This window comes from Tenrec ecaudatus, chromosome 17, assembly GCF_050624435.1.
Source record: "Tenrec ecaudatus isolate mTenEca1 chromosome 17, mTenEca1.hap1, whole genome shotgun sequence".
Classification (NCBI taxonomy): domain Eukaryota; kingdom Metazoa; phylum Chordata; class Mammalia; order Afrosoricida; family Tenrecidae; genus Tenrec; species Tenrec ecaudatus.
The window spans coordinates 18,498,864-18,559,811 of record NC_134546.1 but is presented as its reverse complement, the minus strand read 5'-3'; the positions used below and the strand labels follow the sequence as shown (position 1 = coordinate 18,559,811).

Sequence of the window (60,948 nt, the reverse complement as noted above, 5' to 3'; positions counted from 1 at the left end):
TGAGAAAGAAAAAATGAAAAAGGAGGTCTACAAGGGCATCTTTACTAGATTCATTCACTTTCATCTCAAACCAACTATTTCTCTTAACCAGCACACTGCGTTCCAGAGCTAAGTGAGACAACTCGTTATAGCTTATTTCAAACCCATACCCAACCCCAACCAGCTTCTTACCCACCAAACTGTGTCAGCAATGAGTCAGGTGGCAGGTCGGAGTCAATGAACTAGAAACAGCATGCTAAGCAAGAATCATTTATTTCACCAATGCCAAACCGTTCCCAAATCTTACTCACCAGAAATTAACATAGCTTCTTCATTTCTCCTCCCTGGCAACCCTTATCTACTGAAAAGGCATTAGGGGCACCACTGCCAATGGAAATGAATATACCAGGTACTTCACTCATTTCAAAACGACCTAGTCTAGCAGTATCCAAATCCGGGTTCAATGCTCCCTCAGTCTGAAAGTGGTCTTCAGGAAAGCCCACGTGTTAAAGCTATGTGGGGGAGCACAGAGGGCTGAACCGCTCAGAGTGTGAAAAAGGAGTACGTGCCCACGTCAGGGTGAAGGGTCCCGTAGTTTTATGTGGCATAGGCCACAAAAAATAGACAACAATCTATCCGACAAAAACTATGGAAAAGGGGGAGAATGCAGACCCACAAGAAAGCTGCTACAATCGATGCCCCGAGAAAGCCAGTGTCAACAAGACTGAGAAGACATGAGGTACAGAAAAAGAATTTTTCTTTTCAGCTCCAGGTTTAAGTGGCTACATCTGGAATAAAAAATCTCTGGGCATGACAAGACAGAATTTCAAGGAAGGGCAATCGTCTTAGAAATTACAGAGGGAAGAAGGTGGGTCCAGGGGCAGAAGAGGACTCGGGGCTTAGACTACCAAGTGAGGGAAGTCCAGGGAAGGGCTGTGCACCTTGTCGGCCACTTGTCCAGTGTCATCGGAAGCACCGCACCGAAACTTCAGGGACCAAACCTGATCGCTCTCCAACCCGAAGACTGAAGGAGAAGCAAACTCCGGGCCGGCCCTACTCACAACAGGACAGACTGAAGGCCCTCCTAGGAAAGGTGGAATGGTTTTTGTTTATTGCTTCTCCTGTCTTCCTTCATTCCAGTCATTTTAAGGGTTAAGCCTGTTTTCATGCCTGTGGGTCAAGTTCATGACTGCTACTTGGGATAAGCAAAACATTTCCCAGTATAATCAAGAGTAGAGAAGGTCTAACCTTTTCATCCTAAATCCATTTTCTTACATTCAACCCTAAAAACCATATTAGATTGTTAAAACCGTAACAACCAGCCTCCATAAAACGTGTTTCCCAAGGAGGCAGGGTAACCACAGTACACGTATGACAACGGTTCTAGTTTCTAGGCTTATTATATCACAAATACAAAAGGAGAAGTCAGGCATGATTTGAAAATGTAGTTTGCAACATTTTAAGCTAGATGATGGAGTGGCTACTAATCAATGGAGCTTCCAAGAACATTCTACAGCCCGGGAAGGAAAGGGCACCAAACAAGTTTCGGAAGTTTTATACAAGAGGCCTCGGGTTGACCTTCAGGGGGGGCTCTTTGGGCAAGATAAGGGTAATAAAAACAAGAGGACTCCAATAGGAAAAGCAGGAGAACCTACCAAAAAAAGGGGAGTGGGAAAGTGGGGGGCAAACAGGGTAATTTACACAGGAGGAAGCAGCTGAGAAAGTCACAAACAGCTGAAGAAGTACATGTCCCTCCACTCAGCCCCATGACTCGCTCCTCCCAGCAGACCCCCATCAACAACAGCACCCCATCCCCTGAGGGAGGGGGAGACTCTCACACTGCCTGCCTGTATTTCCTCCCTCGTTTATGGTTCGTCTTTGAGGGCTTTACTTTCTGGAAATGGGCTGGCACAGGCTCCTGCTCTGGTTCCTTGCCGGAAGTTGACACTACCAGTTCCTCATTACTCCGCCTCTGCTCCCTCCCTACTCTAAGGCTCTGCTCTGTCTCAGAATGCTCAGTGCTAGGCTGCTGCCGCCTTCGGAGAGACCTTCGGCTTCTGTGCTGCTGCCTCCGCTTTTCTTCTTCCTGCTGCCGCTGTTTGATCTTCATCAGTTTTTCGAAGCTTTTGGTTGTTGTCGGGTTTACAACAAACCAATCCTAAGGGCAAAATCACAAACATCGTTCAGACATCGTGGGAGCGCAAAGAGGGGGTGTGGAAAGACCACAAAAGACCCGACTAAGAAACCATAAGGAGGAATTCAAGGACTAGTAGACATTTTAAGGGATTAAAGGTATATGACATGATTCTGGGAACTTTCCGATCTCACCTACAAGGTCAGCTTACTTAGCAACGACCAATGACTTCCTCCAGTAAAATCTCCATCATGGCTTTTTCTGAAGATGGAGCTGAAGGCAGAGAAGGAAGCCCCTAGCACTCCAAAATGGAGACCAAAGCAAAGGCTTGAAAGGCCAAGGCGGCTGAGCTGAAAGGCACCCACAGCCACGCCAAAAAGATCCGTACTTCATCCACCTTCCAGTGGCCCAAGACCCTGAGGCTAAGAAGGCAGCCCAAATACCATGGGAAGAGAGGCCCCGGGAGAAACAAGCTGGACCACTGTGCCGTCAAGCTCCCCTTGACCACGGAGTCTGCTATGAAGACAACACACTTGTGTTCACTGTGGATGTCAAGGCCAACGAGCACCACATAAAGAGGCTGGGGAGCAGCTCTGTGTCAGTGACATAGCCACAGACGACACCTTGATCAGATTGGAATCATCAGAGTCCAGCGGCGGCTACTCAATGTAGGTTTTTTTCAATACAAAAAAAATCTCCATGATGATATGTAAAGCACTGGGCCATACATGACTTTTATTTCAAGATCTATCCTGGATAAGAGCATGAATTTTGGAGTCAGACTGCCTGAGGGCAAGATCTAACACGGGGATCCTGGGCACATGACTTTAAACTTTCTGAGTCTCGAGGGTGGAAGTCATGTCTACAATTATGAAGTATTCTTGCCAAAAATTGTAAAAAGAACTCAAATCAATTGGTGCTAAAGTCTTCTGGATCTCACTAGTAATTTCCAGTCGATAGAGGAACAATACCACAGGGATGCAATCAGTAAAGTCCAGAATGTTTCTTCAGTAAGTAAATGACAAAGGAAAGGGAAAAATGGAAACTTCTAGACCTGCCTGGTCCTGTGTGGTAGCCATTAGCCCCTATGGCGAGTAAGCTTCCGAAATGTGGCTAAATCAAACTGAGATGTGCATTAAATGAAAAAAAACACATCAAATTTCATTTGGTGTGAGTACTACAAAAAATATGAATTACATACTATTTCCAATGGATGGTCCTGCTCTAGATTAAAATAGACACAGTATGTGCACGTTTTTAGGTCCTGATTTACATAAGCCACTCAGTGTGGGGGGAATCCATGGGACCATCTGGGAAATTTAAATGACTAAATAGGTGATGGTGACAGAGGAGCAAAACTAATTTTTAGAAGTTTGGTGATGGTTGTGGCTCTAAGTTTAAGAGCCTCTATTATCAGCGGTTCTCAACCTGTGGGTCACAACAACCCCTTTGGGGGTGGAATGACCCTCTCTTAGGGGTTGCCTGATTCATAACAGTAACAAAATTACAATTATGAAGTAGTAACGAAAATAATTTCAGGGTTGGGGGGGCACCACAACCTTAAAGGGCCGTGGCATTAGGAACGTTGAGAACCACTACTCTGTATCACTGTACTAATGCATTTCAGCTGCAATGAGTGATGATCCCTGTAGCCTTCGACGTTAAGGGAGGGCGTATACAGAATAAGGCTGACTGTCTACTGATGACTGCTGAAGCAGGCTGGTTGGCAAGTAAGTAGGCCATCACACTTAGTCTCTCAATTTGCACAGCTGTGAAAGTTTCCTTAATTTTAAAAAATTAAAGGCCAAAATAGTGGCAGAAAATATAAAGCAAGGAGGAAGGAAAAATATGAAAATGATGGATGACGACATAAAATTCATAATCTTTGAGCACACTACTCAACATGGAAATCTTTGTTGATTCCAACTTTTTAAGAAAGAAACTAGGGAAATAAGTGACCTCTACGAAGGCCAAATTTCATCAGGGGATCATTTTCTTAGCTATTTCCTAAGCCTTAATATAAAGGTTCTCTGTATACAAAAGTCGTGATTGCCTGTCATTTGAGAAATTTGATTGTGAAATTGGAATATCCAAAGCTTAAACCGTTGCTTAAGCAACGGAAACTATATTCAGTGAAGCTAATTACAGTCACATTAAGAACGACTTGGTCTCTTGGAGGGCCAACAGCAGTTGAAGGTTCTCAATGTATCTTCCCCATTAGCCAAATGCAATTTCTGCACTCAAGCATTCTGCAGGGAATGAACCTTTTTATTCCGTAAGCTTCTGTAACATGAGTATTTACTCATGTATGATAAGTAATTTTTCTGTTCACATATCCTTCCAAGTTTACCTCAGGAGTGAAATCTTGCCCTTCTAAGCTTTAAAACATGTTAAAAAGTATGTTAATTTTAAAAAAGCACATAGAAATATTGCTTAAGTTTGAAAACTTCCCAAACTTCAGCCAGTTGCAATAGCTCAATGAACACACATATGAAGGACAGCACAGCTAATCTCTCTCTCTCTCTCTCTCTCCTGCCTCTCTTCTTTGGATGAGCTATTTGCAAGTCAGTTGTAACCAGCATGCTGCTTCATCCCTAGGAGCTTCAGCATGCCCCTAAATATTTGAGAGCCACGTTTATGACAAGTAATACATTGACATAATTTTGGTACGTAATTTAGACAACCCAAGGGGATTTCTAAAAGTTCGTGGAAAATGCCATTTCGAAGCAATTTAAAAAACAACCAAAAAACCATGGAATTTTCCCAAGGACTTTTTGAAACCCCTCTGGATTTAAAGTTTCCCAAATGCCTCAACATCCTGCCTGGCTGTTTTGATGAAGTTTATACAGCACTGAGCATAGGGTACTGGAAACACACAAGAGCCCCAAAGACAGAACTTCAAGCTGGTTCCCAAATGCCTTTTTAATTGGATTCCGAGACTTAGAACTCCCTCCAGGAGTCTCAAGGCCAGGTTTCAGAAGCTCTCACAGGGAAGCCCAACTAAACATCTCATGGTAGACGGCATTTGAACTTTAATGCCTCTGGTAGCTGCTTTAGAGTTACTTTAGTGTTGTTGTCTTTACAGGCCTACCCAATAAATAAAGGGATCCATTCTCTGGTCGTGGTAGGAAACTCAGTCGGTCTCTAAGAAAGATTCAACGTGGTGAATGAGGCTCACATACAACAGGGAGAGACTCACCTCTGCGTGAACAGAGTTGATGTGATACTTGACACCACTCTCGGACACAAATTCTTTCTGACACAGAAGACACTTGTATTTTCCAGCCACAAAGTTTCCCTGTATTTCAGAGAGAGAGAGAGAGAGAGAAAGAGACGAACAACGGTTGGTAATTTCAGAGACACATACCTGTACCATATGAAGGAATTGTTGGAGATGAACTTAAAAAAAAAAGGATTCCCAAGTGGCAATTTTGGGGTTAATCAATTTGGGCAGGCTTTCAACAAAAGTCACCTAATCTAATGCACTTCCATGCCAAACATTCATCCCACTTTTAACACATCTGAAGTTCTTTCTTTCTGTAGGTGATATTCCTACTTTCCCATGCCTCTTTTCACTTCCCTGCCAGGCTCTCCTGGTTCCTCTCACGAGGCTCAGAAACGAATACCAAGGACTCAGAAACCAGGATTACGATGACGAATTCCTAAGCGGTCCTGGGCACACTGGTTTGTATGCTATTGATGCTTCAGGTTTCTGTAGTGCTTACTTATGTTGGAGATATGTCTGAATGGGGTTGGAAAGTGCCAACAATCTCCATGGCCGAGGGGTTGTAGGAAAACTGGGTCAACATGGAAAAGATTCAACATGGTAAATGGCGATTTGTCTGATACTCCAAACAACTTCCTATCCCCACAAACCAGGATAATTTGTGTAAGCGTAGGAGATGGTCACCAACCCACATAAGTAAATGTAAGTGACGTACTTCTGAAAACTCTATGGCCCAACAAGAGTCAGGCCCAGTGTAAGACAGGCGCAGGGGTTAGGACCCAAATCCCTGCCTAATAGGTGTTCAGAAATAACAGCTTTTTCTCCAAATGCCCACTATTGATATGACTTAGGAAGACATTAGCGTGTAGGTTTTTGGTTTGGTTTTTTTCTGAGTTTGGATTTAACTTGGCATCCAACACGCTTCAGGACGTAAGAAACCTAAACCAGTCTCTGAAGAAAACAATAAACAGGACAGCAGACTGTTGACCTAAACAGAATTTTCTTCCATGTCAGACTATTTTAAAGCCCTTGTTAGGATATTGTTAGATTCAGAAGATTACTAACCAATGTGCAAGAGCCCAGATGAGCTTTCAGGCCAGACACGCTACTGTAGACAGCCTCGCAACCCTAGGAAAAAGAAGACATCACGGTACCGTCAAGACTGAAATCAATACATTTGCACTGCTCTGGAAATAGACTAACGAATAGTATCACAAACCAGAAAAAGCAGCTACAATATCTAAGTAAGCAGGACCCAAAACCCAAGGACACAGAAAAAGAAAGTGAGAACACAGCATAGTTGATTGGAACAGCTTAAGCCATGGCCGCCCTTGGTACTCTCTTTGACATTTAAAGAAACCCAGGATTGGATAGCTACAAGCTCCTCAGTGCATTTTCTTCAAATGTGTCTTTTAAACCTACTCCTCCCCACAAGAGTCGCATTTAACAGTTGTGGTGGAGTACAGATTCTTTCACGAGAGATGGGGTCTCATTCTCCCCTTGAATCTAAGTTGGCCCCGCGATTGCTTTGATCAACAGAATGCCACGGAAGTGATGCTATGCAAGCTAAGTGGCAAGGCCCTAAGAGGCCTGCAGCTTCTGCCATCATGTGCTGGGGGCACCCCCTCCCAAGTCAGCCACCATGTGCCCTGCTGGTAGTCCAGCCACCCGAAGACAGAAGTCACGTCTCGGAGGGTCGAGCTCCCAGCTATACCACAAGCTCATGAGTAACTCGGCAGATACCATGTAGAGCACAAACTTCCCCGTGGGCCCTGATACAGTAATTGACCTAAAGAATTGTGAACAAATACAACAACTGACTTTGTAGCCTTTAGGACTGGGCCCTTTGTCATTAGTAAGCCCTGGAACAGCAGCAAATACTTGAAAAACATTCGCAAATAAATGAGTAAGAAAGAACCACCTGGTTAGGACACTGAATGCGATGACACTTCTTGACCTCCAACTTCCACTTATGGAGTACTTCCTGGCTGAAGGTAGGTAGCCCAGGGCGGGTATATTTCAGCTACAAAAAAGAGACAATTTATTGGAGGCATCCAATTCCTAATCAAAATAACCCAAATACTCAAAACCAACTGTGCAGAATGTAATTCTGTTCACACATATGAATACATCCAAAAAATACATAAAAACAACCAAGCTCACCACCAGCAATCAAGTCAATTCTGACTCACAGCAATGCTAGAAGACAGGATGGAATGTTCCTTTGGGTTTCCAAGACTTTAAATATTGACGGGACTAGACAGCCTCATTTCCTCCCACGGTGAACTGGTGGATTTGAACCACGGGCTTTGTGGTTAGCAGCTCAGTGTGTGTCCCATCTGGGCTCATATCCGGCCAGAAATAGATGATTTCTTCACAATTTAAGGAAATTCTCCACTAACTAAAACCACTAAACCGTATCAATGAGTTAACAAATATTTCTTTCAAATTCTCTGCCACACATCAAGCTTGATGCACAGTGAGCGCCATGTCATTTTGAAGACCCCCATCACTGGGTAACACCCACATCTACACTGAAGGCTGACTGTACTGAGTCTATGGCAGGAAAGAAGTGCAGAAATGACTCTAAATTAAAACAAAGGATGCTTGGATAGTAAGAAAAAGGATCTACCTCCTTAGGCAGCAATTGCACTGACTTTTAGGTCAAATAATAGGCTTTACCTCCTGGGATTTGATATTTTTTTCCATATGAAATACCCCCTTTCATGTGGCTCACAGTGTCAGACCAAAGCTAGGCAGTTACTTTTCTTAATTCTCTGGATATAGAATAGGGCCTTAGCTTTGATTTCGCCTTTATTGTATATTCCCCGACTCCTTCCCACACGACCCTCATACATACACCCTTTGCCTCCTCCAGGCCAAATACTGCTCCTTCCCGATACTCTGCTCTGTTCCTATCTATTCCTAACCCCTGGCTTCATCCTGGCTCTCCTCGGAAACATGGTTAGGGCCAGCTCAGAAAAAAAGGATTAAGGAAGGAGACAAATTGGGGGGCTTACTACCCCAGCTTTACAGAGCAACTCCCATTTTTTTTTAATGGTTTTATATGTTGGGTGTTTTTTGCATGATCTTTTATTGAGAAGTAAAAGAGAGCGTGGACACTAGAGGACTTTGTTGCTTGTTTGCAAAACAAGATTGAAGCCACTTAAACTAGATTAAAGACTACATATAATCAAACAAAGAACAAATATACTGGGCAAAGACTAAAGCATAGCTAATCGGGAATTCAGGTCCTTGCTCTAAGTATTCCTGAAATATAACAAGAAACTTTAAAGCACTTCATAAACGAACCAGCAATCCCAGCTACAGGAATCCAATCAATGAAGCTGGACCAAATAGACTCTGTCTCTAAAGATGAAGCAGCAAAATATTTCTATCATGCTCTTACTTTGTGTATAGTAAGCAGCATACTAGATATAATGGCTCAAAAATTAATACAACATTCCCTTACCTTCCGATCATCTGGCACCAGGTCCTGAAGTACCTTTCTCTTAGGCCATTCTTTGGCCAGTTCTGCAGTGGCCAGCTCCTGCAGGTGGTATACAGCGATCTTGGCAGAACGCCTCTGAACTCGGCCCCCACTCTTTGACTCCAGGTTCACATCCTTTAAGCATTCGGACTGTCCTGACTCTAAGAAGGAGATCTGAGAGAATGAGACACAATAAAGAAACACCAGACCCATCAGTGGCTTTAGTCAGTTGGATGAATGGCTGTCCTCGTTCTATCAAGAGGTATTTATACTGGCTTAATCACACAAAACACAAGGTTCTACCGTATTGATGCAAGTTTGACTGATAGAAACGCTTCTTAGCAAAATAAAATCTATTAAAAAGTCATCCACATCTCACACCATATACAGAAAGTAATACAAGATGTAGCCCTAAATATAAAACTTATAGAAGAAATCATGAGAGAAAATGCAATCCTAAATCTGACAGTTTTTTATTGATGTGTCCAATTAGGCTAAAATATCAGGTACACAGGTATTTCTGTGCAGATATTTTATAAGCATAATTAAATTCCATAATCAACTGATTTTAAATAATAGATGTTATGGCAGAAAAGGCAGGGGAGATTCAAAACATGAGAGAGCTATTGCTGGCCTTGAAGAGGAAAGGGCCACAAACTAGGGAATGTAGAGGGCCGAAGGTAAAAACAACTTCCAGGTGGTGAGGATGTGCAACTTTATGGAACTCAGTTCTTAAACAATCTCAATGAGCCTGGAAATGGATTTTGCCCTAGAGCGTCCAGAAAGGAAGGCAGCCCTGCCACCATTTAGAATTCAGCCTCGTGAGCCTCTTGACAGAGCAAGCAGCTCCCAGACTGCAGACCTAAGGATGGGAAAGAGTGAACTTTTGGTGTTCCAAACCACTACATTCTGTGATGAAGAGTTAAAACAAAAATAAAAAGGTAATGCATTCATTTAGCCAAAGATTTTTAGTAGGCACAACAAAGACATTGGCTACAAAAGAAAACATGAACCTTATCAAAATTAAAAACATCTGCTTAAAATAGAAAAGACAAATGACAGATTTTTGACACTTCACTGAAGAAATAAAATGTCTAAAAAACAAATTAAAAGATAGTCAATTAAGTAGTCATCACTAGTGAGTAGGGAACTGCAAAATTAAAGCCACAATAAAACATTACTACACATCTGGCAGAAGAGTTTTTATAAAGAAGTGAAACTGCTGACTATGAAGGGCTGCCAAGGATGCAGAGCAACCAGAATTCCCCTATTGTGCCACTGGGAAGGCATACCAGCACAGCCACTTTGGAAAAGAGTTTGGCAGTTCTATGTAAAGTTCAACATCGCGACTCATACAACCCACTGAGCTCATTCCTAAATACTTACTCAGGAGAAATTAAAATCTAATTCCCACAAACCTTAAGGGAATGTTTATAGCAGTTTAATTTAAATTTCCCCAAACTGGAAACCATGCAGATGTTCTTCATCTGGTGAGTGGAAAAGCTACTAAACTTTCATGCAGTGGAAGACAACTAACACGTAAAAAGGAACATAAACAAATGATGCAGACAACACCAACAGATGAATCTGATGCACTCCCAAACAAAACATGAAAGCAGTTGGACTGAAAGGTTGTATGTTTCTATTTATATGACATTCAGGGAAAGGCAAGACTATAAAGACAGAATATAGTTTCATTGTTATATAAATTAGTGGTTGCAGAGACTAGGTTGACCTCAGAGGAATACAAAGAGGAATTTTTTGAAAGGGGCAAGAACTAATCTGATTCTGGTGTAACCAAACGGTTCTATATTTGTTGTGGCGGTAGCTACAGGGCAAGGATGGTCAAAACACCTCCAACTGTACACTTAAAAGGGTGAATATGACTCCTCGAAAGTTATAGCTTAATAAACTTGACTGTAAAAGAAACTGCATATGAGAACAATAGGGGTGGAACAGAGCCTGGAAATATAATCAGCATAAAGAGTCAAGATAATTTTTTTAAAACTTCAAGAGGAATTTGTTGGGGTAAATTCACACACAAAACTGCGCCAAGAGGAAGGCTTTCAGCCTTAAAACTGACTTTACTTCTGTCCCATACCACACACTGAACTTTTGCTATTCTAACTGAGTAATACAATGTTCAAAAGGCAGAAATAAGTAGACGAAAGAAAACAAAAGCAATCAGACTGAAAAGGGATACAAACGAGGGATCGAAGGGATATGCAAAGATGTAGGCAGGGGTTAGCACTCACCACAGGATACGTGCAAACAGGGTCTGGAAAGTGATCAGTACTCACAGGCCCGTGCTCTGACCTCAGGTGATACGCAAGCCCGGCCTTCGATCTATATGGCTTTGCACAGTGCTGACACTTCAGGGTCATCTTCTCCAGCTCTGACGCCGCTTTGCCGCACTTTCTGACGTGGTACATATAGCCCATGATGCTGGTGAAGCTGCTAGAGCAACTCTGAAGACAAGAGACCGAAACTGTCATCTGAACACCTTCTAACAGGGTCACCGAATATCCAAACAGTCACAAATCACTTATCGCTGCATCGGATGAACAGGCCCTCTGCTGTCATTAGACTCTGCCAACATTTCCCACTGAAAAAACACCTTCATGTCCCTGACACAACTGTCCTATCAATGACAGGCGATCAATGGACGGTGGTACTGGGCTTTCAACAAACTGACTGGATCTATCCTCTGTGGCAGAGCTTCCTCCTAGTTCTCTGATCCAGCCCTGCCCAGAATCAATTGTGCCATAGCATTGAAACTCATCACGTGAGGCTGTGGGATCACTTTCAACACACTAAAGATGGTAAAGACCCTTAGAACAGTGGTTCTCAGCCTAACTAATGCCACAATCCTTTCATACACTTCCTCATGTTGTGGTGACCCCAACCATAAAATTATTTTCGTTGCTACTTCATCACTGTAGTTTTGCTACTGTTATGAATTGGGCAACCCCTGTGAAAGGGTCGTTTGACCCCCCCAAAGGGGTCATGACCCACAGGTTGAGAACCGCTGGATTAGAACAAAGGAAAAAAGGATATTAAAAATAAATCCGGGGTGATGAAAAGAAACTGTAAACAACTACTTATGAGTTTAGGAGACCTAGAAAAGCAAAAGGCAGCCTATGATACAAATACACAGAAAGTAAAGCCTTTGAAGGGAGTCAAAGGAGAATGGGAAAGAGAAACAGAAAGACACTGACCTGAGCCTGCAAGGAGGAGTGACTGGCCTTGGGCGCTTACCTCACGCATGCACCTGATCTTCCCCAGCCTCTTCAGAACTGTCCGGAGGCGTTCTCGCTCACTCGGCTCATCTACTTCACCGCCAGCCTTCAAAATGGGCTAGAAAACAAGGGACGCACACAAACGGATGATTTATGGGAAAGACAGGAGAAAACCGTTATAGGAGAATCAAGGACTGGGCTAGCAGCTAGGCTGGTGCTCAGACAAGGCTGTTATCTGGCACGTGGCTTTCTCCGTCTTCCTCCAGGCAAGGAAAAGAATGCAATAGGCAGTGTGAAGTCGGCGCCTCTAACCCACAGGACTTTTTGTGGCTAACTTAGAGGAACAGTTCCCTATGGATTCCACCCCAGACAGTTCTATCAAAAGGGTCTTATTAATACTCCTGTAAAGTCGCTGAGCCTTAGCCACTTCCACTGAGCTATCTCTCTTCCCTTGAGAGACATCTAAACATCAGAGGGTCACAGAAGACATGCTTACCAAACTGTTATGATTTGCCATGACGTGGTACTTCATCCCTGCCATAGAACGCAGCTGTTTCCCACAATGGTGACAAGTAAACAGTTCCTAAAAGGAAAAATTACGACTCAATACCGGGCAGTCAGAAAATCAGAAGGTCATCAAGCTCTTGTCTCAAAATGCTCTTGGGCCTGTCTCCTTCGCGTCTTAAACTCAATAGTCAATGAACCTGCAAATCTCACAGGCTCCGTGCCATGCTCAAGGGCAAAGTTAAAGAATAATTCATTTTTCCAACCACAAGAACTATTTACTAACTAAGGACTCCTAGCAGTGCTACCGGGTCCAACTGCTAACCAAAGGGTGGATGGTGTCAACCCACCAATGAAGACTTACTGCCTCAGAAAAGCTACACAGGGTTGCCATGTGTTGGCATCAACTTGATAGCAGTGGGTTGGGGTTTTTTGTTTAATGAGTGTCAATATGCCAGGGCATGTGGTATGTATTTTTTCTTTCTATCTTCACTTGGACCGCGGAAGGTGGTGGTAGGGGTTGTTATTGACTTAAAGTGACCCCACTTACAAAAGAACAAAACACCACCGGGGTCCTGGGCCATCTTCAAAAGGGCTCTTGTATTGGAGCCTATTGTTGTGGCTGCTGTGTCTGTCTGTCTGTCTGTCTTGTCAAGGGCCTTCCTCTTTTATGCTGCCCCTCCGCTTTACCAAGCATGATGTCCTTCTGCAGGGACTGGGTTTTCTTGCCAACATATCAAAGTAAGTGAATCAAAATCTTGTCATCCTTGCCTCTAAGAATTCTGGCTGCACTTCTTCCCCGTCACATTGGTTCATTCTTTTGGCACTTCACGGTACTTTCGATAATTCGTCACCAGCACCATAATTCAAATACATCGATTTTTTTTCTTCAATCTTCCTTATTCAATGTCTAACTTTCACATGTGAGACAAATGAAAATTACCATGGCCACACAGGGAGCTATTATTTTCTCCCTTTTACAAATGAAGAAACCAAGGTTCGTACAATTAAAAAAAACTTAATGACACAATAAGAGGCTGAGTAAGGCTTGAAATCTAGATCTGTCTGATTCTAAAGGCTATAATTTTTATTATACAATGTTGCCTCTTATCCACTATAATCAGAGTACTGGTGATCTAAAATTTTTAAAAAGATCCTAGCAGTTATGGATCCTGACCTGTCTGCAGTTTTCCATGTGTTTCTTTAAACCTTCAATGGTTTTTCTCCCCACTGACTGGCAGGTAGGGCAGGAGACACTGCCCTTGTCCAGGATCTCCAAGTACCACTGCTCCTCCACACTGCCTGCAAGAGAGAGAGAGCAGACTTGACAATCTGCAACAGACAGGTGATTTGTGGAAACAAAAAGTGCAAGCTCAGATCTCATGCAAAATAGGATACAATGGTTTTCAGCTCCCTGGCAGACAATTAGAGACTCTTGCTATGGATAGCTTCTAGAATTTTTTTTAATTTCTAGACAAGGAAGCGTTTCTCCTGAAACCCTTACTCATTTCTCCATGATAAAAAAAAACATCTCAGAGCCACACCAAAGGCAAACAGCCTACAGAGCTATTTACAGCAACGGGATACTGAGATACTCAACAGCCAGCTTGTGGGGCTTCCTAAATGCTGATACAATTCAAAATGTCTGTACTAATCAACTGGAAAACATACAAATGAAATAAAGACTAGCTCCATTGGGTCTTCTAGTATACTGGAAGTATAATCTGATGCCGTTACACTGTTTGGGGGAAGGAAAAAAAGTGAACTACCAAAATGTCTTTGTCTCACTGAATGTTCACAACACATCTGACTGCTTTTATTATCCCTACTGTAAGACGCCCTCGTGGTGCAGTGGTCACACATTGAACTGCCAATGACAAGGTCATCAGTTCAAAGTGAACAGCCACTCGAAGGACAAAAGGTTTTCAACTGGATGGCAGGGAGTTTGGCTTTTAATTTATTTATAGACAGGGAAAAGGAGCCTGGTGGTAAAGTGCTTGTCTGTGAACCAAAAGTTTGATGGTTCAAACTTAAGCAGTAGCTTTGTGGGGGAAAGATATGACAGTCTGTGTTCACAAAGATTCCATCTTAGAAAGCCCCAGGGGCATGTCTACTGTCACTAGGAGCCAAAACGGACTCAATGACATACCACATAGAGAAACTGAGTCATGACATACAACATAAGGAAACTGAGACCTTATCTATGCCCTTGACAAGTGCCTCCTTCACGATCTGCTTTAGCACACCGTCATTCTCAAGACAACAGCAACAGCAAATCACAGCAAGAGAACAAGATTCCACACACCTTCCATCAGAAAGCATACCTGCGGCATAAGTTGGCGGCTCCTTCCGAACACGACGAGGCTGGGGCTTGGGGCTTGGCTGGGGTTTAGGCCGTTGTTTCCTCCCTGATGCAAGACAGAAACTTGAAGCCCAGTATTATCACCTCTGCTTAACCCTCTCGATCACCAAATCTCCTCTCTCAACACCCAATGCCAATCCCTCAAGTGACAAACTCTGCTAAGTCCTTAGAGTAAAAGGGCATAAAATAAGGCATGATAAAGGACATTCCTCCCCCCAAAATTCAAAGAACTTAAGGGAAAAAACCTAAGGTCTGCCCGCCTCCTCGAAGGCCTGTAAGGAAGAAAACTAGTCATCTAAGAAGAAAAAGTAGCAAAGTTAGTCCCTTACCATAAAGGTTATGCTTTTTCTGAGGGAACTGTCTATAATCTTCATCTTCCTCTTCTTCTTCCTGCCTCGGTTTCTTTTTTCCTTTGGTTGATGCTCCACTGGAGCCTAAAATACCACACACACACACACACACACACACACACACACACACACACACACACCAGTATGATTTGTAAATGAACATCAGGATCTGCCTTGAAAAATACTACTCACAAAACCATCCAAAGGAAAGGGCACAGTAAAGAGGCACCTCACAGAAATTGTTTGAATTTTTAAGGGAAGTTGGTATAGAGAACATTTTCATTGAATGATCCAATTCAATCTTTCCCTTTGTATGGCTCTTCCTCTTGAACCTCCTGAATGGGTAAGAACTCACAGGTAGTGTGCTATTTAGAATCTTGATTTGGGGTCAACAGTGAAGCAAAAGAATCAAGAGCTCTTGAGACTAGGACCACCAAGAATATTCTACCCAGAATAACCCTTACGCCTTTAACCAAAGGACAAACTAGAAAAATGAGGGGAACGTTCCGATCTTATGAAAAGACTGATACTGTGAATAAAGGAGTAAGATCAGAATTTCACTCTGCAAAACAAAGGAATGGCTCACAAAGTTAACAATGAGTTGGCCTAACACCTAAACAATGTTTAATCATTAATGAGGCACACATATGGGTCGTTGAGTACTTTTAGCACTTTTTACAGGAACTACTTCAAATGCAACTTTAGAGTCCTCTGGTCTTTGGAATAAGATATCAAAACTAGTACCTTCAACACGGGAAGCAGCAGGGGGGTTGATCCTTCTAACCTTCTTCAAGTAGGTGGCAGATTTTCGGAAGGATGTTGGAAAATCGTTGATTGCTTCACAGGAAGAGGCAGATGATGAACCACTGAAGGAGTCATCGTGAGGGATAGTGTACTGGAAACTATTATCCTTTATGGAGCACTGGTTCTTGCTACTAATGACAAAGAGACACGTTACAGAGGCGGGTTTGGACAAAGGCTGTCAATTAATTTATATTTTAAGATGATACTCAAAATGCAAAGAAGCCTGGTAATAACATCAATAGAACTGAGGTCGGAATCTCAGCAGCACATTTGCTGATCTGACACAAGGAGCCCTGGTGGTGCTGCTGGTAAGTGGTGGACTGCACACTTCCAAGCTTCTCTGGGATCAGTTATCAGGCATCAAAGGATAAAAAAATCATATCACTATGAATAAGGGGGGAGTGGGGACCCAAAGCCCATCTGTAGGAAACTGGACATCTTTCAGAAGGGTCGCGGGGAAGAGACGGAGCCAGTCAAGGTGCAGTGTAGCACTGATTTAACATACAACTTTCCTCTAGTTCCTAAATGCTTCCTCACCACTCACTATCATGATCCCAATTCTACCTTACAAATCCGGCTAGACCAGGGGATATACACTGGTACAGATAGGAACTGGAAACACAGGGAATCCAGGACAGATGAATTCTTCAGAACCAGTGGCGAGAGTGGCGATACCAGGGGGGTGGAGGTAAAGGTAGGGTAGAAAGGGGAACAGATCATGGGGATCTCCACACAACCCCCTCCCTGGGGGACAGACAACAGAAAAGTGGGTAAAGGGAGATATCAGACAACGTAAGACATGACAAAATAATTTATAAATTATCAAGGATTCATGAGGGGGAGGCAGAAATGGAGGGGAAACAATGAGGAGCTGATACCAAGGGCTCAAGTAGAAAGCAAATGTTTTGAGGATGAGGGCAACAAATGTACAAATGTGCTTGACACAATGGATGGATGGATGGATGGTGATAAGAGTTGTACGCACCCCCAATAAAATGATTTAAAAAAAAACAAACTTACAAAGTCTCAGAAAACCACTACAAGTTGAAATCCTCTCAGTGGCATGGGGGAATCTAGGCAAACTGCTACTCACAGCCCAACTAGGCATCCTTTGCCGGATTCCGTGAAGAAACCAGATAAAGTGATTTGGACAGTGTGCGACTTTTCAGAAGACCCCTGGATCCATTAACAAGCTATGTCCAGACCTCTTTATTTTTCTGACAGAGGGACAATAACTAAAGGTTTCCGTGAGAATAAAGAAGAAAAAGAACTGCTTATTTGACCTCGTCTGATGCATCTGCCTTTGCTTCCTCCCTAGACTCTGAAGCTAGTTCTAAGGCTAGTCTTTTTTTCAGCTAACAAGATACTTCAGTTCCAGGTGAAGGACAGGTGCTATCCTGTATCAATGTATTATAGGGTACAACTGAACTCTGATCCCCAAGACCAGCCAGTGTGTCGGTCAATAAGTAGTGTTAACTATGAAGTATGAGGTATTCTAGGTAGCTCAACAGTCTTGATAGTCTTCTTATTCTACCTTTCATCCGCCATCCTTTATTCTTTATCATGATTTCAGGGAGTCAGTTGAGGAAATGGGACATTGGCTGTTGAGGACAGGGAAGAGATCTGGGTTGCTGAGAGGAATTAACAGAGGTGGTATGTTGAGTTTCAAGTTTCTTTCTTGGATCAGAGAAAACATCTCCAAGGGCAGCCTTCTTCTTGCCTCTCAAAGCAGGCAAGGTAAGATCCGCAGCACAGATGAACAGCAGGACTAGCATCTTGGAAAGTAAGTCAATGTCATCTACTATGGTTATGGAATCCCTTCTCTCCAGAAATCTGCCTTTTACTTTGAAATTCAACAAACATGTAGCACTTCAGAGTATTTGGTTCCTTGCTAAAAACCAGATTAATCTCAATCTTCTGTAAAATGGTGTGGGGTTAGGGCTTGACCGCTAATTTAAGGGGACAGATTATGTAGTTTCCTTTCTCTAATTGCCATTTTTCTTCTCTTCTATTTCTTTTTTCCCCTGATCTCTTTTAATTTTTTTTACTATTTTGCTTTTTACTCAATTTTTTCCTCTTCCCCTTGTTTTTATTTCCCTTTCTTTTTTATATATTAAGTTTTTTCTTGCTGTTTGCCTGCTTTTGCTCATTTGTTTATTTATGCTATAGTTTGATTGTTTCTTTTTGTCTTGCTCCACCCAATAGGAAATAATAACTGCCCACACAGTCCAGTCACACCTGCACCTCCTACAGCCCTATCTACTGGACAGGGGCCACTCTCCACTGTTCTTCCTGACCAACAGTAAAAGACAGCAGTCAACACCAGCCAAACTCACCTTCAACCATGGTAGATGAGCAGCAAATAAAGAATTACGCACACGTGATATTTAGTTACTTTCAACAGACTGGGAAAGGTCTTTAATATTAGACTGAGAGAGTAGTCTTTACCACTGCAGATGAAACCGAAGAAAAATTTTTAAAAGAACTCAGGAAAACACTACAAGAACTAAGTAAGTTAAAATTAAAAACCAAGCAAAAATAGAAATACAGAAGATTAATGCTAAGATTTCAGAAATAGTACATGAAAAAAAAATCACAGAAGGCAAACTAGTGGACTTGAAGACAAATTTCTAGATATTAATCTGCTAGAATAATCATCGGCATAAAAGAAAAATATTTAACAATCTAAAAATTGTGTGCAATCATCAAAAAGAATAACCTACATATGCTTGAAATTTCAGAACTCGAAGAGGCAAAAAGATGTGCAGGAAAAATTATCAAACAGTTGTTGGAAAAAAGTTTCCCTAACAACATGAAAGATGAGAACACAGGCACTCGAGAAGCTGCGCAGACTCCAAACAGGGCTGACCACAAAAGAAAATCACAACAGCCTATCATATTCAAATTTCTAAAACCAGTGATGGCAAAGACTCCTGAGAACAGCCTGGTACATTAAACACTACCTAATAAAGGGAACCAATAAGACTAAGCTTTGATTTCTCAGCAGAAACCATGCAGGCAAGAAGGTAATAGAATAACCTCTATTAAACTCTAAAAGAAAAATACTGCCAACCAAGTCATACATGCAGTAAAACTGTCCCTCATATGACAGTAAGATCAAGAATTTCCAGATAGATAGAAACTAATTTGTAAAAACCAGACTAACCATACAAAAAAAAAATACTAAGGAAAATGCTTCAGAAAGAGAACAATGGCAGATAACAACCTGGGATTAACATACATGGTAACACCCAGAAGTCAACCCAGACACAGAAGTATCCAAAGTAAAATAAGCCTACAAGACTGGTTCTCCAACCAGAGCTTTCTGTAATTAAGACCAAGTAAAAAGAAATGATGTCATTACAGTGCTTCCAAATAGGAGGCCAGGCAGATTTCAAGGACTTGGTAACGGGGAAGGCAATACACACTAAGAGGGAAGATGGCAAGGAAAGATAACAGAAGGGGCACAGAGTTTAAGGCAACAGAAGTACATATGGGTCTATACACAATCCTGGAATAACAGTGATCTATGAACAGATGCATGGATAGAAAGCCACAAAGGTTGAATGATAGTAAATAAATCGATACACAGGGTGGGAGAGTGAGAAGATATCTAAAGAGATATACTGGGCTGACAGAATATTTGTACATGGCATTTACCTGTTGCAAATGTATCCATGAATATGGTGATGCACACAGGGGCCAAAGTTATGAAAACCTTAGAACTAGGCCAAACGTCTTAGTGGAATGAGTTGCTGGGCAAAGGGGATCAGGACAGTGTAGGCCCACAGATGTTCTCAACCTTCCTCATGCTGTGGTGACCCCCCCACCATAAAAATTTTCATTGCTACTTCATAACTGTAAGTTTGCTACTGCTATGAATCAGGCGACCCCTATGAAAGGGTTGCTCAACATCCCCGCCCCCCCAAAAGAAGTTGCGACCCACAGGTTGAAAACTGCCAGTGTTGGGGTCAGGACCATCGTTTCAGAGGGCACCAAGGTCAACTGGCACAACAGTTCACAAATTAAAATCTACTTCCTACTTAGGAGAATGGTGACTGGAGTCTTCAAAGCTCAAGAACAGCCATCTAAGGTGTAACTATTGGCCTCTCTCTGTCCAAAGGAAAGAGTAATGAAAATCAAAGAGACTGGGTTTTCTACGGGACCCAATGAGTCCAGCACTCTCAGCTCATGCAGACGCCAGTTGCAGACCTCAGCTACTACCACCAGCTGTCTGACAAACGATCATTTATTGGAAGATCCTGGACAGTGGAACACAATTCAAAATAATGAAAAAGACGGCTTGTTAATCAAAACGAGCCTGGTGGAACTGAACTCACTCTGTGGCTCAATTTTTAGTCCATCAATCGACAGGTCTATTAAGGGAAAGCTGTGCATTGAGATGCTAACTGCAAGGTCATCCGTTGGAAAACCACCTAAGGAGGGGACTAGAAAGGTGCTTTCTAGTCCTGTAAAGTTAGTCTCGAAAGCCGCAGGAGTAGTTCTACCCTGTCCTATAGGGTTTCTGAGTCAGCATTGCCTCAATAGCAGTAAGAGAGTAGGCTTCACTCAGAATAATGTCCTCCAAATCCATCTACTACGTCTTAAGACATTGTGCAGTTTCATCGTTACCCTTTATGCATAGTACTCCATTTTGTGCATAGACCAAAGTTTCAGCTCCCACTGACGGGCTTTTAGACGGTGTCCATCTTCTTGATATCTTGAATGACACTCCAGTGAATACTGCTCTAACTATATATCTGCTCATGCTGTGTTCTACATTTCTTGAGATTAAATCTCAAGTAGAGGAATTGCTGAGTCATATGGTATTTCTATTCGGTGTCTGATGACCCGCCACCGTTTTCCAGTGGTTGCACGGTTTTACAGCCCCATCAGCAATGTCTGAGTTCTAGTCCCTCTGCACCCTCGCCAGCATTTGTATTTTGAACTTATTTTCAATTACTTTTTATAGTTGCTGACTCTCAATTCTGGATTTCAGACCAGATCTCCAAAGTCTAAGCCTATTTTTCTTTGTTCCAAATGTGGCTCCTCACCCAGAAATTCCTAATTCCCTGAATGATGCTAACATCTGTCACAGGACTGCCAAAGCAGGAAGCCAGCCCACAGACACCCACCCTCCTACTAACCACAAAGTCAGTAGTTCCTCCCTTCTTCATCCCTACTCATCTCAATCTATCATTCCCTGTATTGCCCCCTCTTATCTTAGACCACACCTTCACTTCTCTTAGGTAACACAAATAGTCTCAGCACTCACAACACTGAGTGACTGTGGGAAACAAAGACTTCTCCCAAGTTGTCTCCCCCAAATATACGCCAAACTTAGTGGCTTCTTACACATGGTAAATGACTATACACTTGGAGCTCAAGGAAAGTAGGTCCCAGGTTATTCTCCCTAAGGGTTATCAGTCATCTAAAGCAATCAGACTGCAGTCTGTCCCACCCGAAGTAGGGCCACTCCCCTCTGATAAGGACAGATTATTTCCTTGAAGGAGAGCCCAGGGAGGTCAAGCACACTCAAGGGTGACCAAGATTAGGCCACCAGTATGAATCTAGGGTTCACCCTCCTTGTCACATGTACATATCCCTACTCCCTCCCCTTCCTATTACACCCCTAGCTCATCCCCTTCCTGCTACACTTAAGCCCATTGTATATTCCCCTTCTATTGTACTGCCTATTGTGTAACCCCTTCTTGTGATGTATGTCTTACCTGTAATTAAGGGGCATGTATGTCCCCAGATACATAAGCCTTGGTTAGCACTGGGTCTCTCTCTCCAGCCCTCCCGTGTCCCATCTCCACATGTACCACAAAGAGGAGCTGAGGTGAGCATGCTACCATGAAATGTTTCTGACTTCTTTATTTTACTATTACTCTCCATGACTTTATCATAATCTTTACATATCTTAACTGTACAATTGTGCTTACTGAACCTGTGATTAGTTGTGGGGGGCTGGCTTCCCCACAAGTGACCTTTCTAAGGACAATTATCTGGCCATGTCATTTCACTGGCTAAAATTCTTCCACTGTATGTATAACCACTGTAGAAAGCAGTAGGGCAACTACCTCAACCAACTAGGAATAAATTCCATACAATCCAGCAATATCTCTGGGTACATACCCTAAAGAAGAATCCTAATTCAAACAGACATATGCACACCCATGTTCAATGCAGCACTGTTCACAATAGCAAGAAATTGAAAACAGCCCAAAAGGCCAGCAGAAGAAGAATGGATAAAGAAACCCAAGGCGCAGTATAGCACCAATGAAACGCATTACTGTTTCTGTGAGGTTTCCTTACCCCCCACTATCATGACCCCAGTCCTGCCTTTCACTGTGGGCAGGTACAGATAAGAGACAAGAGCTCAGGGAGTGGAGTACAGAAAGAGGAATGGGAGTAGCAATACCAGGAGGGTAGGGGGGAGGAAAGGGAGGAAAAGGAACTGATCACAATGATAGACCTATTCCACCCCCACCACCTCCACCTCCAAGGAACGGAACAGGGAAGGGAGACAGTTGGTGTAAGATATGAATATAGTTTTATCAAGGTGTTGAGGTTGGGGGGAAGGAGGGAAAGAAGAGCTGATACTAAGGGCTCAAAAGAAAGTAACATTGAGAAAATGATGGCAACGTATGTACAAATATGCTTGATACAATTGATGTATAGATTGTTCTAAGAGCTGTTAAGAGCCCCCAATAAAATCTTTTAATAAAATGCTGTATTTTGACAAACTTTTTGAGTACAAGAAAGCAAACTTTGAGTACGAGAAAACAGCACAACTCCCTTGCATTAGCTTCCTAAACGCAAGATGAACATTAAATTTGTGCATAGCACATATTACATATCTTGTGCTATCTTCCCTTCTACATTATCTCTACACAGCCAGCAGAGATCATTCATTTAATGTTAAACGAATGGATCATTTCTAAAAGGGGTTTCTAGTTAAACAAAGGCATCCTTTAATCTGAAGGGGCTGCGAAAGGTTTGTGGGAAATTCTATTTTCATTCCATTTTTCCCACATCGTTACCCATAGAAAAGGTTGGCAGAGCTCTCTGGACTATGGCGATGGGCACCGGCAGTCTCCTGCGCCCCTCTGAAGAGGGGCCACCATCTCTGAGCCCCAGCTGCAAGTCAGCCCTGTGCAGTGTCTCGGGACATCCAGGGCTGCATTCTTTCAATGATCTATGTAAGTTTTATGTATAACTCATCTGTGTAAGTTTACACGTGTAACTTTTCACCCCCCGTCATTGGCCACAGTGACAATATTTTCAATACAGTTTTATAGTTGTATTTGCATTCCGAGCTTCAGTCTGGCACCGAAAGGGAAAACTGCTCATCCTCAGCAGGCCAAACACCCAATGTATTCATGCTTCCGTGAGAAAGGTTATGACGCCATGCTGGGCTGCAGTAAAAACCAACCGTGTCCTTATGGTTCCTTGCCGACACCGAGAGCTTAAGTAGCCCCTGCTGCACAAACTTGCTTCTGTGGGGTTCACCTTTTTCCTACTGGCAGGAGCATTCACATGCTATAATTCATTTATTATTTTGTTTGTTTTCATGAATTTTGACATGTATTAGCGTTTATTTCCCCCATCGATACAAGTAGTGGTCAGTTACTGTGACTTGGCCAGGCAGATGATGAAAATCAAGCAAAGTACCTCTGGGTAGCCTTTTGAACTTAAGGAGACCAGACATCACGCTTTTGGCGGGACAGTCCCGATTTTTAACAATTTTTCCTGCGTCCCGCGGCGTTTTTAAAAAGTCCCAATTTTTGGAAAGAATGCACGACAAGCTAGGGTATATGGTTTTCGGCTGCCATGTGGCTATTTCGCCAGGATATGAGTTTTATCAATGGTGTCCCGCTTTACCAATGTTAAAATCTGGTCACCTTAACTTAAGAACCTTAGGAACTTGGGGATTTACAATACAAATTCTTCTGCTTTTTGGTTTCTAACAAATTAAACATACCTAAACCGCAAACCCACTGCCACCAAGTTGATACTCATAGGGCAGAGCAGAAGAGCCTCTTTGGATTTCCAAGACTTTTAATCTTTACAGGACTAGACAGCCTCATCTTTCTCCTGTAGAACAGCTGGTGGGTTGGAACCACTGACTCTGATTAGCAGTACACTAAGCCACCAGAGGTCCTCCGGTAAATATAGAAGTTGGGGATTGCTTTTTGTGGTTAGAAATTTCTGCACCTTGTTTACTTTCTGGGCTGTGTTCCCAAAGCCGGGATTACCAAAGAACCTCTGGGAAAATGAGCGCTTACATTCTCTTAACACTCAGTGGTCTCTTGAACCCCTCATTACTCTCCTATGTCTGATTATGTGGTGTCTTTTTCCCAACTACTTTTTAATGAACTTTTTAAAAGGCCTTTCCAGAAGACAGATTTAGAGTTGTCCATAGAACAATAAGAGCTAGTCTTCATACCTTACTGACACTGCCAAGAAGCTTCCCCACACTTCCAGTAAAATACTTTGGATTTCAAGGAGTCTTATGGCCATTTCTTATGAAACATTAAGATTTCTATTCAGAGCATTCCTAAAAACTACCATCTAGTAAATAGTTTTTGGGTGAAGCTCTTCGTGCTATATAAGCATCTACAGACCACCAGAAAAGACTTCAATAGCTCTTAGAGTTCAACAAATACTACTTAATGTATACTGTGTTCATTAACCTGCGGGTACAACTGCAGCTAGGTAGTAACCAGATGCTTCCTTTGTTGTGCTTTGAAAAACTATAATGAGAACTATTACGGGGGGAAGAAACTCAACAAGATAACACAAAGCTGTCTTTTGTGTACCCAATGCTTTTTGTACGTGTGGCAAATTCAACAAGAAACAAGCTTATTAGCACGTTCAATAAACCCTCTAGGAGGCAAGAAGACTGACTAGAGGATTTCTTACAGCCATTTTGCATCAGTTCTTCCTATGTTCATGAATGTCTTCATGGGCCACGTCTGAAGAAATCACACTGAGTCATATGTTCCATTTTTCTAACTCATGCTTTTTCCCCAAAATGGGTTTTCTTCCTACGCACTTAGTTTGGACCTACCCCTCATAAGAGAAAATGTAAATTGAAAACACCCAAACAAAACCCACTGCCCTTAAGTTGATTCAGACCCACAGTTACCCTATAGGACACAGTAGAACAACTCCATGAAGTTTCAGACTGCTTTAAATTTTCATCGAAGCTTTTTCCCCTCATGTCGCCGATGGGAGCTTCTAAATGCCCATCTTTTGGTTACCAGCCTAATGCTTGCTTGGCCTACTGCAGCTTCAAATGCCCACTGCCACTGAGTCAATTCCAACTCACACCACCTCGTTATCTATGGTTTCCAAGGTTGTAAACCTTTCCTGGAGCAGTCAGCCTAGTCTTTCTTCTGAAGAGCAGCTGGAGGATTTGAACCACCAACCTTGTAAGTAGTCCAACAATTACCTGTCACCACCACCAGAGCTCTTCACAAAAATGCAAACTCCCCGCCATCAAGTCAAGTTCAACTCGTAGTAGCAAACCTATAGGTCTGCCCCTGTGGGATTCCCAGACTGTAAATCTTAAACAAAGCAGAAAACCTTTCTTTCTACCTCCCACAGAGCAACTGGCAGTTGCTTAAGAGGTTTTCATTTTCCCAGCTGAAAACAAGGGAAGAGGCTCCCCTCCTCCCTTTTCTTTTGGAATTTTGGTCTTTCAGAAAAGTATGTAAATCACGGATGTTTCCTCTGGGACCAGGGAGCCACTTCTTTTAAAATGTAGACTCAGGAATGCTTAAATCCCCTAACCCTCCATTTCCCCAGAAATAGATTAGCATAACTTTGGGTTAACTGTATTAGGAAATTAAGTTGCCTGGTGAAACAATGGTTAAACAGCCTCAAGTGCCACCCAAAAGATCAGTGTTTCTGGCCCACCAGCAGCTCTGAGGAAAAAATCATGTGGCTGTGGGATCCTGTGAGATGCATTCTGGGCTTAATGTTTATTCAACAATAAAAATGTGGGTTGGGATTTTCTTTTCAGTTATCTTTTCCCAACTGCTACTAGCCAGCCACAGGTGGCTTGTGAAAATTTAAATTAAAGGTAAATAAAATCTAAAATCCAGCTCCTCGGCGATATTTCAAGTGCTCAACAACCCTGCGTTGGCTACCCTCCTAGGTGCAGGCAAAAACATTTTCATCACCACAGCAAGTTCCAAAGCACTGTGCTGGCGACACAGTCATCAATGGACCTCACAACACCGCACTTACTTCTTCGTTCCCACGCTCTTCCTGGGGCTCTTCTGCTTAAAGGATGTGCGTCCTGGAGTCTAGCAAATCACAAGCACACGAGTGAGTGCCACGGATCTTTATAAACCTTGACCACAAAAAGTCGAACCCACCAGTGCCCGGGACAAACGGAAGCTCTCCTGGAGCAACTATCTCAAAACGGCAGAAAGCAATACTTTTGAGGGGGGAAAAATGTACCGTCCTGTTTCCTATGCAGTGACGGGGAAGCAACAATGGCCAAAGCCTCCCTCTCGCCCCATTCTCCAAGGCCAAATCAAAAGCTCTAAAAGGGGAGACAAAAAAGGCAGGCAACGAATGTGGGAGGCACTGGGGGCGTACAAGCAACAAAACTAACGGCAATCTGGGGAGAAACCATATCCAAGGGGGTGGGGAAGAGACAGAGCAAAGAGGGAACCCGAAAAAAAAGGGGGGGATAGATGGGTATGACCTAGAAGGGTGGGGCCTAGGATGGGCTCTGATAAAAATCAACTCTGGGCATGGGACAAAAGCAAGGGACCGCGTGTTCCAGGCTCGAGCGCGCTACCCTTACGGCACACGGTGGAACCACGACACTCACAGCATGTATTGCACCGAATCTGGAAGACATCACTCCCTCTCCACGCCTAACAAATTCACCAAGGGGCTCCGGCCAGACCAACGCCACTTCCGCTCGGCTCGGCTTGGCTCGGCCCGGCTCTGCTCGCCTCTCCTCTGCTCTCCCGGATGTGGAATCCGGCCCACGGAACCCCGCCAGGAACGTCGACTTCCGCCTAGCTGCTTCCGAGGGGGCTGCGGGCCGACGGCGGTCACGTGACGCGCCCCCCTTGGAGTCCTCCGAGACCCCGCCCTGGGAGAGACTGCGCGCGCGGGAAGGGAGGGGGCGGGGCCCCGGGCGCCGGGGGTGGGGCTTGGCACAAAGGGGCGGGGTGTGGAGCCCAAAGCAGGCCGGCCCTCGGCCGCCGCCGGCTCTTTCTTTCCTTCCCGCCGTGTGCGCGGCCCCAGGTGGCCCTCGGCCCCCCGCCCCCTCCCCAGCCAGTACGACGGGCGATCCTGCAGCTGCACATGGAGAGCCACGTCCGTTCTCGTTAGTGACGCTTTATTTATGTTAGAAAAACTCGGACCCATGCCCCCGAGTCGGGAGCCAGAGAAGCCCTGTTATTGGTGAGGGCCCAGGGAGCGGAGGCCGAGGATGAGCTGGAAAGGGCGGTTTGGTGAAGACCTGAGCGAGGCCGTGGGGGCGGACCTCGGGGCGTCTGCTGGCAGGGCCGGGTCTCCAAACTGACCCTGCTTCGGTGTTTGGAACACTCACGACATCTTTGGACACTCTGCTCCCTGGCCTCTCCCCGGGGGCATCGTGCTGGACTCTCTCCTCAGGGCAGTCTGGGCTTCTCTGAGAGGAACTGTGCCGGGTTCTCTCGCCGCGGGGTCGCTAGGGGTTTTCTCGGAAGGACTGCGCTGGGGTTTCTCCGAGTGACTTCGATGGCTCCTCTCCGAGGGCTTTTGAGGGGTTCTTTTAGAGTGACTTCCAGGACTCTTCTCAGAGGGACTGCGATGGCCCCGGTCAGACAGAATGCGTCGTCTCCTCTCGGAGGGACTCCGATGGCCCCTCTCAGAGGGACTCTGATGGCTCCCTTCAAACAGAATGTGTCGTCTCTCGGAGGGACTGCGATGGCTCTCTTCAGACAGAATGTGTCTTCTCTCAGAGGGACTCCGATGGCCCCCTTCAGACAGAATGTGTCTTCTCCTCTCAGAGGGACTGCGGGGGCTTCTTTCGGAGGCTCTGTGATGTCTGTTCTTGGGAACGCCGAGTCCCGTTCCCTTAGCGGAACTGTGACGGCTTCTCTCGGAGAGACTGTGAGGACTTCTCTGAGAGGGACCGCTCTGGCGGTCTTGCTCCTTGTGTGGGGGTTTCTCTTGAAAGCGACTGGATGTGCTCGTCTTCCTGGATGAGCCCTGGCGCGTTTGCCCTCTAGCCTCAACTCTGGTTCCTGGCTTAGCCAAGTTCTTGGGTTGCTGGCTGGAGCTAGCTCTTTTGTAACTTTGCTTATCTCCACTACTACTGTGGATTTGGCTCTCTGGGATGGAGGTGGTTTGGCAAGCACCCTTGGAGGAAACAGTGGACTTAGACAATTGAGTAGATAATTGAGTAGATCTGGACTGGAAAAGGGTCTCTCTTTTTGGCTGTTGATCTGATCTGAATTGGTTGGTTCTTCCCAGCTTAGTGGTTGGGTCTGTGGGCCTTATCTTGATATCTGGCTTCCCCTCTCCTTGGCTCTCTCTGAATAAGCCTTGGTCCCTGGCTTTTTGTTTTAGACAGGAGTTTTTGCCCAGCCCCAACTTGTCTGACCTTTCCCTGTTCTCGAGCTTCTGCCCAGTAGAAACCACAACTCTGTGTGCTATTTGGAAGGCCTGTTTGAAGCTCTGAAAAAGCAGATGCATGAACGAGGGATGAGAGGATGGCTTAGGTTTTCTTTTCAAAGAGGCAGTAGTTGCCTGGGCTGCTCCAAGCCTTTTCCTTCTTAACCGAACTGGTAATTCCCTAGAGGGACTCTCTATTAGGCTCCCACTGCTTTGTGGTCTAACTTCCTTAGTGAGTTTCCTCATTAGGTACTTTGTATTGTGGGTCTTTTGGAGGTGTAGTTCAGCCCATTTTTCTTCCTGAATGCTTTCAGTACTACTCTCTGGTAGCGAGTGAACTTGAATGAGTTCATAGTGCCCACACTCTCCAATTTCTGTCTTACCTGCTGGATCAGGCCTGCCATATTGATCTTGCCTGATAGGGGCTTGTACAGGAGTCGGAGTCTGGGAAAGCCCAGACCAGACATCGGTTGTGGGAGTAGGACTCTTAATAGCTTGAGTATTGATTTTAGCTTTCCTTTGTGATGGTGACAAAGGACTCTTTGTTGTGACAGGTTTATCTCTTCCGTGATACTTTGGAACTTGGGGTCTTTTCCCAGTTCGCAACCTGAAGCCAAGATGCAACCGTATCCCCCCATGGCCCTCAGGAGTGTTTACAAGGTGGAGCTGTGGATAGATGATGAGGTAAGGTCCGCAGGGATTCTGTGATTTATGACAGCAAGCAAATCCGGAACATCGTCCACACTGTAAGCAGATAGGGTATTTTAGTACCAAACCTGTTGCGAAAGGTGGAGGCACATTGGGGGGTAGTTGACTCCTTAAGAGTTTTGCTGCTATTTTTAGCTGCAGATCTTGTAATTGCCGGGACTGTTCCGAGAAGTCACTCTTAGCCTGTGGAAGATAACTTGACCCGAAAGTGTATTGGTCTTCCAAAGTCCTTGTCTGTGAATCACTCTGTGAGTTCTCACTCTCTTCTATTGGAAAATAATTCATCTGAGTGCAAAATATTCTGTGGGAAGAGTCCGACTTCACTGGAGCAGGAATTTGATCTTTTGTGTATGAGAAAGGCATATGTTGCTTCACTTCCTGGGATGTATCACTGAACCTCGAGTTTGTTTTCTCCAGGCCCACTCTAGTCCCCAAGTATTGCTGTATTATAGAAGATGGGAATCCACGTGTCCATATTCTTAAGGTCTTTCTTTTTTCAGGTCCATGGCATGAAGTATGTCTCTGGACGTAATTTTTGACCACTGAAGAGTGAAAAACAATACTGTGATCCTTTTCTAGCAGGCCCTGGGGGGGGTTCATCAGTTCTGCTGGAATCCCAAATAATTTCTGAATGGACTTACAGGGATCTGCAGTGGCTTCTTCAGCTAGAAATGTTTGAAGACAACCTTTCTTTTCCACAGTGGCTCCCAAGATATTCCCCAACTTTGCCATATTGGAGAGATATTTTCTGGGTAGTCGCTGTTTACAGGCACGACTCTCCCAGACATTCTGCTGCCTGCCAAGAATCGGCCGAGTCAGCCCCCTTCGAACCCCTGAGACTGCTTGGGGAATCTCGGATGATAATCTCCTGCTTCGGGATGGATGTTGGGAGGGGCTTTGGAGTGAGTTGTCGGTCCCTTCTATCTGCTTCCTTTTTGTTTTCTCCTGAGATATGACATCCACTCTTGGAACCTCCGGATGTGGGGTTTCCACAGTGATAGCTGTCTGACTAGAAGATGGATTAGGAAGGTTCACGGGACGAACTGAAGACTGTGTCGTAATAGGAGCTTCATCGGGCTCTCCAGGCTGGAAAGCCTCTAACTCACTGTTTTTCCAACTATCCAAATCTTTGGATCCTTGCGGCATTTTAGAACCCCAGCTGCTTCCTTTTTCAGACATGGTTTTGATAGGCCTTGAGATACGGGCTGATGAGGAGCTATGTATGAACTTAGATAAATAATTTCCTACTTGCAACTCTGCTGACATTAATTCCTTAGATTTCCTATTCTGATACACCTGTCCTAAATGCAAATCCTCAGATTCCATGACTTGAGGAGACTCTGTTTTTATCCCTGTTGATTTCACTGCCTGAACCTCAGGCTCAGGAGTCAACACTATAGGTTTCTCAAGTGTAAATGTTGGCAGTGAAATTAATTCTCCAGGTTTCACTTGGATATTTGGCCTTGGAGTTAATTCCACAGGTTCTACCCGTTCTTGAAGGTGTGGCCTTGCGGGTAAATCCAAATTCCCGATTTCTTCCAGCTGTGTTCTTTGAACTATTTTTGGCTCTACTAACTGAGGAATTAGTCCCGGTGCTAGTTCAGATTTTACTATTTGAATTAGTGATCCTGGAAGTAACACAGTCTTTACAATTTGAAACCCTGTAAACTCACTTGTTTCCAAAAGTTGGTGTGTTGGCTCTTGTGTGGTGATTAATCCCTTGGAGTTCACATTTTGCAGCCATAGCCCTGAGGTAAATGCTGAGCGACTCATATATTGTGGTTTTGAAGGCAACTCCACAGAGTCTACCATTTGAAGAGTTGGCCTTGAGGTAAATGCCTCGGACTTCACAACTTCAAATAATGGCCCAGGGGTCACTTCCACAGAGTCAACAACTTTTGGATGGGCCACTGGGGTTACACCTATTGATTTAGAGACTTGAAGTTGTGTCCTTGCTGATTCTGCAACTTGATTTTCTGATACTGACCCTGAAGATCCCATATGATTCCATGATTTTGAAGTCAAGTCCCTATGGTCCCTCACTTGGGTCCATGTCTCAGAAGGCAACTCCACAGATTCAATAACTTGATGTCCTGGCCCCAGTGTCACCCCTGGAGATTCTTGGACATGATGTAATGATTTTGGAATCAATATTACAGATTCTTCCCTTTTAAGCCTTTTCTTAGGGATCATTTCTACAGGTTCTAGGGCCTGAAAAGAGGGCCTTCGAGATCCCTTTGTATGTTCAATGTCTTGACTTATTGGATTAGGGGCAATTCTAAGGGGTTCTTTTCTTTGCAACCTCGCCTCATAAGTCAGCCCCATAGTTTCTGCAGTGCGATACTTTGGCTCTAAGGTTATTCCTTCAGATTCCGCAACCTCCTGCAGTGGCTTTGTGTATAGCACCCCAAAACTCTTAAATTGAGGCCATGGCTGAGAGTGTAAATCCATGGTGTCTGGAACTTGGCAACTTGTATCTGGGGTTAATTCTAATGATTTTGATCCTTGAACTCCTATCACTGGAGTCAGATCCATCAATTCTGGTTCTTGAAGAGGCTGTGGACCAAGATGATTCTCCAAATAATAAATCTCTGGACATTTTGTCTCTGGAATCAGCTCAGAAGATTCTACACCTTGCAAATGTGGCTCCTGGTTAATCAAACTAGATTTTGTACCTTGGGATTCTAACTGTTGGCTCAATTCAGACAATCTCACACCTTGCATTTGTGGCCCAGGGTTGCATTTCATAGGGGCTTGACCTAGAAACTGTGACGTTTGAGTCGATTCGGACTTCAGACTTTGCAAATGTGGTCCAGGGTTAAACAACATAGATGATTTACTTGGATTCTCTGTCCCTGGATTCAACAAAGAAAAGTTCATATTTGGAAGTGTTGAAACTGCAGTCAATTCAGATGATTTTACACCTTGCGAAGGTGACTTAGAGTTGCACCCAAAAGGATTTTCACATTGAAGTGTGGGCCCTGGAATAAACTCAGAAGAATTCACACATTGTAAATGTGGTCCAAGGCAGGATACATTAGCTTCTATACCTTGAAGCTCTGGCCCAAATTTCATACCTGGCAAACGTGGCTCAGCGTTAAATGTCATAAAATTTACATACTGAAGCTGTGGCTCTGGTTTCCATTCAAAAGATTTCCCACCTAGCAATTTAGGCTCAGGTTTAAAGTCCAGAGATCGCTCCTCTGGAAGCTTTGTCTTCATGCACATCTTAGGAGCTTTTACCCCTTGTTCTGGACCTGAATTAAACCGAAATGGTTTCTCATCTTGGCACTGTCTACCAGTACTGAACTCAGAAGAGAGCACACTGTGCTGTTTTGATCCCAAGGCCAATTCAGAAGGTTTCACAACTTGAAATTCTGAGCCATGGTTGACCTCTGTAGATTTTACTGTTTCAAATTTTTTCACCTCGGGTGGTTTTATATTTTGCAATTTTGCCCCATGATTAAATCTCACAGATCTCACACCTTGACATTGTGTTCCTAGCATCAACGTAGACAATTTACCATCTTGTAACTGTGGGACTGAGTTGACCCCAAAAGATTTGCTATCTTGCACATTTGCATCCTTAGTCAATCCAGAAGATTTCATATCTTGCCAGCTTTGCTTGGGGGTAAAATCAACAGTTGTCTTTAAAGGTAACTCAGAAGATGCTGCACTTTGGACCGGTGAAACAGGTTTTAATTTGGCAGATTGCAAATCTTGAAGCCTATGCTCTAGTGTCCTGTCAGATTTCTTATCTTGTAACTGTGGTCCAGGATTGAACTTCATAGGTTTCACATCTTGAAGCTTATTCAACACTACAGATTCCCTACCTTGGAACAGTGGTCCTGGTATCCATTGAGTATATTTCTTACACTCAAGCTTTGGCTCTTCATTTATAGGTACAGTGTTCACACTTTGAAGCTGGGGCTCTGAGGGCGAACCGACATGTGTCCCGTTTTGCATCTGTAGTTCTGGAGACAGGTTAAGGGTCTTCCAGATTGGCTGCTGTGGCTCACTGTTGAACTCCATAGATTCTTCATCTTGAAGTTTTGATCCTAGAGTCAATTCGGATGACTTTACAGCTCTCAACTGTAGTGCAGGTTTCAACTGTCCAGGTTTGACACCATGAGATTGTGACCCAATACTCAACCCTACAGATTTTCTACATTGGAACTCTGGTCCTGGTATCCACTGAGCAGATTTCATACTTCCAAGTTCTGGCTCTTGGTTTAACTGTACCACTTTCACACTTTGTAGCTGTGACTTTGAGTGTGGCTCCATTTTTTTCCCTTTTTGTAGCTGCAGTCCAGGGAACAACTCAGGAATTTTTTTGAGCTGCCACCCTGATTCAAGGTGGGACTCCATAAATTTTTCATCTGAAAGTTTTGTTCCTCCTAGAATCATTTCAGATGACAGCACATCTCTCAATTTTACCATGGGTTTCAATGTGGCAGGTTTGACATCTTGAAATTGTGACCCAATACTCAACACTTCAGATTTTCGACCTTGGACCTCTGACCCTGGTATCCACTGAGCAGATTTCAGACTTCCATCTCTCAACTGTTTCAACTCTGCCATTTCAACACCTAGAGATTGTACTCCTGGAATGAAGTCTACAGATCCCTCATCCTGACACTCTGGCACTGGGAGCACACATTTCATATTTCTAAGCTCTGGTTTTTGGTTCGACACCTCTGTTTTCTGATCTTGAAGCTGTGGCCTTGAAGTTGTCTCCAAGGATTTCATTTGGGGCAATTGTGGTGGTCCTGTGGTCAATTGGGGAGATTTTATGTTTTGCGACTGTGCTTTTGCTTTTATGCCTTGAATATTTGGTTCTGGAGGCAGTTCAAATGATCTCATATTTTTCAACTTTAGTTCAGCATTCAAGTCTACAAGTTTTACATCTTTAAATTTTGGCTCTGGAATTAACTCCACAGACGCCATACCTTCTGACCCAGACTCTCTCTTCAGGTGTTCTAAATGTGCACATTGTTGGTCTGGTGTGACCATTACAGATGTCTTGCCATCCTGTTCTGGTTCAGCAGTTAAGTCCACACCTGTCGTTCCTTGAAACCGTTGCCTGGAGGATAAATCCAAAGCTTTTACTCCTTGAAACTCCTGTCTTACGGTTTCATTCACAGATTTTACCACCTCCATCTTTAGCCTTGGCGTCCCCTTTGCAGACTTTACACATTGTAGCTTTGGATCTTGATTCACTTCTACAGATTGCGAACTTTGAAGCTTTAAAGATGGGCTTGTCTCCACAAATTTCGTATCTTGCATTTTGGGCTCTAAAGTCAATTCCTCTGGTCTCACCCCTTTAAAGAGGGGCTTTTGGAGTACCTCCATAGATTTAGCAATGGCTTGAATCAATGACTCTGGTGGAAAAGCCATAGAATTTTTACCTTGTGTCTTTGACGTAAGGTTCAGATCTACAGATTTCACTTCTTGCAGCTGTGAATCCAGTAACAACTCTACCGTTTTACATTTTTGAGTTTTTGAACCTGGAATCAACTCCACGGATTTCACACCCTGAAGTTTGGAACCTGAGGTGAATTTTACAAATTTGGCATCTTTAACCTGTGGTCCTGAGATTATCTCCACATACTTATCGCCTCTTATCTGTGGTTCTAGAGTTGATTCCTCAGAGTTTAAACCTTGAAACTTTGAACCTAGAGTCCACTCTAAAGGTTCTGCATCTTTCACCTGTGGTTCTTGGGTCAATTTGGAAGTTTTTATACCTTGGAACTGTGATCTTCTGGCCAACTTAGAATGTGGCTCTGAGACTAATTTATTAACAATTGGTAGCTGGTTCAGCTCTACATATTTTAGACCTTCTAGTACTAACATCTCAGGCTTATCTCCTTGCCTCTCTGGTGCTGGGAGCAAATCCACAGATTGAGCCCCTTGGGTCTTTGCCTCTGTGGGTAACTGGGAAATTTTTACACAATGTAGCTGTGGTCCTGAGCTTAACTCTGAAGACTTCGTGCCTTGAGGTTGAGTTCCTGGGCTCAAATCAAAAACTCTGACATTTTGTAGACATGGCCCTGGACTAAGTCCTATTTGTTTTATACCTTGAAACCCTGCAGATGTTTGGGTAAATATGGGATCTTGCAGCCCCAACTCTGACATCACCTCCACAGAATTCGCACTGTGAAGCCCTGGTCCTGGGATCTCCACCCCACATTTGACACTTTGAAGCTTTGGCCCTGGAGTCAATTCAGGAAATGTAACATCTTGTTGCTGTTTCCCTAGGTTCAGTTCCTCAGATTTCATACCTTGAAATTGTTGCTCTTTGGTCAATTTCACAGATTTCATACTGTGAAACAGTGATCCTGGAGTGGACGGAACAGATTTCCTATCTGCAACCTGCGGCTCATGGCTTAACTGCAAAGAGGACTCTGGTCCAAGTACCGGAGGCTTTACGTCTTGAAGCTGTGATCCTGGCATCAGTTGCCCATATTTGAAACTTTTGTCCTTTGGTTCTGGTGTAAGATCAGAAAATTTGACATTTTTTAAGCATGGCTCTGGGAGTAAAACCTCAAATTTCGTATCTTGAAGTTCTGGTGTCAAATGTATAGCTTTGAGAGGTTGATTTGGGGGCCCGGGGGTAAAATCTGACCAATTGATTTCTTGCATTGGAGAACCTGGGATCAACTCAGCAAATTTCATAGCATGATGTGGGGGTCCCGAGACAAAATCTACACATTTCTCTCCTTGAAGAAGTGGCCCTGGAGTTAACACTGAAAATCTGAAATTTTGTGGTTGTGGCCCTTGGGTCAATCCAGAGGATTTGACCCTCTGCTGCCCTTGATCCAGAATTAAATCCCCAGATTTCACACTTTCTGACTGTGTTCTTTTAGTCCGTTTCTCTGATACCTTTCCTGGTGTCAACTCGGCTTCTTCCTTGCTTGTAGTTAACTGTTTCGTTAAATTCCCACATTTTACATCTTGCGACTGCTGCTCTGGATCTAACTGCCTAGACTTCACTCCTTGGAGCAATGACTCTGGGCTCAACTCCATAGTGTGTGGCTTTGGCCCTATAGCTAAGTTTTCAGACCCTACCACTAATGGAGACGGCTCAGGAGTTAGCTCCACATATTTCAAAGCTTGCCGTAGTGGCTCTGATTTCTCATCTTGCATCCTTGACCCTGGAGTTAACTCTAAAGACCCTTTCTCCAAATCCAATGATCCTGGGGCCATCCTCTGGGTTTTTCCAACTTCAAGGAATGTTAGTCCCACAATTTCTGGATCTTCATATCTGGGTTTTAGGTTAATCTCGGGAGCTTCAGTAACTTGAAGTGGTGGCTGTGGAGTCATTTTTACAGAGTCTCCCAATTGACCTGTTGGTTTTTCTGTGAATGCCATTTGGGGAAAAGCCTCAGAAGTCAAGCCTGTTTCTGTGTCTGCACAGTCTGGCCCTGAGATCATCTCTGAAAAAATCTGAGGATGTGGCACAGGCGCTGTCCCAGCAGACTGCATGACTTGCTTTGGGATCAACTTCACAGGTTCCTTCTCTTGTGGACAGACCTCAGAAGCTGAACTCCTACATTCTACCATTTGGGGAGTTAATTCCATAGTTTTTACATCTTTAGGCATCAGTTTGGGGGCTATAGTCTCAGATCTGATATCTTGTAAATGTGGTTTGGGTGCCAACTCCACAGATTGTATATTTTGTGTTACTGGTCTTAGTGTCAACTCCACAGTTTCTGGTGGCATAGTTAAATGAATACATTCCATCCCTTGTGACTGTGACTTGGGGCCCAAGTCGACAGATTTCTTATTTTGCGATTGTGATGCTGGAGCCAACTTAGTAGACTTTACACATTGGAGTTGCGGTGCTAAGGGCAACTGGACAGATTGCTCATCTTGAAGCTGAGGCCTTGGGACTGACTGTCCAGATAGCCCACTTTGCAGCTGTTGTGCAGGAAATACTGCCTCAGATTTCACACTTTGCTGTTGAAGTTCAGGGGCTAATCCTGTTGATTCCACAGCTGAGGTCAGCCGTCCATATTTTATCATTTGTGAGACTGAGCCTGTGGCTAAGTCTAAGGATTTCACACTTTGAAACCTTGGCCCCAGGGTCAGGTTCTCAGGTTTTACTCTCTGCAATCCCGGGAACAACTTTGTACATTCCTTGGCTTTAAATTGTGGTATTGGCTTCACCCTCATGCTGTTCACGTCTTGAAGAAATGAGGCAGTACTCATTACCGCGGATTCTGTGACTTGCTGCAGTGGCTTTTGGCTCATTCCCATAGATTCTTTACCTTGACTCAGTGACCTTGGGATTGTCCCTAACGATTCCACTATTCGATGATGTGACTGTGGTGGCTTGTCAGATCCCCTCATTTGCAGCCATTTGTCAGAGGTCAACCCCAACATTTCTGTGCTTTGATGGTTTTGCTTTAATCCTATCTTTGAATATTCTGGGATTGGATGCTGTTGTGGGGTGAACCTCAAAGGTCCCATCACTTGCTGAGGCGGTCCTGAGCTTAATGCCACAAAGTCTAAGTCCTGATGATGTGATTGTGGAGTTGTGCCCACAGATTCTAGTTCTTTAATCCAGGACTTAGGAGTCGATTCCAAAGAGTTTGTGACCTGAGATATTAGGCTTGGGGTCAAGCCCTTAGCTTCTACAATTGGTGACTGTGGTCCTGTCATCAATCCCATGGGTGACCCCACTGCTATTGGAGAACCTATGGCTTGATGTGGTGGCTTTGGAATCACCTCTACTGATTCCATGATTTTAGTGGGGGGTCTTGGAGGTCGATCCACTGGTTCTACAACTTTACATGGAGCAATAATAGTAGGCAAGCTACAGGAAGAAGTCAAACTATCTGGTTTAGTTGGCCTTGGGGTCAAACTTGAAATTTGTGGCTGTGCTGGTCGAGTTAGCCCCATGATGTCCATAGCTTGTAACAATGTCACTGGAGTTACTTTCCTATCATCTAGAACCTGATACAAGGGTCTTGGGGGTATTTCCAATGACTTTGTGTTTTGAGGTATTGACCCTGGAGTAATCTTTGACGATTCTGTGACGTCACTTTGGGGGCTTGAGGCTATGCCCACTGATTCTATGACTTTATGCTGTGGCTGTCCAGTCATAGCCACAGTTCCCAGGACTGCATGTTCTGGCATTGGACACACTGTTTCTGATTTTATGACTTGATGGTCCACTTTCACCGACTCTTCAACATGACACTGCGATCCCGTGGTGAATCTCCCTGATCCTGTAATATGTGGATGTGGCTGGTTAGTCATCCCTATGGGATCCATGACTTGAAGAAATGCCACAGGAGTTACCTTCACATTACCTGTGACTTGATTCAATGACCTTGATGTCCACCCCTCTGATGCCATACCTTGGTGCTGAAGCTTTGGGGTTACGGCTCTTGACTCGATAACTTGATTTGGTGGTTCTGGAATCGCATTTGCCTTTTCCTTGGCTTCCATTGGTTTCACAACTTGATTTGGTGGCCTTGGGAATAAATTCATAGATTTCATCACTTCTGTATGAGATTCTGGGATCATCCCCATGGAATCCATGACCTGAAGCAATGCCAATGGCGTAACTTTTGTGCGCTCTGTGACTTGATAAGGTAACTTTGCAGTGAATGCCACGTCAGTTTCTTGGGTTTTCTGCTGCTGGAAGACACTTTTCTCTGGAAGATCTACAACCCTTGGCTCAACTCTACCAAAGTCTAGCATGTATTTAGGCTGCTTCTGCAATAAAGTGGTTTCCTCTTCAATTTTCTTAACTCCCATGTTTCTCGGAGGTAAATTATCCCTAGATGTAACTAAGGGTCTGGATCCAAGGATTTGAGGGCCATCCCCAGGCTGTGGTTGCTTGCTTTGGATAAGTGGCTGTGAAGTTTTTGTTTCTGGGCTACTTAATCCAGGAAAGTCTGGGGATTTGTTGTTGATATTTTGCTCAGTCTTTTGATGAATGGGCATAGATGACTGGGAGTGTGGGTTCTCTGATTCCGGAACTCGTTGTACTTCAATTAAGTAATTCAACATTGCCCATGAGTCTCTCACAGCCAGAGGTACTGTTTGTTCCCGCAAAGTACAAACTTTCCAAGCTATATGCCCCTCTAGTTCCCACCTAGCTAAAGGAGAGAGGCGGATTAGAGTCCACCCCTTGAGCTGTGGTTTCTCCTTAACAGAATTTGGCCCACAATCTGATGTCAAATGGCTCTTGGTCGTTCTCTCATCCTTTGTTTTCTCTTCTGTACAAATATTTGAGGATTCAATAATAGAGTCGATAAAAGAACTTGGTGGTCTTAAGGGTGAAGGGGCTGCTAAATTCTGAAAGAACTTTGATTTCTCAGGTTCTGGGAACCAAAAAGAAGACAGGGGTGTGTGTTGACTTTTGAAGACAGGTTGCTTTTGGTGGAAATCAGGTAAACTCTGGCTCTGGAATTGCCAGGTGGCTCCTTCAGAGAAGACAGGAAGGGAAGATAGGCTGGAGATGTTGCCTACTGATCCAGAAGAGATGTTGAGGCCAGTAGAATGATTTTCCCGCTTACAGTCACAACCGGGTAAAACAGGTGTCTGAGTTACAAAAGCAGAGGTGATGGAAGAAGAAATTACTTCTTTTGCTTCAGGCAAACACTGTCCCATAAGACTTGATCTAGGACATAAAGAGAGAAGGTGTCATTCATTTTGAAGTAAGAAAGGGTGAAAGGAGAAAGAATGGTCATTTCGAGTGCAAATACTCTTGTCCTAAGCAAGATAACAGTAATAATGACAACTTTGGTATTGGACTGCTAACCACAAGGCCAGCAGTTACAAACCACCAGCTGCTTAGGAAAAAAATGAGGCTTTCTACTGCTGAATGTAATTGAACTATGGAATGATATGATATCTATATTAGCTCCCAATAAAATAGGGTTGGTTTGTTTGGGGGAGGTGGGGCTGAGTTACTGTCTCAGAAACCCACTGGGGTAGTTCTACCCTGTCCTACAAGGTCGCTATGAGTTGGCCTTAACTTGATGGTAGTGAGTTTTGATTCTCTCGCTTATGAGAGAATTCTTTTCCCAGGCTATAAAGAGGCAATTTTTCCCGTTCAAATAAAAAAAAATGATCCCTAAATAAGGAATTCCATTATCTTTATTTTAAAATATTTTTCTTGTTGCAATTGTTGAGATTATAGCCAGCAAAAACACATACCAATTCCACAGAGTCCCCATGTACTATTCAGTGACATTGACTACATTCTGTGAGGTAGACAGTCATTCTCACTTGTCTTTTCTGAGTGATTTTTCCCCCATTAACATAAATCCTCTGTCCCCTAAGTGTCCCATCTACTCTTTTAAGTTGCTGTTGTCAACTTGGTGCCATGTAGATAGTTCTTGAAAGAGCATGATACCTCAGGCAGATAGTCTTACTCGTTAATGTAAACTATTATTTGCTTGTTTGTTTCCATTTGGTTTTAAGAAGACAAGGGTAAGAGTATATTTTGGGGTGAAGGCTTAGAGCAATAGTTTCAGGGGTTCATTTAGCTCCCATAGTTCCAGAAAGTCTGTATTATATGAGAATTTGAAGGTCTGTTCTGCATTTTCTCCTTTAAAAAAAATTTTTTTTCCCTTTTTTGTAGAGGGGCGGCTTGTACAATTCTTGTCACAATCCATACACCATCCATTGTGTCAGGCACATTTGTACATTTGTTGCCATCATCATTCTCAAAACATTTGTTTTCTACTTGAACCCTTGGTATCAACTCCTCATTTTTTCCTCTCCCTCATGAACCCTGATAATTTATAAATTATTTTTTTCATGTCATACACTGTCCGATGTCTCCCTTTGGATTAAGATTCTTTTATAGAATCCTTGATCAAATGTTCAGTAATGGTAGTCAGATATCCCGTTTTTCAGTAGACTCACTACCATTGAGTCAGTGCCAATGCATAGTGATCCTATAGGGTAGAACTTCCTCTAAGTTTCTGAGACTAACTCTATAGGAGTAGAAAGCCCTAGCTTTCTCCCTCAGAGTGGCTGGCTGGTGGTTTTGAACTTTGGACCTTTTGATTAGCAGCCCAATATATAAACACTATGCCACGAGGGCTCCTGTTCTGTAGCCTTTCTTTGAGCCTAGAACTTTCTCCCAATGCCAAAAACGAAAAAGAAAACCAAGCCTCTCTTCTCCCTTATTCTCTTCTTCCTCTCCCTCCTCTCCTGTTCTCTGCATCTCATTCCTGTCCTCTTCCCGTTTTCCTTCCTTAGAATTTCTTTAAAATTCTCCTCCTTCCTTTTATAAATTCTATCTTCAATCCTGCCTGAAAAATACCCTTCTCTGACCTTGCTCTTTCCAGGTGTTTTAGGATGTGTTGAAGGCTCTTTTCCATTGACCAGAGTGCATGTTCTTGGATCCAAATCATAGGGAATCCTGAAAAGCTGAATGCAACAGAGTATGTCAGCACAATGGAACTGATAGTAAAGTATTTGGAAGGAAACCAATGGGAAGAAAGACTTAGAATGGAGACAGCAATTTTTTTAAATCATTTTATTAGGGTCTCATACAACTCATCACAATCCATACATACAGCAATTGTGTCAAGCACATTTATACATTCATTGCCATCATCATTCTCAAAACATTTGCTCTCCACTTAAGCCCCTGGCATCAGCTCCTCATTTTTTCCCCTCCTTCATGAACCCTTGATAATTTATAAATTATTATTTGAGACAACAATTCTTGTGAGGGAAGGAAAACAGAGTCCCAAGTATATTACTCCTAACCTCTACAGACTATATCAGTATGATAAGCTAAAGGGAGAAATATAGAGTGAAGACAGAGATTACTCACTGTATCAGGTGAGCTTCAATGAAACCCATCTTGAGCTTGTCTTCCCACTGTGGATCTGAGAGTGGAGGTGAAGAATCTATTAGTATCGTTAGCAATTGGCATCACCTAGTCCAACCCCCCTGCCCTCTTTTTTTTTTTAATAAAGAAACAAAGGTGAAGTCAACCCCAAGTTCATAAAGCTAATTGATAGCATGACTAAGACTTAACCCAGGTTTCAGGTTTTCTGTTTTTGTTTTTAAACTACTCTGCTGCCTTCATCAAGTGATCAGAAAGAGCAAGGCAGTTACAATAAGAGTGAGTTGGAGTTTGGGAAGCCAAGATCGATCGTGATCCATGTGTTTTCCTCCAAAGAAGTCTATCCATTATCTGTGGTGGGAAAATAAGGTACTGAAACTTTCCTACCTAAACTCTTGATCATCTCCTCCGTGTCCCAGTCTCACCCAATGTCTTTCCCAATACTTTGGGTTTTCCACAAGAGGGAAAGAGGCACAGACAGAATGAGCTCTCTTTTCAGGGAACCCGTGTGGCCCCATGGAGTAAGCACTGGCCTGCCTGCTAACTGAAACGTCAGCAGCTCGACCCCACCAGCGACTGGAACTCTCCACAGAGAAAGGGGAGGCAGCCTGCTACTGGAAAGGTTTACAGCCCCGGGACCTCGATGGAGCTGTTCTACTCAGTCCTGTAGAATCACTGTGAGTCTGAATTGACCTGCTGGCAAGGGGCTAGGTTTTTTAAATTTTACCTCTCTTTGTGAATGGAGATGCTGGAAAGAATAAAAAAAGACTTCTCACTACCATCACATTGATTCTGACTCAGGATGACCATTATAGAACATAGTGAAGCTGCCCCTGTGGGTCTCCAAGGTTATAGAAATCTTTATGATGCGAAAAACTTCATTTTTCATTCATGGGCACCTCGTGGGTTTGAACTACTGACTTTGCAATCAGTAGTCCAACTTGTAACCTACTACGCCAGCAGGCCTCCTTGCTACAAAGGATAGACACTTTTTTACACCCTTCTTTTCAGCTCCCCTCTACCTGCTGCTTACAGCTGGAGTCTTAAAGAAACTTCACAGTCTATTCTTGGGGACTAAAGAGCAAAGGACGGGATCTTTCTGACCTGTGAGTTTGTGGCCCTTTTTCAGCTTATGCTGACTTGAAGTCTAGAGAAACAAAAAGGAAAAAATAAGATCAAGTTATGTTCTAGGTTAGAGACCCTATTGGCAGTAAATCTCACCTTATAGACAGGTATTGACACAGTTGGCATCTATACTAAAGCAACAATGACCAGTTGTGGTGTAAATACTTTAACTTTACCCAAACTTTTGATCCTTGCCGTTGGCTGCTGAGAGGTAATCTCTAAAACTTTGGAATTTCCTCAGAAATCATAAGTGTCTTTGAAGAAAGCGCCAGACCATGTTAGCCCTTTGATGAGGGCTCTAGACCGTAACCTAACAGATTATGTTAATGATGTGACCCTTATGTAGGGCCTGACCAGTCCACAGGGATCCACTGCATGATAGCAACCTAATATCAGCCTTGTAGTATTCACCAACCTCAAGGAAGAAGGGCTTGGTTTGAATTATGTAGTGAGACCCCTAATAGAAGCTATGGACACTCAAGTTATATGGGCTTCTTGGTTGGTGAAGAAATTGATGAGAATGGACGGAGAACATGTCCCTTTTTTTTGGGGGGGGGACATGGAGCTCTGCAATGAGAACCCTCCTCCTTGCCCAGTAAGTCTTCATTTGTATCCTTTTTGTTATGATTAAACTGTAATAACAAGTATAGTGCTTTCTGGAGTTCTGTGACTCATTCTAGTGAATTATCAAACCCAGGGAAGTAGTGGGAACTACAGGTCAGAACTGAGGGGAAGCCCTGGAGACTCCTGAACTAATGGCTTGGATCCTGAACAGATAGGTACCAAAAACAATTTTTAGCTAGCAGCTCAGAAGTGAGGAAGAAACGTGGCATGTACAACTTATATCAGAACAGAAGTAGAACAAATGGGAATTGCATTAATAATGGGCTTAATTGATTTGATTGATTCTTACATTATATCACTCATTTATTCATGAATCATGTATGAAGTATAAAGTACTAGCTACTGTGTGGCATTGGGGATGACAAAAATTATACATGATCCCTGGGTTCTAAGAATTTACATTAGTATGGAAGACAGATGCCTTGACAGATAAATTACAATACAGTATAGCTAATGCTGTAACAAAAATGTAAGTGTTAGGCAGTACGGAACAGAATGATTATTTCTGAGAAAAGGAAATAATTCACCAAGAAGTTGCCATGTGTATTAGAGTTTGAGAAATAGGCAGACGCTTTTCAGATGAAAAAAAAAAAAAGAGTATTCCAAGCATGATCATCAGGTGCATTTTTGCTTAGTAGCGTGAGTTAAGGCTGAAAAGGTAGGTGGACGCCAGTGTATGTTAAATTGTAAGGTTTTAAATTAGTAGCCTGCAGGTTAAAATTTCCCAAAGAGTAATGAACTCCTGCCTAAAAACACTTCCCAGCAACTAACAGAAGTGAGCTCCTGGAGTTCTTTAAAAAAGAGCAAGGTGTTCAGATCACTTGAGAGCATTCGTGACATGTGTTGCAATTTCAAATAACACAAACAAGTACTTATTTCTTCCCTTTGAATCAGGGCATCCATTTCTGAGAGTATGTTCAGTGTGTTAAAAAGAACCTACAACACACACAGAACCCACACAACAATCAGCAAGGTCTTTATGAGTGTGAAGGAGTTGTGGTAGTGCAGAGGTTAAAGCATTGTGCTGCTCACGGAAAAGGTTAGCAGTTTGAACCCAGCAGCTGTCCTGCAGGAGAAAGAGCTGAGAGTCTGTACCCATAGAGACTATCGTCTTAGAAGCCCCTGTGAGACAGAATTTAATTTTGACAGCAGTGGGTTTGAGTTATTTTTGAGTGTGTGTGTGTGTGTGTGTGTGTGTGTGTGTGTGTGTGTGTGGCGGGGGGGGGAGTCATTAGTATGCCCATGACCCAGTCAATCAGTTTGTTCAACTGAATACCCCTCACCGAAATGGTCATTTTGACCCTTAGTCTATTTTAAATTGATTTTATGCTTCGTCATGTATTGTTTCATTTATGCACATAATGGACTGTTGAATAAAAATAAGAAACAAAAGGAAAACTGATGTTGATGTAAAGACTAAGAAGCTTACAAATGATTTCTATAAATTTATTTCAAAAAGATCGACACATACCACAGAATGAAATAATTTGAAAACATTCCCACCTCAAAACACCAGAAATGCTGAATAAAATACAATAAGCAAAAATAAATAAATTAATTAACAACAAGCATCCTTTGTTATAAACCCCAGGGACTAGAAAAGAAATATACCTAGGGGCTAGAAAAGGGAAAAAGATAATTTCTAGGATTTCTAGGAATCTGGGCTTTCTGGAATCATAGAGGCTGGATGCCCACTAGACATATTGACTTGAGATAATCTTTAAACTTTAAGCCCAAAATAGCCCTGAAGTCTTCTTAAAATTAAACACTAGCTTAATTCAACTAGTGAAAAAGGTCTAAATGAGATAAACTAGAGAACAGCAACTCAAAAGATTAGGGGACAGTCTACTTGTACTAATACACACTGGGGGAGGAGCAACTCAGAAAAGGAGGATCACAGGGATGTACATATAACCTCCTCCCTGGAGGACAGACAACAGAAAAGTGAGTGAAGGGAGACATCAGACAGTACAAGATATGACAAAATAATAACATAAATTATCAAGGGCTAATGAGGGAAAGGGGAGCGGGAAGGGAGGGGGGAAAATGAGGAGCTGATGCCAGGGGCTTAAGTGGAGAGCAAATGTTTTGAGAAAGATGAGGGCAATGAATGTACAAATGTGCTTTACACAATTGATGTATGTATGTATTGTGATAAGAGTTGTATGAGCCCCCAATAAAATGATTTAAAAAATGGTGAGCCCACAATAAAATGACTTTTATAATGGGGGCTCACGTGGGAAGAGAATGCTTTGAAAATGTTGGCAGCATATGTGTAAATGTGTTTGACACTGGATGAATGTATGGATTGTGATAAGAGATGTAAGAGCCTCCAATAAAAGTATTTAATTTTTAAAAAAATACAGGAGTCTGTAGCAAAGTGTGATAAAGAAACTAGATGGTGGCCAGCTCTCAGAAAGAGCATCTGAAGTCTTAAAGACTTGCTTTCAAATAAGCAGCCATCTAAGTCCACTTGGAAGAAGTGATCCAAGGATTGTAAAAAATATAATTAAATCTAAAGGAGGGAATGGTATCAGAGCTTAAGTTGTGAACACCTGGTTTGCAGAAGGGTATGGATGACAGTGGAAACCCAGAATGTATTTGCAGGGTCCAAACATGGATAAAACCTCTGGTGACAGGGTGAATAGCCTGTTACCAGACAGAAAACAGTGTAGAGGTGATTATGGCACACATAGTTAAGTCAAAATATAATATCTTATCATTTGATTCCCCTTTAGACCCATTTTAAAGCTGTTGTTTTTGTTTGTAAGTGAAGAGGAAATACATGTGGATTAAGCCCCTGGTGAGTTCCCTCTGACCTTGGACCAGGGATGTGAATAGCCTGGTTTTCATGCAGAATGCACTGGAAAGTGGACTGTTGCAGTTAGGCTAACATTTAGCTCGCTATCATTTGATCTCGCTGATTATCCATTTAAATTTGTTCTAGTTTTTAATATTTTCTGCTTTCTTTTTGATTGAGGTTTTTATCTGTTTTGCTTTGTTATTGTTGTTGTTTTTAGTTTTTGTTGTTTTTTAAAAAATGTTTCTCTGTCTATGGACTCCAGGGTAGGTAAATCTAAAGACACCATCACTGGATTAATGGTTCCTTGTTGGTGTGGCAGGGGAGGATGGGGGGAATGGGGAGCTAATAACAACGAAGACGAGAATGAAGGAAATATTCTAAAGCTGACTGGTGATGATGATTGGACAGCTCTTCTTGATGTGACTGAACTATTAAAGTGTATGATGGGTAAATTATATGCCAATAAAACCTTTGAATAAAATAAGAAAGGGTGGGTGAGAATGGTTGTACAACTTGAATGTCATCAACGTCACTGAATTGTACCTGTAGAAATGGTTGAGTTGATACTCAGTATATGTCTTGCTGGGTAGATTTTCAACAACAACAAGATAATATGTATGTATTTTAAAGAAAGAGTAAAAGGAAAAAACTAGCTCAGATTCTAATGAGTTTATAGAATAGAGTTTATGATTGGATTGAGATTATATCACATAAACACATTCCCCCCTTCAAAAAAAGACTCCAATACTCCTCCCTAGAAGTATATGTTACAGAGGACAACACTAAACCTACAGGGTCCGGAGAGGGGCCAGCATGCCACGCCTACACAGAAACAAACCAAGAAGGAAAGAGAGAGTAAGGGTCTAGACCCCATATGGGCACACCATGCCTTAAGGACACGTCCCTGCATGGATCTGCTACGGCACAGAGAGGACTGTAGGGTTGACAACAGCTCAAGACACAATGTTCCCTCACTGGAGCGTACCACTACAGAGGACAAAACTGGGGACCCATGGAAGGGAGTTAGTCTGCTCTGAACTCCCCACAGCAGTGGAGGGGAGACAATAAAGGAAACATAACAGATCAGCAATCAGAGCAAAGCCAAGCCACAAAGCCCCTGAGGAGCTCCCAAAATAGACTTCAGGCTAGGAGGGGCAGTTCCCAGAATCCCCCAGTGTAGAGACACTCATAAAGGTCAGTGGACAGACCTGGAATTATGCATTCTGTTTTGGGTTTTTTTGCTAGTTAATTTTTCTTTTTCTCTTTTTATTCAATCTTTTGTTTCCTTTTTGTTTTGTCTCCATTATTGCTCGTTTGCTTACCTATATAAGATTAGCAGGGGAAGCAAACTCATAGAAAGCAACAGGACTGATGGTTCCAGAGGGACTTGTGGGGAGGAGGAGGGGGAAGAGAACAGGGAACAAACAGCGCCATAGACAGGAAAACAAGTAGGGAATTAAAATCAACAATGAAGAGGATGTAGATATCCTGGGGGTGTTGGAACAATGGCAAACTAGCTGAGAGGAATTACTAAGAGGCAGAAAAAGGGCGAGTGTGATGGTAGGGCAAGGGAAGGTAAAAGGAAACAGGAAAGATCTAGTAAGCAAAGCTGTGGACAGAACTATAAACATAGGAGTGTATATATGTAAATACATTAAATCATAAAAATAGAGGTATTGGCATAGGTACATATATTTATATGGCATACATTGAGGTAGTGGACAGACTTTGGGCCTCTGCTCAAGCCCTCGCTCAATGCAAGAACACTTTGTTCTAACAATCAGGCATTCTGTGATGCTTACCCTCCCAGCACTATTGATGAAGACAAAATGGGTGCAAAAGCAAATGTGGTGAAGACAGCTGATGGTGCCTGCTATCAAAAGATATAGTCTAAGGTCTTAAAGGCTTCAAGTTAAACTGCCATCTAGAAGAGAAGCAACAAGCCCACAACCTGTATGATCATGACAAGTCTACAGGATCAGATATTAGGCATCAGAAGACCCCAAACAAACAAACATATATATATATCGTTGAGAACAAGAGGTGGGGGATCAGAGCAAAGACTCAAAACCCATATGTAGACAATGGGACATACCCTCACAGAAGGGTCACAAGGAAGAGATGAGTCAACAGTATAGCACCCATGAAATACAATATTCCTCTGGTTCCTTGAGGCTTCCTCACCCCCCACTATCATGACCCCAGCCCTGCCTTCCACTTCGGGCTAGATTGGAGCATGAACACTACAGAATCCATTTCAGATAAACCCTTCAGGAACAGAAATGGGAGGGGTAGGGGGAAGGTTGAAAGAGGTGGAGAAGAAGGGGGAACCAATCACAATGATCAACACCTACCTAAACACATTACACACACCCAAAGATGGGCACGAATAACAGAAACTTGGGGTGAAGGGAGACAGTAGTCATAAAAACAATAATTTATGTTGTCAATGGGTCACGGGAGTGGGGAGGGAGAGGAAAAAGAGGAGCTAATACCAAGGGTTCAAATAGAAATTTAATGTTTAAAAATAACAGTGGCAACATATGTACAAATATGCTTGATACAACTGATGTATGGATTGTTATAAGAGCTGTAAGAACCACTAATAAAACGATGTTCAAAAAACTTACCCCTGCCTTCCACCCCCAAAGAAAGACTCACAGAAGCAAATTTAACTTTCTTCTCTGGAGGAAAGTAACTCATGAAGAGGTTTGAACTATCTTGTCAAGTTTTCATGTAAAATATCCAACATTAATAAAAGATTGCTATATATATTAGAAGACTAAATGAATAAAAACAGGCATTAAAAATACTCATTAAAAATAAATAAAATAGACTCATTTAAAAGAGACTCAAAGGCCATCTATCTGTGGGGTTACTAGACATGGACCTTAAAACAGATATAATTTATAGATGTTCAAGAAATTACTAACACATTTAAGAATTCAAACCAAAACTGTAAACTATGGCTGAAAAAGGATAAATCATGCAAATCTTAGCCAAAAGAAAGCCAGTGAAACGGTTTTATTATTAAAGTAAATTTTATTTATTTTAAGCTATCTCAAATTAATAGTTTTTCTATTTTCCAGACAGTTCAAGAACCTAATAGCATTTAATTTCTTTACATTTTTTGTGCATGTGTTATGCTATTGTTTTTAACATAGTTTAGATCTGTGTGTATATATACATATACACATATCTGTTGTCATTAAATGTTAGAGAGCAAGGGACATTATTTCATAGTGAGAAATAAATACAACAAGAGATGACAATCCCAAATTTGTAAGAAACTAATAGCATAATCTCAAAATGCATACAACAAAAAGAGAGGACTAAAAAAGAAAACTAGACAAATCTGCAGAAATAGATTTTGGCATCTATTTCATGAACTAATTGAATAAGGGGGCAGGGAGAGTCAGTAAAGATGTAGAATATTTGAATAACAAAACTTTAAACCTTGACCTAATGTATTGAATATTACATTTAGCAACTGAGAGATACATAACCTTATTAAGTGACTCTGGCAATTTGAGATATCGTTAGGTTAAAACTTATCATTTGTTTTTCCCTTTTGATCAATTTTCACTTTGTTGTAGTTTTTATTATTTTCCTATTTATTTTGGATTGAAAATATTTTTGTTTTATTTTGTTGTTGTTGTTTATATGATTATATGAAAGACAGTAACTAGATAAATAGTTTCTTAGGGTTATGGCAGGGGCAGCTGGGAGGAAATGGGGAGCTAATGGTAATATGTACAAGAATTAAGGAAATGTCCTAAAACTGATGTTGGTAATTGTGGTATTGATGTGATTGCACAACTGTCTTTACTATATTTAAACCATTGATATGTGAGTTATATGTCAATAATAAAAAAAGAAAAGGTAAGTAGAAAGGGTATTCAGTTGACTGGAAATGAAACATCCAGAATGGAATTAATGAGAATCTTGACACATTGTGAAAAATGTAACCAACATCACTGAACAATTTGTGCAGTAACTGTTTAAATGGGAACTTATTTTTCTGTGCACAAACATGATCAGCCTTCCTCTTTACTGGAAACACAGGGAATCCAAGACAGATGAACCCCTCAGGACCAGTGGTGAGAGTGGATATCAGGAGGGTGGAGGGAAGGTGGGGTAGAAAGGGGGAACCCATCACAGGATCTACATATACCCCCTCCCTGGGGGACGGACAACAGAAAAGTGGGTGAAAGGAAATGTCAGTGTAAGCCATGACAAAATAATAATAATTTATAAATTATCAAGGGTTCATGAGGGAGGAAGGGCAGGGAGGGAGAGGGAAAATGAGGAGCTAATACCCAGGGCTCAAGTAGAAAGCAAATGTTTTGAGAATGATGATGGCAACATATGTCCAAATGTGCTTGACACAATGGATGGATGGATATTGTGATAAAAGTTGTACGAGCCCCCAATAAAATCATTTTTTTAAAAAGACTCTTTTTTTAATGACAAAAGTAGAAGGAATACACAAAGTCACTGTACCAAACAGAATTGGTTGGTGTTCAACAATTTCAAGAGGTAGCATATGATCATGAACTACTAGTAACGAAGGATAAATCTCAAGCTACCCTGAAAGCACCAGGAAAAAAATAAAAGGCTCCAGGACTGGACAGGAAAGACCGTTTATCAAGAGAAACCCAGTGCCCTGCCCTGAGATGCATCCACAATGCATGCAGCACTGGAAGTGTTCACTTACCTGTGACAATAAATTTGTAACAGCAAGATGGCCAACCTATTGGGTCCGTTCATAAGTCAATCAGATAGAATGGGGACATTATCCAGCAATATCTGTTAATATTACAAGATAGCAAATTTTGCTCAAGATAATTAAAAAAAAAACTGCAGCCACACATTTACTGGGAACTGCCGAAAGTTCAAGCTAGATTCACAAGAGGATATGGCCCAAAGGAGGGATAGTATTGCTATTGTCAGATGGATTTGGGCTGAAATCAGAGAACACCAGAAAAATATTCACTTGGGTTTTATCCAGCATATAAATGGCATGCAATGGTGTAGATCACAATAATTGTGGATAAGGTTATGAAGCATGGAAATTCCACAACACTTAATTGTACTCAGGTAGATCTTGTATGTGATTCAAGAGACAGCCATTCTACCAGAGCAAGGAAATTCTCATGTCTCACAATTGAGAAAGATGTGGGACAGGGTTATATTCTTACACGTTACTTATTCAATCTGAATGATGAGTAAATAATCCAAGAAGCTGCACTATATGAAGACAAGCAGCATCCGAACTGGAGGAAGACACATTAACAACCTGCAATATGCAGATGTCATAACCTGGCTTGAGACAAATGAAGACAACTTAAAGTACTTATTAATGAGGCCTTTGGGATTGATGACACCTGAATGTGAAGAAGACAAAAGTCTACACAACTGTACCAATAAACGACAGCATGATAAATGAAGAAATTCAATGACCAGGACCACTTGGATCAAAAATTCAACTTTCCTGGAAACTACAGACAAGAAATCAAATTATGTATGACATTAGGCAGATTAGTAAATGTAAGGACCTCTTTAGAACGTGTCTCTCAGTTCACTGATATCAAGTTGATTCAGAATTCATAGTGCTCCTATTGAACAGGTTAGAACTGCCCCTTGGGCTTCTGAGACTTTAAATCTTTAAGGGAGTGGATAGCCTCATCTTGTTTCTGTGGAGTGGCCGGTAAATTCAAGCTATTAAATGTGTGGTTCATAGCTCTGGGCTTAGCCCACTGGTATATTATTTGTCTTCATAATTTTAGACATCCTAGTAGGTGTGTGGAGCCTTTTGTGACATACTGGGTTAGGAATCGGGCTGCTTACAGCAAAATCTGCAGTTTGAATTTATCAGTTATTCTTCAGACAGGTGAGGAAACATAATACCTGTATTGGGAGAAGATGCTGAGGCGGGGATGGGTGCCCCCGTGGGAGGAGACAATCTGGGAATGTCTACCTCTACAGGGAGACAGAATCAACCATGTGCTCACTTTCAGGCAGAGTAGCTGTTAGGGGAGAATCTGTGGGAATGTCATTTGAAGCAGTATCATGTGCTCGGACTTTATCTCTAATTTAGCTTTCCAGAGTCCCTCTGCATCAGGGAATGTAATCCTGCTCTTATTTCCCCTCAGTGTTAGTTTCCCACAAAATGCTTTAATGGAACTCTTGTAGGTATCTCCCCTATGGCATCAAACTGACAACAAATTTAAGGGATAGTAAGTTTATGTAGAAAAGGGAAAAACAACTTGGAAAAGGAGGCGGATAATCATTGCACAATTTAAAGAATTGCACAGGTACGGGTTGTTGAATTGATATAAACAATTTGTTGTCTATGAAAGAGCCCAGGCACAGGGGATTGATTGTGTGTTGGGCTGCTGACCTCAAAGTTACTGGTTCAATGCCCCCAGTCACTCTGTGAGAGAAAGATGAGGCTGTCTGCTCTTGTAAAGATTTATGATATTGGAAACCTGTATTTCCACAGTGTTAATATGAATCAAGTTGACAGCAGTGTGCTTGGACTTGAGCTTGGGATTGTTGTGTTACACATTCTCACTAACAGCAAACCCACCACTCCGTGACCAAAAAAATGAAAAAAGAATGAAAGAAAAAGAAAAGAATAGGTAAAACTAATCCATAATGAGGTGCCTGTGAGTAAAACAGTTAAGCGTTTAAGTAGTACGGTTAGGGGTTAGGTGGGAGGTTCAAGTCTACCCAGAGGCATCTTGGAAGATGAATCTGATGATCTGCTTCTGAGAGATCATAGCCTTGCACCCGTAGGGAGCAATTCTACTCTCCAGACATGAGCACATTCACAAGTACCCAACATGACCCAGCGTGGAGGAGAATCTCCTAGAAGAGGACTTCAGGGCACTTTCCCAGGGTGCTACAATGGGGTCTTTCTCTTAATTAAAATGTTAAAAAAATTAACTACATCAAAACGCACCAAACTGTAAACTTAAGCCCTTTGCATTTTACTGCATGTATACTTAAATACGAACTGTTTGTTGATTTCGCAAAAAGATTTTTCTTACTTAAATATATAGGAATAACATTTCTTATTTTGTATATCATAACAACCTGTTGAATAATGCACACTTTGCTTCGTTTCATTGATGCATCCTTTAAAGGGTGGGAGTGGGGTGGGGTGGGGTACATTTCCCTTCACCAGGGAAGGAAGCTAGGCCATGAGAACGTATGTGGATTCTCCTGAGCCACAATCTTGGGATCTGGAAAAAATGTCAGAAACTTTAGGGACAACGCCCACACAGTGTGTCCTGTAGGAGAGTTTGAGCTGCGTTGTCTCAGGAGGAAGGCATTGATGTTTGGTGCCATAGGGTCTGAGAGAGGAAACGAGAAGCTGTTTTCCTGAAACTAGAAATCAGGAGGCCACTGCTGAGCCTGTTGGTGGAGCCCTGAGCCTCTGTTGGTAAGGGCTCAGAGGTAGTAACTTGGGGACCTTTCGCAAAGGGTTCTTAGCAAGCTTAGCACAGACAGGCTGATGCGCAAGTGCATCTCCTTTAGGACAGAGAAGAAAAGTCAGCGGCTATTCCTGTGGCTTAAAGAGCCAGACTCCCCATTATGGATTAGTTTTACTTACTTTTTAAAATTGTTATTGTTGAAATTGTATACAATGGAGCCCTAGTGGCATAGGGGTTACACGTTAGGCTGTGATCTGCATGGTGGGCAGTTCAAAACCACCAGCAGCTAGAAAGACGGGGCTTTTTACTCCCTGTGCTTTCTGAGTTACAGTCTCAGAAACCCACAGGGACTCCAAATGAGTCAGTCTATAACAAGCTCCAGAATTCTGACATAAAAATTGAGGGGAAAAACATCTGAAGGATATTGGACTTAATTTTGCCAAACTAGGTGATGGGAGGCTTAAGCCGGAATGTATTTGATGTAAACAAAAGAATGATACTTGCCATTTCTTGTTATTTAAGCATTATGAAACAATTCATACCTATTATGATTAATTTAAAGTCACCCATGGACATTTATCTTAACTCTTGTTCTTAAAGATTATGTTAAAATGAATGGTGCAAGTAAAAAATACAGGGGAAACCGATCACAAGGATCTCCATAGAATCCCCTCCCTGGGGGATGGCAACAGAAAAGTGGGTGAAGGGAGATGTCAGACAGTGTAATACATGACAAAATAATAATAATGTATAAATTATCAAGGGTTCATGAGGGAGTGGGGAAATGAGGAGTTGATACCAAGGGCTCAAATAGAAAGAAAATGTTTTGAGAATGATGAGGGCAATAAATTTACAAATGTGCTTGACACAATGGGTGGATGTATGGATTGTGATAAGAGTTGTATGAGCCCCCAATAAAATGATTTTAAAATAAATAAATTAAATTGTATCTAATAAACTCATCTACAAGTAGCATCCCTCTGACAGTTGACAAATCCTAGGGCAGTGAAAGATCTGAGTCAAGAAAGGCTGGGGAAAGCTACTGGCAATAGAGTGCTGAGAGATTTTTGCCTGTTCAGTGAGATGCTTTGATCAGGGTGACGTAATCAGCTTTGGGGGATTGTGTGCTTGCTGTGTTTTGATTTTAGAGAGGCAGGATCTGTGCTCTAGGTCGGAAAAAGTTTGTAGGAGACCGTGATCTCACTGCTATCAAGTCAATTCTGGTTTAGTGAGTGTATAAGACAGACTAGAAATGCCCCTTAGGCTTTCCAAGGCAGTAAGTAGTCTTCACAAAAGCAGATCATCACAACTTTGTCCCACTGAGAGTCTGGATTACTCACCTTTGGGTGAGCAGACAAGTGAGGGAGGACCCACCGAACCACCAAGGCTTCTGGGAGGCCTGGAGTTAGTCAAGACAGCTCTGGCTCAGCGACCCCACGTACAACAGAATGAAACACTGGCCCATCCTGAGCCACTGCTGACAATTGTTGTGACGGAGCCCCTTGTGCGGCCATCATGTCAGCCGGTCCCCTGGATAAATTTCTTCTCTCACTGCTTTACCAAGCGGGATGTCCTTTTAGGGACTAGTGTCTCGTGAGAACTTGTCCCAAGTATGTGAGACGTTTAGTGGTCAGTAAACTGTAAATAGTCTGAGATATAAAGTTCTAGACATTTCTGAGGAACAAATTGAAAGAACTTTTTGGCCCAACATAAAGAGAGAAACAGCTAGCTCCAAGATAAGAGTACAGGGTACCGTCCAATAAAGTTGTATACGATAATGGAAATAGTTTATATTTGCTCAGGTCACTATGACTTACACTTGATACATGTAAGGACTTGAAATGTAATTAATTTAATTTCTTTTCTTTTTTTATATATTGTGAAATATTTATTTCTAATTACAAATAAATTAAATTTTGTCTTGAAGCAAGGTGTAGCATGGGTAACAGTCTTCATGCTGGGTCTTTATGCCGGGTACTCATATGTGGGCGTATCTGCATGTGGGTGGACCCACCTGGAGATGGAGAGAGGAGGGGTATTTCAGTCCCTAAGGCCATCAGAAATATGTGTTTTCTTTCTTTTTTTTTCCCTTTAGCCCTTTTTAAATTGGTCAAATTTTATTATTTTCTGTTATCTTTTCTTTTTTTAACATTTTATTAGGGGGTCATACAACTCTTATCACAATCCATACATATACATACATCAATTGTATAAAGCACATCCGTACATTCTTTGTCCTAATCATTTTCAAAGCATTTACTCTCCTCTTAAGCCCTTTGCATCAGGTCCTCTTGTTTTTTCCCTCCAATTAATTGAATTTCTAAACTAATTTAAGTTTAAGTAGCCACGTGTGACCAGTGGCTACCTGTTGTGGATTGAATTATGTTCCCCAAAATAAGTGTCTACTTGGCTGAACCAGAATTCTCTCAGTATTATCCAATTACCCTCTATCTTGTGATCTGATATAAATTCTGTGTTGTAAATCTTTTCCTCTAAGATGTTTAAGAGGCACGATTGTGCTATTATGAGGCAGTTATGCTAACGAGGCAGCATATAAGTTATAGGATCAGGTTGCATTTGAGTCCACCTCTTTTGAGATATAAAATCTATTAAACAAGCAGAGATCCAAGGAGCCTCCCTATCACCACAAAAGAAATGCTGTGAGGGCAACATGTCTTTTGGACCCGGGGTGCCTGTGTCAAGAACCTCCGGAACCCAGAGGAAGATGGATGTCGAGATACATAGAGATCTCCCAGGACGCTGGGCTCACAGATGTTTAAAGGAGACAAGGACCTTCTCCAGAGAAAGCGTCTTCCCTTTGAACAAGAATCTGAATTTAGACTTTTAGCCTTGTAAACCCTGAGAATAGGTTTGTTTGTTAAAAACCATCCACTTGTGCTACTTCGGTTATAGTAGTACTAGATAACTAAGACATTGATAGCATAGTTCTTCAGAAAAAATGTGTCATACTCTTCAAAAATGTCCCAAAGTTCCTCCCAGTGAGATAAAATAAGTACCTGTAACTTGTCAAGAAAGAAGACATACTCAGGAAGTTTTGTTGACATCAGAGATGGGTCATAATGATCTCTGAAAAAATATTTGAACCTGCAATTTATTTGTGCAGAAAGTCTGTGACAAAAGACAAACAAACGGGGTAACTTGTGATTCACTGTTTAACCCACAGCCCTCCTGTATGAAAATATATTCCCCTTTGCAGATGTTGGAGCACTCGGTATTTTACCAAATGTATTTTACCAAGAATTTTCTTAGCTTCAGCTGCTGCAAACCCAACAACAAAGATCTTGGAAGGAGACATTTAGGGAGAACTGAAACTCTCTCCATTTTCTGTTTATGACGAAGTGGTTAGACAGCTTTGTCTTCTCACCCGGTGTGCTGGCTCAGGCACTAACTCACGTTCCAGTACCGCCACCATACTGGGTGGCCCAGGCTGAGCCCTTCTGTTTGAGCTGCTTGATGGTTATCTCCACGGACCTTTTACAGGCACTTCCGATGTCTCGGATCATCTGCTTTCTACCACACTCACACTGTCTTACAAGAGGTGTCCTGTGCTCTTTAAAACTTCATCATTTAAAAAAAAAATAATAATAAAATGTCATCATTTTGTTAGTCAGGGGCAGACAAGACTATTTGGAGTGAACTCTTTTTATGTCTTCTTTTCCAGTTTATTGCTCTGATCGCTCCACTTTCTTCCCCTTTATCCCCAGCAAAACATTTAACACACCTGGATGCTCACCAAAAGGTTGTTGGTCCAAGTGGCCCCAGGTACACCTCAGAAGAAAGGCCTAGTGCTCTACTTCTAAAAAACATTATCCATGAAAAACTCTATGGCGACAGTTTGCTGCTGAGACACACCGGGTTACCATGAGTCAGAATCAACTTGGCAGAAACTACTTTATAGAAAGACATTATGAACACTGTTTCCATTTGCCTTTCCCTCCCACTTCTGCCCAAACCCTCCCAAGGCCAGCGGTGGAGGAGCATTTATGACTTCAAGGGCAGGGAACAGCCAGTCTCAGGGGAGGGGTGCATCACATACCTTTGTATCTGCCTTGACTTTCTCTTGCTCCTGATTCAGATTCCCAGAAAACAACATCCATACCCCCAGAACAAGGAAGCCAAGTAATAGAAAGTTGAAACATGATGTCAAGGGGATGACTAGTTCCCAGATTGGCTCCATTACTCAAGCCCATGCCCTGTTCAGCCAAAGAATTTTCTCCCTTACGGCTGTGATATGATATCACAATGGACATTCCAAGGGTCCAATCAATGTACTCCTTGCTGCACAAGTCTCTTTAGTCATGCCCAGATCGTTAGGCGATGTTTCTTCTCACTGCTTCCCATGAGCTCTCCTCTGCAGTCCAGGGCGTGATGAAAAGCTCCTCTATGATTCTAGGAACAGGCTGGGAGGTCTGTCACAATGCAGGGTGTGCAGAGGCAAGTCAAGGCTCAAGGTCACTACTGATGGCGCCGGAGAATAGAGTTGTCTGATGCAGAGAGAGCAAGATTGTTGTCCCAGTGTGTCAGGAAAGTAGAAAAGTGGAGCCCCCTCAGCTCTGGGATGCTAGGGCTGAGGGATCACTGCCCATAATTGGCAGGGCGGGGCCAATACCCAGAGCCCAGAGGGTGGGGCTGTGGTCCAGGTGTGCTTCAGGAACAAAAGATTGCTATGGGTTGAATTGTGCCCCCCCCCCATCAAATAGGTATCAACTTGACTATGCTAAGTTCTCAGTATTATGTCATTATCTTCCTTTTTTTAACATCTTCCATTTTGTGATCTTAATGTATCTTCTGTGACATAAAGCCTAACCTTATGTCCTTAATGAGGCAGGACTAGAGGCAGTTATGTTAATAAGGCAGGACATTAGCTATAGGATTAGGCTGTGTCTTGAAGGAGCCCCGGTGGGGTAGTGGTTATGCTTTGAGCTGCTAACTAAAGGTGAGCAGTTCGAAACGGCCAGCTGCTCTGAGGGAGAAAGATGAGGCTTTCTATTCCCATAGAGTGATATCCTCAGAAACCATCAGAAGCAGTGCTGCCCAGTCCCATAGCGTTGCTATGAGTTGACATTGACTCAATGGCAACGAGTCAATCTCTTTGTTGTTCAACTTTTTGTTTGTGAAGTAGGTGAAGGTTATGAGACAGATCCATTTTCCAGTCAATAATTCATACAATTGTGTTTCATCTCCTCGATTTTAATCCCTGCAGTGTATCCCACTTCCTCTCGGTGTTTTCTGTTTGCATTATTTCTTCCTTCCTAACATTTCTGATATTCGTCCTTTGGTAAATAGTTTTTCAAATGATTGATTAAAATTTTTTCAAAAAAGTATTTCCTGGGGTCGGGGGAAGAGCTGATACGAAGGGCTCAATAGAAAGTAAATGTCTAGAAAAGAATGATGGCAACATATGTACGAACATGCCTGATTCAATTGATGTATGGATTGTGATGAATGTACAAGCCCCCAATAAAATGATGTTTTTAAATTTCAAGTGATTGATTAAAAAATGTTACAGTAAGCTATCCCCTGACTTTAAATATATATATACACACACATATATACACACACACATACATAAATATGAACAAACTTTTAAAAATGTAAACTCTTGGATCACAAAGGGGCACCTAAAACTCCTCTCATCTTTGCCCCTCAACCAAGGAAAAAGGGCATGATATAGCAACAGATGACAAAGACAATTATTTTCAAGCCTTAGGAGCCAATGAGATTTGTCTTACTGGAATTCAGACTTGCTTGGTATTCGTGGCCCCTCCTTTCCCTCCAATTTCTTCCTTTGGGGATGAGACTTTCTACTCTATTTTTACTTCACTATTGTATTTCACAGGAGCGCTGGTCGCATAGTGAATGCGTGTTGGACTGCTAACAGCAAGGTCAGCAGTTCAAAACCACCAGAGGCTCCTCAGGAGAAAAATGGGCCTTTCATAAGTTCATAGCAGCAATTCCAGCCTGTCTTATGAATTGGCTGTGACTCAATGGCAGTGAGTTAATTGAGCTATACATGCCTACTTTGCTTTTCTAGACAGTTTTTGAGATTCTATAACATTGGCTATCAAAAAATGCTATATCTTGATAGCTGGGCACCACCAGCTTTCTTCACCACATTTGCTTATACACCCATTTTGTCATCAGTGATTGTGGCAGGAGGGTGAGCATCACAGAATGCCAGGTTGTTAGAACAAAGTGATCTTGCGTTGAGGGAGGGCTTCAGGCCCAAAGTCCAACACGGGTGTATTTTCACTGTTAACTAAACTCCAGACTGTATGTGAATCATACCACTAATGTCTTTTGCTGCTTCGGAATCCAGTCCAGGATGCCACAGTGCATTTTGTTGTCCGGTCTGGGACAGTTGCTCAGACCTTCTTTGCTTTCTGTGACTTTGGCAGTTTGTCAAATACCCCTCAATCTGAGTCACTCTGTTTTCCTTATGCTTAGATTAGGGTTAAGGGGCTCTTGTGTCATGATGGATTGAGTGTTGTGTTACTGATCACACAGTCAGTGGTTTAAACCTACCAGTCACTTCACATAAGAAAGAGAGGGCTCTCTGCTCCCATTAAGATTTATAGTCTTAGAATTCCATTGAACAGTTCTGTTCTGTCATACGGTAACTATGAGTCAGAATCAACTCAGTGGCAGTGGGGTTGTTGTTGTTTAGATTAGGGA

The 60,948-nt window shown here is 42.6% G+C and overlaps 2 protein-coding genes across 3 annotated transcripts; both read right to left on the bottom strand.

Moving 5' to 3' along the window:
* Positions 1–233: 233 nt before the first annotated feature.
* ZNF512 (zinc finger protein 512) lies at positions 234–27,175 on the bottom strand. 2 transcript variants are annotated; one of them, XM_075536108.1, is made up of 14 exons: positions 26,944–27,175; positions 26,349–26,407; positions 16,029–16,219; positions 15,264–15,368; positions 14,897–14,980; positions 13,750–13,874; positions 12,565–12,651; positions 12,088–12,186; positions 11,130–11,297; positions 8,812–9,003; positions 7,261–7,362; positions 6,405–6,467; positions 5,313–5,411; positions 234–2,137 (listed from the first exon to the last, which is right to left on the bottom strand). In XM_075536108.1, the coding sequence occupies exons 1-14, from the start codon at positions 26,971–26,973 to the stop codon at positions 1,814–1,816; spliced, it is 1,728 nt and encodes a 575-aa protein (XP_075392223.1). In that variant the 5' UTR covers positions 26,974–27,175; the 3' UTR covers positions 234–1,813. The 2 variants fall into 2 exon arrangements, with proteins under 2 accessions (XP_075392223.1, XP_075392224.1); XM_075536109.1 differs by having other exon boundaries at positions 16,029–16,216.
* A 496-nt stretch (positions 27,176–27,671) lies between these two features.
* SPATA31H1 (SPATA31 subfamily H member 1) lies at positions 27,672–40,064 on the bottom strand. Its single transcript, XM_075536064.1, has 2 exons — positions 33,381–40,064; positions 27,672–31,988 (listed from the first exon to the last, which is right to left on the bottom strand). The coding sequence occupies exons 1-2, from the start codon at positions 40,056–40,058 to the stop codon at positions 27,672–27,674; spliced, it is 10,995 nt and encodes a 3,664-aa protein (XP_075392179.1). The 5' UTR covers positions 40,059–40,064.
* Between the last annotated feature and the right edge of the window lie 20,884 nt (positions 40,065–60,948).

What these genes read in the sequence shown, in the direction of transcription:
- ZNF512 (XM_075536108.1), bottom strand. Translation starts at nt 26,973, where the DNA reads ATGTCTTCCAGATTCGGTGCAATACATGCT. An exon ending in ACATGGAAAACTGCAGACAG is followed by an intron (nt 12,652 to 13,749) that starts GTCAGGATCCAT and finishes TTTTCCTTTTAG; the next exon opens with GAACTGTTTACTTGTCACCA. An exon ending in TGAGGTCAGAGCACGGGCCT is followed by an intron (nt 9,004 to 11,129) that starts GTGAGTACTGAT and finishes TCATTCTCTCAG; the next exon opens with ATCTCCTTCTTAGAGTCAGG.
- SPATA31H1 (XM_075536064.1), bottom strand. Translation starts at nt 40,058, where the DNA reads ATGGGACAGTGTTTGCCTGAAGCAAAAGAAGTAATTTCTTCTTCCATC. An exon ending in AGATGCAAAACGGGACACAT is followed by an intron (nt 31,989 to 33,380) that starts GTCGGTTCGCCC and finishes CTTGGTCCACAG; the next exon opens with CCTCTTCAAGAACCAGAATT.